A 72,089-nucleotide genomic window follows, 5' to 3' on the forward strand; every position below is an offset into this window, starting at 1 on the left:
GTCAGTATAACGTAGGGTGAACGTGAGAATAATAGTGTTTTCGAGCGAGTGGGATTTTTATTGTTCTTATTTTCTATGTATTCGTGGGAGATGCTATTGTCTCTTTGTGTTCGTTTCGTACCTCGTTTTTGGTAGCCGATGATCCTTCTGGTCTACTACTGCACTGCAGTAGGTTTCATACTACCAGTTTAATTGTTTCATGTATTATAATATCAGTAAAATATCAGTTTTTCGTGCGCATAGAGGATGTGTTTGTAACGGTTCGTTTCTGAATGGACCACGTGTAAGTTGAAACGGTTGAGGGGGTTTCTGCCTTGCCGAGTTAATTTTATTTCGAGGTGGCAAAATCATTCTGATACTCCACCATTAAAATTTCTTACATTACGTGCCGAAGTTCGGCCGTTCGTAAGCGGCATGGGCGGTTTCTACGTTGTATATCTACTCCACAAAACCCTGCGAATCGGAAAACCTCTTTCCAAGCTAGTGCCTGAGCCTAAAGGTGATAGGTATCTCTCTGCACTGTTTCTTTCGGGGGTATGTAGATGGAATGATTGAATTATTTTTTTCCACTTCCCTCTTGTGTGTTTTTCCTGTTTCATTGCGCTATCATACCATTTTTGCTAATTATTTAGTTAAATTTTTTATTCAGGTACCAGTCATGTGTATTCATAGGATGTGCATCAAATTCAGTCATGAAATATATGTGCTACGTAAGATAAATTCAGCGTCCTTTATCTTTCTCATTGATGCCACTTTTCTAATTAATATTCTATTCCCTGATTTTTTTCAAGTTAATCTGATTCCTTGTGATGATCAAAAATGGGAGGAAAAATCCAAGCGAACGGTGTACTGTCTCAAAATTAAGGAATTCACATTTAATTAAACAAGCTCATTGATGTACGACATACAATGCTGTTCATCTTGTTAGTTTCTTTGAAAAAATTGCATTCTTATAATTAAATTCTTAATTTAATAAAACTGATAATTTCCAATTCGGTCTTGTCTTAATTGTTAGGAAGGGCCTGGGCTGGTGGCGACCCTGTTATTTTTAAATTTATAATTGTCCTTGTGAGGTGGCTTAACCAGAAATTGCTCACAAGTGTTACATCTCCATTGTTCTTGGTACGTAACGTATGTCGAGCCTTGGCTAGGATCCGTTTACAGTTTCAGATACATATTTTACAAGCGCTTATTTAACAACGCGTTTACTCGTAATTATTACTCGTGCATCATGCAACTTCTTGAAAGGCAAAATTTTTTTCTTGTGCATGGACACCATGAGTGATCACGAGTCCATCAGACTCACTTTTGTTCTGAAACTGAATTACTAAAATTTTTCCTAAACGTTTGACTACATCACAACAAAACGAATGAACCTCTATCGTGAATTTTGGGTACCGCAGCTACCCCCTTTATGTGGGGATCTACACAGGTGCATGTGCTGCTGCTTCGACAATGAGCAGTTACACCTATTTATTCTGTGAGTAATACACAGTATACCACTCCTACCCATAACTAGGATAGCGTTGCTGGTTCTGGCACAGCATCAGTTATAAGCAGTTTCTCAGCTCTAGGTAAGATAAGGACTTCAGGTGTCACGTTATACACTTGGTCTACTTATATTCAAGGCCACCCACCAGTCCGTCCACCCCTCCCCCTCGCCCCCCCTTCTGAGGCAACCGTCAGGAGTTGATCAAGGTCAGCCAGGGGACCAACCCACGAGAATTAGACAGTTAAGCGATAGTGAGCATATGATGTAAAATTTGCGGGAAACCTGTCCCTATTTCTCACAGCCTATGGGAAGCACAATAAAATGGTGGAAAGCCCCATGGAGCAATTAGATTCGAGCTCCCCCTCATCCTCTCCCTTATCACGATCCTTTATAGCTGGGACACTTGAGTGGATAGAGTTCACTCTGAAGCTGAGCAGCATAGCGAGATCATTAAGCTGTGACTATTTGTTAATAACAAATTAGGTTAACTGACATCACTGAGTTATATCTGTCAATAACATTTTAATATTAAATCATTCGAGTCACCAGCATAGGTGTCACTCTAACAGATATGTAAATACTCTCTCATTCTTTTATAATCAATATTTTCCACATTTTTCGTATTTTCCCCAATTTTATGTAGTTTTCACCCATTTCATATTCTTCTATATTTCCCACAATTTTGTGTACTTTTCCGTAGTTGTTCTCTTATACAACTGGGGTACTTGACTAGGTGGGGGTTCACTGTGGATCTGTGCAGCATAGAAAGAGGATAAGGTTATGTCTATTTGTTAATAACAAATTGTGGTAAGTAATATCACTTGTGGTCTATTTGTTAGTAACAATTTAATAGGTCCTCATTTGAGACATGAGCAGAAAATACACCCACACAGATGAGTATCTACTCTCATTCCTCCAAATTTTATGTATTTTTCACCCACTTACGTGTTTTCTCTGCATTTTCCACAATTTACGTATTTTCCACATTTCTTCGTACTATTCCAAAATTTTTCCACTTATGTGAGTAACATTCCACAGACACCTTGTCATATCTACATCACATCATGCTGCATGGCATCAACGTCATGATGCTCTCAGCATATCACACTGCAGCAGGGGTCCAAATTACTAGTGTGTTTGTGATTTCATAGTGTATGTGTTAAAAACGAACATGTAGGTAGAAATAATGACATCATGTCATATTAATGATATCATAGCAAATTTTGTAACCACTAGTGATTTCCAGCCAAAGTTAGTGTATGTATAAAGTATACCACAATGCGAAAGATAAACTACCTGCTAAGCCACCATCACCACATGGCTAGATTGGGTGAAATCATAGTAAAGTTCTGATGCTTCCAATTAAAGAAACTGTGGGTGTAGCACAGCGCTACAAAAAATATGCACCTAGAAATACAGTCTACCAGTAACCGCAAACATATCACATAAGTATTGCTTCCCCAGTAGACAAATTGGAGAACGACGTTAGGACTACATATGGGACAACTTTAATGCTCCAAGTCTGCTCAAAACACATTGTCTCCTTTATGCATTAGGAAGGTATAATCCATTCCATGTGTCTGACAGTAAGATAGTCAGGTCCTCTAGAGATATATATTTGTTCTTTGCTTTCTCATACTTACTGTAACTAGAATTTTCCATATTCTTAACACTAGCAAAAAAACCTCTGAGAATGTATTGTATTAAATCAGATGTTGTGTCATTTCTTCTCTTATATCTACTCGTCAAGACCGTCTCTACTGATTACCCCATCTGTATAATGACCTTTCTTTATTTCTAAGTTTGTCTATGGTGCCGTGTCTCTTTCTCCCTTTATGTGCGTAACAAAATCCACATTTTTTCCCCCAGGATTCTGCGACAGGCTCACTCTTTCGATCTTGAGATCAGCTCTTTGTCAATTTGCTAGCAGATGGTGCTGTCATTCTAATACTGCTCTTTTCCTTCTAGCTTTCTATGGAAGTATCCAAGAGATCTCCGGGAACTTTGATCTAGTGCTTGTGTCAGAAAAAAATTGGCTAATTCCCAAGTATAACTACAAATAATCTGTATGACCATGGTGTATTCAAATTTTACTGAATTTTTGATATTTCACACATTTGCTCCTTTTTTTGCTGTTTTCCATATGTAAATGTACAAGTATATATATGCGTTTATTGCTTACATAACCAGGTGCGGCTTGCTCTTTCTTTTATACGATCTGGCTTTCATACTGAGTCCCAAACCTGCCAGGCTATCTACAAAGTATACTTATTACTCCAGATGTCAACATTAAGTGCCAAAGCCAACGCTAAAATAGACAACACACACAGGATTCCTGTAGGGTCAGTGTGTTTATGTTATTCTGTTGTAAACAAACAAAGACACACACACAGTTACTCTGTTTCAGATGTTGGCTTCCCTGGGGCTCCCCCACCCTGCCCTCCTACTCTCGATGTTGGTGTCCCTGTGGGATATTCCATCCTACCTTCCAACCCCTCCACCAGGGCCTAGAAGTGGTGGCGTCAGCAGCATCATACCTAATGTAGAAGTGTCCATCTTATGGGGGCTTTCCACTGAATTATACGTTCGTCGATCCATACCAAACATTATCCAAGGGTTATTGTGCAGATGTATCACTCCAACCATTACCCCAGACTCTGCACAGGTGAATCCTCCCAAAACAATATTCCTCGATGTATCACATGCTGGATCCAGTTCAAACAATACTCCTGGACATAATGCTGGCAGATCCACCTTTCTGATGGTGCCTCAGATCATACATGGGTAGATCCACACCAAACTTTATTCAAGATTTTTTTGTGCAGTTGGATCCCCCAATCACTATCCTGGACTTTACACAAGTGGACCCTCCTCAAACAATATTCGTGGATGTACTGCATACTGGATCCAGAATGCAGCGCTGTCAGAAACAGCCTTTGGATGATGCCTCAGATTGTACATGGGTGGATCCACACTGAACTTTAAACCGGAAATTTTTGCACAGACGGATGTACCCTAACCATTGTCCCAGACTTCCTGCGGATGGATCCATCCTGAATAATATTTCTGGATGTAGCACATGATCTGCCAAAATAAAATCAATGGATAGACACGAAAATTTCGGTTTTGTTGTGATTACAGACACCTAAATGCGAAAACCATAATATACGCTTACACTATGTCAAACATCACAGAAGACTTGGACTGTTTAGGGCAAAGCAAATTTTTTTCAACAATGGATTTGAAGAGTGGTTATCACCAGATGGAAGTTGCACCACAGGATCGACACAAAATAGCGTTTCCATCCCTCTGGGAACACTACCAATTCAGAAGAGAGCCATTCGGAATAAAAAATGCAATTGCAGTGTTTCAGAGATTGTTATATGGAGTACTCAGTGGTTTACAACCAAGGCAATGCTCAGTGTATCTCGACGACATAATCGTCTATTTGAGCGATATGTAACAGCACATGTAACTATTAAGGGAAGTGTTCCTAAGGCTAAATGCAGCGAAGTCAACATTGAGTACAGAAAAGTGTAATTTTGTGATGGAAGAGGTAGCATACCTAGGTCATATCATAAGTAAAGATGGGGTTAAGACAGACCTAAGCTAAATTAGAGTTGTATGTGAATCTCCTATACAAGAATACGTAAAGAATTTGCAACTGTTCTTAGGAGTCGTGAAATACTACCGCCGGTTCTCAAAAGAATTTGCGGGTATTGCTAGACTGTAGACACATTTGTTAAAAAAGGATACTAAATTTGTATAGTCAGAAGATTATCAGCAAGCTTTTGAGGAGCTAAAAGGAGCCTTAACATCGAGTCCGATATTGGTGTTTCCGGATATTAATAGAGAATTTGTTTTATCACAAACCATGCACCTGGCTGTGTGTTGTCACAAGAGGTAGAGGGCATAGAACATCCGATAGCTTATGCACCAAGGCAACTAAACTCTGCACAAAGAAATTACGCCACAACGGAGAAAAAGATGTTCAGCCTTATTTATGGAATCACATACACTCCTGGAAATTGAAATAAGAACACCGTGAATTCATTGTCCCAGGAAGGGGAAACTTTATTGACACATTCCTGGGGTCAGATACATCACATGATCACACTGACAGAACCACAGGCACATAGACACAGGCAACAGAGCATGCACAATGTCGCCACTAGTACAGTGTATATCCACCTTTCGCAGCAATGCAGGCTGCTATTCTCCCATGGAGACGATCGTAGAGATGCTGGATGTAGTCCTGTGGAACGGCTTGCCATGCCATTTCCACCTGGCGCCTCAGTTGGACCAGCGTTCGTGCTGGACGTGCAGACCGCGTGAGACGACGCTTCATCCAGTCCCAAACATGCTCAATGGGGGACAGATCTGGAGATCTTGCTGGCCAGGGTAGTTGACTTACACCTTCTAGAGTACGTTGGGTGGCACGGGATACATGCGGACGTGCATTGTCCTGTTGGAACAGCAAGTTCCCTTGCCGGTCTAGGAATGGTAGAACGATGGGTTCGATGACGGTTTGGATGTACCGTGCACTATTCAGTGTCCCCTCGACGATCACCAGTGGTGTACGGCCAGTGTAGGAGATCGCTCCCCACACCATGATGCCAGGTGTTGGCCCTGTGTGCCTCGGTCGTATGCAGTCCTGATTGTGGCGCTCACCTGCACGGCGCCAAACACGCATACGACCATCATTGGCACCAAGGCAGAAGCGACTCTCATCGCTGAAGACGACACGTCTCCATTCGTCCCTCCATTCACGCCTGTCGCGACACCACTGGAGGCGGGCTGCACGATGTTGGGGCGTGAGCGGAAGACGGCCTAACGGTGTGCGGGACCGTAGCCCAGCTTCATGGAGACGGTTGCGAATGGTCCTCGCCGATACCCCAGGAGCAACAGTGTCCCTAATTTGCTGGGAAGTGGCGGTGCGGTCCCCTACGGCACTGCGTAGGATCCTACGGTCTTGGCGTGCATCCGTGCGTCGCTGCGTTCCGGTCCCAGGTCGACGGGCACGTGCACCTTCCGCCGACCACTGGCGACAACATCGATGTACTGTGGAGACCTCACGCCCCACGTGTTGAGCAATTCGGCGGTACGTCCACCCGGCCTCCCGCATGCCCACTATACGCCCTAGCTCAAAGTCCGTCAACTGCACATACGGTTCACGTCCACGCTGTCGCGGCATGCTACCAGTGTTAAAGACTGCGATGGAGCTCCGTATGCCATGGCAAACTGGCTGACACTGACGGCGGCGGTGCACAAATGCTGCGCAGCTAGCGCCATTCGACGGTCAACACCGCGGTTCCTGGTGTGTCCGCTGTGCCGTGCGTGTGATCATTGCTTGTACAGCCCTCTCGCAGTGTCCGGAGCAAGTATGGTGGGTCTGACACACCGGTGTCAATGTGTTCTTTTTTCCATTTCCAGGAGTGTATTTCAAATGTTATCTGTACGGCAAAAAGTTTATGGTAATAACAGATCATGTGGCAGTAAAATGGTTGTTTGGACTGTAGGATCCTTCTAGCAGGTTGACGAAATGGGCAGTAAGGCCAAGTAAATTTGATTTCGAAGTCATGCAGAAAGCACTGAAATGCAGATGGCTTGAGTAGAAAAGTAGCAGTATTATACATTGGGGATAAAGAGCATGAGCAATGGCAAACTGCACAGTGAGCGGATGACAAATGTTACCAGTATTTTAAGCAGTCCTAGTTTTGTATACAGGATGGGTTGCTATGCAGAGAAACCAAGTTGGGACCCTGGGTAGAGGTACCAGTGAAACTAAGGAATACAGTGCTACAAGAAGCTCACAATCACATATTAGAGGGTCATGTAGATCGCTGCTATACCAACAAAAGAGTAGCGGAAAGGTGCCGGTGGAGGAACAGGCAGACGGACGTAAACCAGTATGTGCGGAAGTGCATACAGTGTGCACAGTTGAACAAGATTACCATTACAAAGGTTACTTGAAACATTAGCACTATTCGAATTTATGCAGACTGATGTTTTAGGTCCATTCAATAAAACACCTGCAGGGAATAAGTACCTACTCACAATCATAGATCATTTTTCAAGATGCGTAGAAATGGTCGTGATGTCAAATAAACAGGCAGCAGCAGTGGCACAAATCACTTGTGAATAAGGTGGATACCGACGTCTCGAGCGCCTGAAGTAATAGTAACTGGTCAGGGAACTAGCTTCATGTCAGATCTATTCAAGGAATTGTGTAAGTTATTGAATATGAAGAAGTGAAGGACGAATCGTTTCCATCCACAAGCCAATGGAAAAGCTGAAAGAGTGAGTAGGACAATCGGGAAGATAATGGCATACCACATTAACTCACATTTGAAGTATGTCTTCTCCACCTACAACTCAAAACCGCATATGAATACAGGATTATCGCCATATGAAGTAGCGTATACTCGTAAAATGCCATCTCCATTCGATATGTTGAAAATGAAGAAACGGAAGACTGGATAGTCTGTTAAGTAATTTGACAGAGTAATTAGGGAAGTACACGAGCACTGAAGAAACAGGAAGAAGTTGTAAGTTAAACCAGTGAGAGCTATATAAATGATTGAGTATGAAGTAAATTTACTAACAACATTTATTTCACTAACCCAGACATAAATTATGCTAAACAAGTTATTGACTGAATACCGTAACCAACTAACCGATGGCTTAAGAGAACAATGGACAAGGATCCTGAGCGGCAGAAGTGAGTCAAGTACTCTGGCCCTAAAAATGTGGATAACGCAATCTGAATTGATCTGACACTGAGCAGACTTTGATTGATCAAATCTACTGTAGTTTCACTATATAGGTGCAGCTGAGAGCTAATGGCGATTAAGATCTGTACGCCCTGACAATGCCGGGGCGGCAGTACATTACCCTGTTTGCTTCGTGCAGCGATGTAGCTTGCAGCTGTCGAGATGTGTGTGGTCGAGGTGAGACGTGAGACGGCACTTGTGAATCGATCGCGGCCAAGAAAGAAATGCAAAGATCTCATGGTCTAGCGATCACGCAGACGGATCGCAATTTATTCTCTAGTAGAGCCCTGAAATCACAGTAGATTTCCGTGTGAGACACACCCGTTCGCCGGTCGTACCAAGGACCAATTTTGCTCGCTTATATGACAGAACACGTGAGCCAATACTGACCTTACGACTTATCTTAGAAGAAAGATTAAGGAAAGGCAAACCTATGTTCTAACATTTGTAGACTTAGAGAAAGCCTTTGACAATGTTGACTGGAAGACTCTCTTTCAAATTCTAAAGGTGGCAGGGGTAAAATACAGGGTGCGAAAGGCTATTTACAATTTGTACAGAAACCAGATGGCAGTTATAAGAGTCGAGGGACATGAAAGGGAAGCAGTGGTTGGGAAGGGAGTGAGACAGGGTTGTAGCCTGTCCCCGATGCTATTCAACCTGTATATTGAGCAAGCAGTAAAGGAAACAAAAGAAAAGTTCGGAGCAGGTATTAAAATCCATGGAGAAGGAATAAAAACTTTTAGGTTCGCCGACGACATTGTAATTCTGTCAGAGACAGCAAAGAACTTGGAAGAGCAGTTGAACGGCATGGACAGTGTCTTGAAAGGAGGGTATAAGATGAACATCAATAAAAGCAAAACAAGTATAATGGAATGTAGTTGAATTAAGCCGGGTGATGCTGAGGGAATTAGATTAGGAAATGAGACACTTAAAGTAGTAAAGGAGTTTTGCTATTTGGGGAGCAAAATAACTGATGATGGTCGAAGTAGAGAGGATATAAAATGTAGACTGGCAATGGCAAGGAAAGCGTTTCTGAAGAAGAGAAATTTGTTAACATCGAGTATAGATTTAAACGTCAGGAAGTCGTTTCTAAAAGTATTTGTATGGAGTCTAGCCATGTATGGAAGTGAAACATGGACGACAAATAGTTTGGACAAGAAGAGAATAGAAGCTTTTGAAATGTGGTGCTACAGAAGAATGCTGAAGATTAGATGGGTAGATCACATAACTAACGAGGAGGTGTTTGTTGTTGTGGTCTTCAGTCCTGAGACTGGTTTGATGCAGCTCTCCATGCTACCCTATCCTGTGCAAGCTTCTTCATCTCCCAGTACCTACTGCAGCCTACATCCTTCTGAATCTGCTTAGTGTATTCATCTCTTGGTCCACCTCTACGATTTTTACCCTCCACGCTGCCCTCCAATGCTAAATTTGTGATCCCTCGATGCCTCAGAACATGTCCTACTAACCGGTCCCTTCTTTTTGTCAAGTTGTGCCACATGCTCCTCTTCTCCCCAATTCTATTCAATACTTCATCATTAGTTATGTGATCTACCCATCTAATCTTCAGCATTCTTCTGTAGCACCACATTTCAAAAGCTTCTATTCTCTTCTTGTCCAAACTATTCATCGTCCATGTTCAAAATGGTTCAAATGGCTCTGAGCACTATGGGACTCAACTGCTGTGGTCATAGTCCCCTAGAACTTAGAACTACTTAAACCTAACTAACCTAAGGACAGCACACAACACCCAGCCATCACGAGGCAGAGAAAATCCCTGACCCCGCCGGGAATCGAACCCGGGAACCCGGGCGTGGAAAGCGAGAACGCTACCGCACGACCACGAGATGCGGGCTGTCCATGTTCCACTTCCATACATGGCTACACTTCGTACAAATACTTCCAGAAACGACTTCCTGACACTTAAATCTATACTCGATGTTAACAAATTTCTCTTCCTCAGAAACGCTTTCCTTGCCATTGCCAGTCTACATTTTTTATCTTCTCTACTTCGACCGTCATCAGTTATTTTGCTCCCCAAATAGCAAAACTCCTTTACTACTTTCAGTGTCTCATTTCCTAATCTAATTCCCTCAGCATCACCCGACTTAATTCGCCCGCATTCCATTATCCTCGTTTTGCTTTTGTTCATGTCCATCTTATATCGTCCTTTCAAAACACTGTCCATTCCGTTCAACTGTTCCTCCAAGCTCTTTGCTGTCTCTGATAGAATTACAATGTCATCGGCGAACCTCAAAGTTTTTATTTCTTCTCCATAGATTTTAATACCTACTCCGAATTTTTCATTTGTTTCCTTTACTGCTTGCTCAATATACAGATTGAATAACATCGGGGACAGGCTACAACTCTGACTCACTCCCTTCCCAACCGCTGCTTCCCTTTCATGTCCCTCGACTCTTATAACTGCCATCTGGTTTCTGTACGAATTGTAAATAGCCTTTCGCTCCCTGTATTTTACCCCTGCCACCTTCAGAATTTGAAAGAGAGTATTCCAGTCAACATTGTCAAAAGCTTTCTCTAAGTCTACAAATGCTAGAAACGTAGATTTGCCTTTCCTTAATCTTTCTTCTAAGATAAGTTGTAAGGTCAGTATTGCCTCACGTGTTCCAACATTTCTACGGAATCCAAACTGATCTTCCCCGAGGTCGACTTCTACCAGTTTTTCCATTCGTCTGTAAAGAATTCGCGTTAGTATTTTGCAGCTGTGACTTATTAAACTGATAGTTCGGTAATTTTCACATCTGTCAACACCTGCTTTCTTTGGGATTGGAATTATTATATTCTTCTTGAAGTCTGAGGGTATTTCGCCTGTCTCATACAACTTGCTCAGCAGATGGTAGAGTTTTGTCAGGACTGGCTCTCCCAAGGCCGTCAGTAGTTCTAATGGAGTGTTGTTTACTCCCGGGGCCTTGTTTCGACTCAGGTCTTTCAGTGCTCTGTCAAACTCTTCACGCAGTATCGTATCTACCATTTCATCTTCATCTACATCCTCTTCCATTTCCATAATATTGTCCTCAAGTACATCGCCCTTGTATAGGCCTTCTATATACTCCTTCCACCTTTCTGCTTTCCCTTCTTTCCTTAGAACTGGGTTTCCATCTGAGCTCTTGATATTCATACAAGTGGTTCTCTTTTCTCCAAAGGTCTCTTTAATTTTCCTGTAGGCAGTATCTATCTTACCCCTAGTGAGATAAGCCTCTACATCCTTACATTTGTCCTCTAGCCATCCCTGCTTAGCCATTTTGCACTTCCTGTCGATCTCATTTTCGAGACGTCTGTATTCCTTTTTGCCTGCTTCATTTACTGCATTTTTATATTTTCTCCTTTTATCAATTGAGTTCAATATTTCTTCTGTTGCCCAAGGAGTTCTGCTAGCCCTCGTCTTTTTACCTACTTGATCCTCTGCTGCCTTCACTACTTCATCCCTCAGAGCTACCCATTCTTCTTCTACTGTACTTCTTTCCCCCATTCCTGTTAATTTTTCCCTTATGCTCTCCCTGAAACCCTGTACAACCTCTGGTTCTTTCAGCTTATCCAGGTATTGAATAGAATTGGGGAGAAGAGGAGTTTGAGGGACAACTTGACCAGAAGAAGGGATCGGTTGGTAGGACATGTTCTGAGGCATCAAGGGATCACCAATTTAGTACTGGAGGGCAGCGTGGAGGGTAAAAATCATAGAAGGAGACCTAGAGATGAATACACTAAGCAGATTCAGAAGGATGTAGGCTGCAGTAGGTACTGGGAGATGAAGAAGCTTGCACAGGATAGAGTAGCATGGAGAGCTGCATCAAACCAGTCTCAGGACTGAAGATCACAACAACAACAACAACAATATGACAGAGCACACAAGCATACCAAACGTCAAGACTGGTAAACCAAAAACGAATAAGTGTCCCCTCGGCAAACGAGTAGTCCACAACGTTTGAAGTCACACTGTCGGTACAGTAACAACTTCACCACACGCTCCTCACTCTAAACTACTCGCAAGTGAAGTCAGTCGCAGGACAGGTCCCAAGCACCAACCATACATGCCAGAGCATGTGCTCTTACCAGACCAAAGTCCAGCACCCGAGTGCCTCGCACCTCTTCAGAAAAAGAATTCCGTTTTCCTGCAAAGTGCACGAACGACACTGCCTTCACCCTGTCTTGAGCCAATTACAGGGCTCTAGAGGCGCTAAATCTCCACTCCCACATGACAGCACAAACTCATGTCGAACCAGGGCAAGAGTTACGAAACATGTGTCTCTAGGAAGAAAGGAAACGGCAAATTACTGGCTATTTTAAGTTTTCACGGAAGGGGAAGATGATTTTCTCCTAAGTCATGTCACTTCTAATGGCAACAAGCGAACAAATACAATCTTAAAGATCTTTATCTAAATCGCCTGTTCCTTCGAGCTTGTTAGTCCCAGCCATAGGTATAATAAAGATTCTATCTCTAAACTTTTCTCAGACGCCAGAGTTTCTTATACTACCGAGGCGACCGATGGAAGTGGTTCACAGGCCTATTTGCAGTATCGGCGAACATGAAAACAGGTGAATTTTTATTATGTGTGGCTCTGTGCACAATGCGCAGTTTACGACCCCACTGTGTAGACGTGTTCCTTCAGACCATCGCCCCCAGCCCTGGCTTCGGCTGGCACCATGACTGGTAGCTCGGCATTGTTCTGCAGGAGACTTGTCTCAACGAGGGCTGCCCTGTCTGCCCTGTACGGCTGTGGGCCTGTCTGGCAAGATTGACTGAGGGATGGGCTCGCCGCCAATTGCTTTCAACTCCCAACATGCCGTTTCTACACACTAAGAGACATAAAAATACCTCATGCTTTTATCGTCCTACCAGGCTCCATCAACGTCTGCTCAGGCCATTAACTTTCTAGAGTCTCGCTCAAGGTACGTCTGGTTGTAACAAAATCTTTAATAATTTTCTGTATACGAAAAATAGGTAAAAGAGTAACTTGTCCTCTCTCAAAGTAGTTGGCCGTATGGCTACAATATCACAGTATAAGGCTTGCCACTGGGTGATGCTATCAACTTTGTATATGCCGCAGGGAAAGACAAAGAATTTTTTTTGAAAAATATCTGAGGTCATACCAAGTGGTAGAGACTACATCGCCAGTAAATGTCAAGATTCAATTGCTGACAAGAACAACAGTTGTGCATATGGGGTGGTGGAAACCTTTTCAAGGGAGTCCGGAAATTATTCCAGGGATACAGCACGTGGACTGGAAAGGGAGAGCGAGGAAAAATGTATCGGAACATAAACAAGAGTTTGTCAATGAAACGGTAATGAGGAACCCATATGTATTAAGGTCTAGGAGATAGTCATTTAATACGTTTTAGGCTACATATAGATTTAACGTAATTAGTATAAGCAGCTGCAGAGCAGCAGTGAATCTAAGCGGGAGAAAAGTGATAGGTATTCCTGCCTGTAAATGAGGTGCAGAGAAGGCGAAATGATGAGATTTATAGCGAGACTATTGATCTTCGTCGGGGTTGAAGCGTACTGTTCACCAAGCAGTAAGACGTAGTGATCACCAGCCATCTCTTGGTGATACAGGTGGTATTCAACGCACGGGAAATGTGTAACGAGGTGAGAAGATTGGAAGAAGCATTCGACAAGTTCCGTCAGGGAACGGAAAGGCACGGAATACTCAAAGGAAGTGCTGGGGTATATGAGAGAGTACATGGAGCGTACGAGAAATTAGGGAGTAAGATTAACCAGGTACTGCGGGTTACTCCACATACACGAAGAAAGAGGGGTTGGATCGACGCTGTAGCTCGGCGTATGAAAACAGTATATGGCACTGCGAATGAGGAAGACATTCGAAGGGTGAACGACACAAAAGGGAACAAAACCATGAGTCATTGGCGCATGAGCAAATTGCAAATTTAGAGGTGGACGTATTGAATAAGACATTACTACTACGACAGCTGACTGGAGAAGTAATGCATTATGCCAGAGCTACAGAAGATACAGTTAATCAGAGTATCAGGAAAATACAAACCGAAGTACAAGTCTTAGACAGGGAAGTAGTAATGACAAAATGATAACAGTCTGTAGAAAATACTGTTTGGGAAGCACGAGGGAAGGGAACAGAACTACAGGAGGCTATGCGGCAGGCTGTAAGAGGTCAGCTAGGGGTAAACTTGTTGTCACCAGAGCCGTATTTGGAGGTTCTGAGGAATGTACAGAAGAAACTACCGCCGGAGCGGGGGTTGGTTTTAGAATCCGAGCACAAAAGCTTGTGCGTTACTTCGAGGTAGCCACAGTATCGGTGATAACTCATGAATCGAAAGCTTACATTTCCGTTTCTGTATCAGTAGCATTGAAACAAGCTATATAGTTCATGCCTATCCTATCAAGCGGGGGGCATTGAAGGAATATGTAAGAGTAAAAACGCCGAGACTATTATTAATTGCAAAAGACAAGGGAAGAAATGTAGAAACGGAGGGAGCACAGTTACAAAAATGCTACAGTGGGGATATCACAATCTGTCTGGATATGGTAATAAGAGAGCGGCAGGACTGCTGAAATTGCTAATGGGACAAAAGGAGGTAAGAGAATGTAATACAGAAGTGATCGAGTCGTAATTGTACTTTCAGCAGGTCGCGGCGCATTGGTTGTACTCTACCTTTGACAAGATGGTAGTAGCGCCTAGTTGTTTCGTGCAGGGGAAACTTACGTCAACAAAGTGGCTAGAATTAAGCTGGATTGGTTTGTTATTGAATGGAACAGCGTGTGAGATAATGGTGCCTACTTTCCATCCGTTCAGCGCGATTTCAGGGATAACTCGCCTGAATATTTCGCAGCTTCGTTTGCATTAGCCATAGTAGACCATGCAAGTGCTACCTGCTGCAAATCTAACCAGCGTAAATCAAACTATACGCCCAGAATTGATGCAGTCTATAAACACACTTCTGAATCATCAGGACGGATGAGTCTCCCTGGAAACCTTATTACAGCATGTAAATTGTTATCGGGAAAAGCAATACCAGAAAGAGGCAACATTGGCTATTGTCATACCAAGCACCACAGCGACGCTCTGTACAGCTAAGTATAGTCCTCGTTTTCGTATGTAGAATATGAAGCACAAGACTGACTTCAGACCCGGCCGTCATACAGATTCCAGTGGACTGGATACCCCTAGCATAAAAGCAGCAGAAGGGGTAGTATTAAGGATAACTGATTGATTTTAGCTTGCAAATTTGGAACAGAGACTTAGAAGTTACTGTGCAACAAGCCTAGTAACGAAATACATTCCATGGAGTCTGAGCGAAGGGCTCTGTAGAAATGTGTAAGATTAAGTGATAGGGTTCAGAGGCGAAACCGGGTCAAATGGGTAAGTCGCCAGCAACTCTAGTGTACAGGATAATCTAGTCTAGTCGACCTGAGGGACCGAATCTTGGTAAAAAGGATGGCAATGTAACGTATCAGCTTTCTTGTGGTAAGAAGTAAGCCAGAGTGGAAATGGGTTGTAACAGAGCCAGCCGCAGGTAGACAAGAGTTTTATGTGTAGTGAAGTAAAACACGGCCGACAGGCACTGTGAAGCAGAGTCATCTGGATGCGATATCGCAACAGCCAATGCCGCAATAAAATAGTGCAAGGACGTAAGCCTTTCCTCACTTGCCACCACAGAGGTGGTTAGCGTACGTGCCTTAAGCCCTAAACGAACGTAGTCTGGAGTGTATCAGTACTCAGCCATTCGTGTACTAAATTATTCTCGTCTTAGTATCACAGCCTACACAATGATCCTGTGACACCCAGAGCGACCTCCCAGAATTAAGTATGGGGCCCACTGTTCGAACGCTGGATGGGACAGGCTGCCCTTAGTCACGAGAGCAGCCACTGCCCGAGCAGAGAGCAGCCCACGCATTGGAGGGAGGCCACGGCCGCTTCCGTGGTATTGTCAGCTGCGATGCTGCGCTGGCATTACGGTTACAGCCAGAGACGTCACTACCAGCTGCTTTCGAGCGACGCCACGATCGGCCCCGTTTCTTGCACTGTCAGAGATGCTGGACATCTATTGTTTCGCATGAAAAGCAACTGGACGCCTCCACCAAGTTGTTCCTGATGTACTACAGCTGAGGCCTGGAATAAAGAAGTTAATTAAACAAATCTACTCTCTTCTGACGTCTCATTTCACTCTCCACAGGTGGCAATCCATGGATCATCTAACAGTATGCATGTATGTACATATGTATGTTCCACACGCCTCCTAAACCATTAAACTATTTCATACAAACTTGGTACACATTATCATTTACCGTCTTGAAAGATTCACTGTGGGAGTAAGAACCACCCACCTATCAAAGGGGTGGAGATGCAGCACATAGTTCAGGAGATACGATGTCAAATACTGACAAGTATGAAAAAATGCCACATTGTGTGTGACGTTTTTATTTATTATATCTTTGCTACAAACTCCACTCGCAACGCATTTCGTAGGCAGCATCCACGTACGCCGCTGAATGTACCTATGAAAATATATCATTTTACAACACATAATTAGGAGATATAACGTCATAAAAACTGAGCGGCGTGAGAAACTGCCACATCATGCGTGACGTTTTAATTTATTACTTCTTTACTACTAACTCCATTCGCAACACACTTCTCAGACGGTATCCACATATACCACTCAAAGTTGGTTCAAATGGCTCTGAGCACTATGGGACTTCTGAGGTCACCAGTCCCCTAGAACTTAGAACTACTTAAACCTAACTAACCTAAGGATATCACACACATCCATGCCCGTGGCAGGATTCGAACCTGCGACCGTAGCGGTCTCGCGGTTCCAGACTGTAGAGCCTAGAACCGCTCGGCCACCACGGGCAGCTACCGCTCAAAGTACCTAGAAAAATGTACCGTTGTACAACACAGGTTCACAACATACGGCGTCATAAATACTGAGACGCTAGAGAAACTACCGCATCATGCCTGAGGTTTTAATTTGTTCCCTCTTTGCTACCAACTCTATCCACAACACATTTCACAGACCTTAGGTACATACACCACTGGATGTACCTGCAAAATATATCATCCTATAGCAGATAGTTCAGGAGATACGACGTCATAAGCATTAAGCGGCGTGAAAACGAGACTGCAGGGGAAATTCACTAGACATGAAGGTGAAATATGTGCACAATTACGCGTGAAATACGTTAAATATGTGTGAAATATATTTAACATGTCTACATATGAACAAAGTCACGGGTAAAAAGCTAATCCTGAACCCCTGGAACGATTTCAGTCAAATTTGGTACATGTGTCAGAAACTGGAACGAAATCCTGTGGTGGTAAGAACCACCAGCCTCCTGTGAGGGTGAGTGTGCTAACGTGGAGAGAGAAGGGAGGATGAGGATATGGGCAGACAGTGAAGAGAAAGAAGGAGATAGGCACAAATTGGAGGAGGAGAAGATGAACAGGGGTATGATAGGAGGAAATGGACAAAGAGAGGAGAGAGCAGCAGATGAACAGAGAAAGGAGAGATGAGGAGATGGGCAGAGACAGGGGGAGGAAGAGACAGGCAGAGAGATGGGCTATGAGAAGATAAATAGCAGAGGAGACCTAAAATGGACAAATAAAGAGATGAAAAGAGAGACTGGAGAGGAGAAGATGGATACGGAAACGAAATGGGAGGAGATGAAGAGGGAAAGGAAGAGGAGGAGATGGAATTAGAAGAGGAAGCAGGAGATTATGGAGGGGGAACGAGCAGACGGACAGATGGGGTAGGAGCAGATTGACAGGTAGGTGAATGAGGAGATGAACAGAGAGAGAGGTAAGGGGAGGTGGGTGGAAAATGGGGAGTGGAGGAGGTGAACACAGGGATGGGGGTGGTGGAGATGAGATGACGAAGAGAGGGAGCAGTATAGGTTTAGGTCAGGGAAAGGGGAGATGGATAGAGAGAGTATGGATGAGAGGTGAATAAATAGAGAGGGGATGGGAGGAGAGAGGGGATGGGTAGAGAAAGGTGGAGAAGTAGATGGGTAGAGAAAGAGGGAAGGAGGACATGGACAGAGAGAGGGGCAAGAGGAGATGAACAGGGTGAGGGAAACGAGGAGAGGGACTAACAGAAGACTGGGATCAATAAGTATTCAGGCAACGCTGGGTTTCTCAGCTAGTTCTGATATGTTGCCACAGCTGCGCCTGAGAAAATTTACCGTTTAGTTTACCATGAGAAGAACAGTTCGAAAAATACCTAAATTCATAAGAAATCCCAGAATACTTACCTTGCCGTGAAAACAACGTTTCAGGCATTTTCCGGATACGAAAGCACGTTTCTGATTGTCTTTCTTGTATCTAAACTGTTGGTGGGAGACTGTGGGCCGATGCCGCAACTTTGATAAGCAGATTTAGTTTTTGGCGTTATGCCAAGTCGTCAGAGTTTAATTTAGCAGTTCTCGCGACTTGAGTAGATTTGTCGCCATCGCGTCTAAGAAGATGGGTGCATCCTGAGGCCACATCCGCAACAGCGTGCTCCACGCCAAACAGCACTGGCGCTTGCGGCAACAACGTACGGCGAAATGGAGCAGATTCAATGCAGACACGGTGAGACCATACTGCAATGCGATCTATCGATGACAGAAATTTCAATTGTTTAAGGAGAGAGGGTTTCATTTCAATGTTTTAGCTTCTGCTAACCACTTCCTATAACATGTGCGTCAAGCAACTATTTGTATACCTCTTTCTTTTCCTGTCGTGTTTACCTCACGGGTGTCACCTTTGAAATTATTAATAATTTCTTTGAGATCATGCCGGTATTATGATTTCTTTCTTTTTATGTTCATAGAGATATTGAGTTCTCAGTTCATATTCTTGTTTTTTTTCTTCAATTATTCTAAGATATCACGGTTAGACTGCTAGCTCTGACAGCAATAGAAAATTAATTCAGCTAGTGTTGTCAAGCAACACACTTGTGGTGACACTAAACTGTTTTTCTAAGTACACTAAAGGAAAAAATCGCAACATCAAAAAGTAATTAATGTAGAGTAATGAATTTTGGGAACGTTTTGTCTAGGTAACATACTTAAGTGACTAAAATTGCAAGATCATAGGCTAATGTAAGCACAAGATAATGTCACTGCAAATGTGAAATCCTGGAACATTAATGACCAGCGTAAATAGTGCGAAAAGCTATGTTTCAGTCCATTTTGTTAGTGTGGGTTGCCTACGTCAGGGGCAGGTATGCACTCAGGGGCAAACCTATTGTTCTACGTTTATTGACAGGTACTTAACCTATTGTTCTCCTTCGATGGACAGGTGCTTCACACATTGTTCAGTTAAGTGGTTCTCCATGTCATCCCCATTTCCTTTTAATTGACAGTCACTTATCCTATTGTTTCCCTCCCCCAACCCCCATCACCCAACCTCCCTCCCCCCTCACTGCTACAGGTACACTTTCAGGTCTGAGTTATTGGAATAGGCCCCCCTCTCACTCTTACCAATTGATTGACTACTTAATTAAATTGATCAATTAATTAACCTCTCTGGTGGGAAAGTGCCATGCCCCCTGCCATGCCCGGCCTAGCGGGAAGTTCAAATTCCATCAGGACAATGCAACCTCTATTAACCTAAGAAAATGGCAGGAAGATAGATCACATGGGCTACCTCCACTAACCTAAGCCATACAACCGCCACCTCTTCCTATGGCGGGTAGAGGACTTGACCTGTGCTGGACATAAGTCTTTATTTTGCATGCACTATTTATTTAAACAATTAGAGCCAGTACCTCCATTCAGTGCGTTAACCACAAGGTCCAGACCCAGTACACAGTACTGCCACAATAGGGCGCTGTCGTCTGCTCCGTGATGTAATCCACGATGGCAGTCTGGTGGTGGAGAGAAAGGATCTCATAACAGGAAATTCAAGGGTATATTGTTTATTTATTAAAAAATCTGTTTGTGGGGGTTGGTTTTCTCTTGCTCATCATTCACTGCTGTCTGGAAATATGTAGGTCTTGTAAGAAAGCCGGCCGAGGTGGACGAGCGGTTCTAGACGGTACAGTCTGGAACCTCGCGACCGCTACGCTCGCAGGTTCGAATCCTGCCTCGGGCATGGATGTGTGTGATGTCCTTAGGTTAGTTAGGTTTAAGTAGTTCTAAGTTCTAGGGGACTGATGACCTTAGAAGTTAAGTCCCATAGTGCTCAGAGCCATTTGAACCATCTTGTAAGAAGTAGTTACATGGTGCAAACATGTTACATAACCTGATGTTTGAAACTGTATTCTAGGTGTCTTAACCCTAGGATGCATATACAGGGCCTCCGAGGCCCTTGTATGTCTTCATTTTTTTTTTAATTCTGTAATTTTTTGTTTGATTTCAAACTGCTTTCCAGTACTCTTTCACTAACATTGTGACATTCCTCCTATCAAGTCTGGACGAGATACCTTTTTATGTTTTTTGTATAATTCAATACGTTTACCCATACTCCATGAATGCATAAGCAGGGCTTCAGAATCCCTCACACATTTATAAATGTTCTTTAGCCTATATTGTTTTCAACATTTGTTTGGGAGCAGTTATTAATTCAACAATAACTGTAGTGGTATTTCCAGCAACAGGAGTGCCAACAGCAGCAGTAGCTGTAGTAGTAATAGTATAACCAAAAAATAATACAAACTACTTTCACATATTGGCGATGTAGGTGTATTATTGATCTTTTTGCTATCAAATGTTTTATTATTGCATACTATTGCTGTCCTGTGCTGCTCTTGTCAGCCTCATTGTTCCTGTAGTTTGTTTGTTGCTGCAAGGCCCATACTGTTACGAAAATGACTCGTTTAGTGCTTCATAAGCTGCTGTTAGAGAGACACGCCTTTTGCTATGGCTTCTACACGCGAAGCAAGAGAGTCAGTACGTGCAAATGCAGCTAATTTTGAAAGTGTTGTGGCTCAGTGATTTGAAGAAGATGATTCTTGCGAGGAAGGAAATATTTTTGAAGATGCAAGCAGTGAAGAATCAGCCAATGAACCTGCAGATGTGAATATTGAGTCAGATAACAGTCCTTCCGATAATATTACTTCATCAGAGTCTGAAAATGAAGAACCACCACAAAGAGGTATAGAAGAATACACCTACATTAATCGGAATGGAATGATTTGGAAATTAGATGCTCCTGCCACTTTTTGTACACCTGTCCATAATATCGTAAAGAAGGCATCTGGTCCAGCCCGTGGTTTGAAAACCTGTAAACCTAAGGATGCTTGGGGCCATTTCATCTCCAAGGAAATACTAGAGGAAATTATCAACTGCACAAATATTGAAGGCAGAAGAGTGGCTGCTTTACATGGTAAAACGTGGAAAAACGTTTCGCTTGCTGAAATGGAAGGTTTTCATGGTCTTTTACTGTTTTCTGGTGTTGAGAAGAGTTGGGATGTCCCTATTAGAGAATTATTCTTGGATGAAAAGGCAAATCCTACATATAAGGCCACCATATCAGTAAATAGACTCGAGCATATAAGGAGAATGATTTGGTGACAGGCGTACCCATGAAGCTCAATCTGCAGATGACAAACTTGCAGCTGTTCGCTATGTATGGGAACCATTTCTTGACAAGTATAGAAATAGAGTGATTCCCAATGATTCGCTCACAGTTGACGAACAGCTAGTCCCATTCCATGGAAGATGCAGCTTCACCCAGTATATGCCCTCTAAACTAGCCAAGTATGGCATAAAAATATTTTGGTTATGTGATGCTACATCTGCATTTGCTTTAGACGGAACTGTTTACACAGGAAGGAAGCCCCATGAACCTACTCAGAAAAATCTTGGATTGAATGCGGTGAAAGAGCTTGCTAAAAGCATTGGAGGATCACCAAAAAATATTACTGTTGACAATTTCTTTACTAGTGTTCACCTGGCAGAAGAGATGCTCCATAAGCAAATTGCATTGGTGGGAACAATCAAACAAAATAAACCAGAAATTCCCAATGAGATGAAACCATCTGCCTCAAGAGCGATTCATTCCTCTTTGTTTACATTTAGAGGTGACATTACAATGGTGAGTTATGTTTGATGAAACTCATGCAAAAAAGAAACCAGATATAATAAAGTTCTATAACACTACGAAGGGTGGAGTAGATCAAATGGACCAGAAAATTCGTTATTACACTTGCAAGAGACAAACAAGAAGATGGCCATTTGCATTACGGATGAATGTGATGGACGTCGCAGCAATGAACAGTGAAATTATATTTTCCGCCCAATATCTGACATACCATAGTGGAAGAAGTGATAAAAGGCGTTTGTTCCTAAGACCACTAATGGAACTTCGTATTCAGATCCGTAATCTTCAAAAAAAAATCGTTGATGCCATGCAAAGATGTGGTGTTCAAAAAGATGTCATATTGGCGAACCAACTACCTGTTTCAGGAAAAAGAAGAAGATGCAATTATTGTCCATATAATAAACACAGGAAAAGTGCTATGACATGCATTAAGTGTAAAACCAACATTTGTAAGGAACATAGTGGCGTTCTTTGTTCTTCTTGTTTGTCACATGTTGAAAACGCAGAAAAATACAATTTTATGTGAACAATGAATAATAACTTTTTGTCAAAATATTGCCTATATACATAATATTGTGAATAATGAGTGTGTTTTAAATGAAGAAATTGGTTGTAATAAATATTATAAAATGTAAACTGCAACTTACAAGTGAATAAAGAAAATTATTTGTATATGTTGTACGTAAATGGATGTAACTAAAAAAATTCACCTTAGAGTTTTTTTTTAATTAATAAAATGTTAATCAGTCCCACCAGATCCTGTTACTGTATCTTAGGAACCTTTCAGTATGACATTAAAATTGGCAGAAATAAATTTAACTCCAAAGAATGAGTATATGAAAAGAGACAAATTTTAAATTAGAGCAGGGCCTTGGAGGCTCTACATATGCATTCATGTGTGTTTTCAGCACCATGCATCCTAGGGTTAACCTAATGTTTGGCCCTTTGTCGGCACTTAACCTATTGTTCTGTTAAGTGGTTTTACATGTCACCCCCATTTCATTAAACTATTCTACCGCCTTTCTTACCAAATTAAGTAATTAGTTACGTCCTCCCACCATTCTCTGGTACACTTTTCGAATTTCACATGCTTTTGAACGCCGTTTCTGGCGCATTCTTCTTTGTCACTCATCTCCTTAAACTATTGTACTGCGTTTTACACAAAAATTTTGCAAATTAACCTAGTGTTCTGCACTTAACCTGCTGTTCTGTTCCATGTCACCTACTCAAGCACACCCTCCCCTTAACTATTGTACAACTAACAACACGTTGATATTAAAAATCTATGCAAACTAATTAAATATATATTTTTTACGTGTATCGGATGGTTTCATTTAATTCACAGCATCCTATTGGTAGGTAAAATAGATGGAATACATTTTAATCAAAAGATCGGTAATAAAAAACACATCCCGCCAGTCGGCGCCCGACTCCGCCGCCGCCGCCGCCCCCGACGTCGCTACGGCTGCAGCCACTGGCCCCAACACTACCCCAGACGCGGTAGCCACAGCATCGTTCTGGCGTCCAGGCTGCTCGCAGCGGCCGATTTCGCAGCGTCTCCTCCTCCGCCGTCACGTTCTCGCCGATCAAGTGAGGTACAGCACGCAGCCCTGTCCACCTCGCCACAGAACTCCAAGGCTCGCTCACATACGCGAAACGCATTTGGGCAGCATGTTGTTTACCGTTGCTGGCGCTATACTTGTAATGTCAATGTTGTACTGACATCACATGCCTATGTAAACTAAGAGCCAAGTCGACCTCTCGGAAATTGTATAGTGTCTCAGAAATAGTTAACGGTCGTTTTTGTAGGAGCTTTTATGATGTCTCAGCTTCTCTGCATGGAAATTCTTGTCCTAACAGAATCTGTTTACGAAAATAGCGCAGAATAACACCGAATACATTCCTCCTGGTGGTCCTAACGTGGCACACCGTCCATCATGTGTTAGCCTTCCTGCTTTCAACATACAAAAACGTTCTCACTGCTACGTAGAGACTCATATCCCAGCACAAAGGATGTCTTGTGAATGAATGGGGATTATGATTGGTTCTTATCGAATTTACCTGCCGAATTACAGATGCCGCCGATGTGGAAGCACTGACTGCCTATTTTTTCTTTCTGTAGACGAGACTTTCAGTGGCAAAATACTATTTTACACTGATCGCCATACTGCACTGACAACTAAACCCTGCAAAGTGGCCTACAGATCGTCAAATACGGAAAAACTCTTACTCAGTCACACTGCTCTCCCACTGAGGAAAGCAGCTTGAATATTAGAGCACGTAACAGTTCTCCAACCTAGCAATATACCACTGTGTACCATGTAGATGCAGTAAACATGCAATTTGTATCCTGCACCATACAAAGTAAGCCCTTTAACATCGTTCATACATATACTGCAAAAACAAACAGTGCAGTACATATACTCTCTGATAGATTTCTAGCAGATAGCGTAACACTACAGATCTGAAAAGTTAGTGTACATTTTCTTACGACCTCAATCAGCACACCATCTACTACTACTGTTTGTGATCCTTCTCAATCAGTCATCGCTTATATCGCAGAACCTGTGACATGGTATCGAGAGAGAATACGTTACAAATACTGAACAAATAGCTAGGTGGGGCGGCGTGAATGGGTTGCAAATAGCGATTTCATACCACGTTTCTTAGCTGAATCACTTTCAAAATTGAACGATTTTATGATGAGGCTGCATCATGGGTTGCTTCTGGTCTGATAATACACTACTTGCCATTGAAATTGCTACACCAAGAAGAAATGCAGTTGATGAAAGGGTATTCATTGGACAAATATGTTATACTAGAACGGACATGTGATTACATTTTCACGCAATTTGGGTGCATAGATCCTGAGAAATCAGTACCCAGAACAACCACCTCTGGCCATAATAACGGCCTGGATACGTCTGGGCATTGAGTCAAACAGAGCTTGGATGGCGTGTACAGGTACAGCTGCCCATGCAGCTTCAACTCGATACCACAGTTCATAAAGAGTAGTGACTGGCGTATTATGACGAGCCAGTTGCTCGGCCACCATTGACCAGACGATTTCAAATGGTGAGAGATCTGGAGAATGTGCTGGCCAGGGCTGCAGTCGAACATTTTCTGTATCCAGAAAGGCCCGTACAGAACCTGCAACATGCGGTCGTGCATTATCCTGCTGAAATGTAGGCTTTCGCAGGGATCGAATGAGGGGTAGAGGCACGAGGCATAACACATCTGAAATGTAACGTCCACTGTTCAAAGTGCCGTCAGTGTGAACAAGAGGTGACCGAGACGTGTAACCAATGGCACCCCATTCCATCACGCTGGGTGAGACGCCAGTATGGCAATGATGAATACACGCTTCCAATGTGAGTTCACTGCAGTGTAGCCAAACATGGATGCGACCATCATGATGCTGTAAACAGAACCTGGATTCATCCGAAAAAATGACGTTTTGCCATTCGTGCACCCAGGTTCGTTGTTGAGTACACCATCGCAGGCGCTCCTGTCTGTGATGCAGCATCAAGGGTAACCGCAGCCGTGGTCTCTGAGCCGATAGTCCATCCTGCTGCAAACGTCGTCGAACTTTTCGTGCAGATGGTTGTTGTCTTGCAAACGTCCCCATCTGTTGACTCAGGGAACGAGACTTGGCTGCACGATCTGTTGCAGCCATGCGGATAAGATGCCTGTCATCTCGACTGCTAGTGATACGAGGCCGTTGGAATCCAGCACGGCGTTCCGTATTACCTTCCTGAACCCACCGATTCCATATTCTGCTAACAGTCATTGGATCTCGACCAACGCGAGCACCAATGTCGCGATACGATAAACCTCAATCACGATAGGCTACAATCCGACCTTTATCAAAGCCAGAAACGTGATGGTACAGATTTCTCCTCCTTACACGAGGCATCACAACAACGTTTCACCAGGCAACGCCAGTCAACAGCTGCTTCTGTATGAGAAATCGGTTGGACACTTTCCTCATGTCAGCACGTTGTAGGTGTCATCACCGGCCCCAACCTTGTGTGAATGCTCTGAACAGCTAATCATTTGCATATCAAAGCATCTTCTTCCTGTCGGTTAAATTTCGCATCTGTAGCACGTCACCTTCGTGGTGTAGGAATTTTAATGGCCAGTAGTGTATACAATCTTACGATCACTGTCTCGGTAATCAGCAAGCAAGTACAGCTTTTAACATGGATACTTTTGAGCACCTGTAGAACCAAGACCGCTTCTGACAGTAACAGTTGAGATCTGGTTTTTTAACATCTGGCGGTTTGTAAGACGATTACGCCTATCTATCTAAGACACAGTGGTACCACTCACAAGAAAAACGTATTACACATGTCCACCCATCGCTGATTTTTCTCTCAGTATTATTTCGTATCGTAGGCAATCAGTGTTGAAGTATTATACTTAGTAGTAGCAGGGATGCGTGATAGGTTCACCTTGAGCATCATGCTTATAAAGCATGTGTTTGTGTTCCGACATGTGCAAAGGAAATGACTATGTCCAGTCGTAAGGAAGGTGTGGATTTGACGTGAAGTACTGTGACAGGAAAGGGAAGAGTATGTCAACTCATAAGAATGGCACGGATTTATTTATTTGCAGAGCCACAGCCACAGCCGTCAGCAGGATGCATTTCCGATACTTCGCTCATTGTCAGATGTCATTCAACTGAACCGCAATCGTAACATTTAATTGTAAGTATAGCAATCAAATATATATGTGACCATCTTCGTAGGATGATTCCGTCTATGCGTGGCCTGTGGTGGGCCTGATTCAAGTTTCCAGCTAACGACAGGAACCTTCCGAATGCAAAGGTCTGTTGGAATGGAGGAATGTAACTGAGTTAATTGTGTCGTCCTCTAGACGGCAGCATAGCAAACTAATATTTAGTATGTGTTGGGCAGCTTTCGTGATCGCATGGAAATTTGAGAAGATTGAATGGGGATGTGTGTTTGCACTGGACCGTCATTCCCTCCCATGTAGATTATCGGTTGACTGCTTCTGCACATTTCGCGCCTTTATTTAGTTGAGGGAACATCGATTTTGGTGTGTGCATCTAGCATGTGAAAGCCACGTTTGCCAGTTCTCTAGACATGAGAAACAACTTAGTTGGCTTTGTAAATTATAGGGATGATTTGGAATCTGTTACATCACCGACAGCGGGATTCGTGAGTGGAAATATCATTTTCCTCTATTTGTTTCGATTTCTCACGTAAAGGTCCATGCAGATAGGAAAAATTTTTAGTTATTCAGTGGTCTACAGCACGCTCCACCTCGCTAAAGTTTGGGGTTTGTAGAGAAATAATTTCCAGTCTATATCTTCTGAATTACGTTGTGCGAGCGATCGGTAGGCTACTGCTATGTGCTTGATATCGAGAAGTACTGGGAAAATGGTATAATTTTATAGTAAACCATTCGAAAATACATGTGTTCTTGTAATCCCAGAGTCTGGAGATGGGTGTCGAAAAGCAAGCAAGCAAACAAGCAGGTCCGGGCCACAAACAGTGACGAGTTTGTGCTGAGGGGGGAAACGAGGCCGAATTTGTAGACGAGTTCTAAGAATGACTTCGATCCACTGAGCGCGCTCTGTCCACGTGTTGGTGGTGGATGCCTGCATGACCTCGCCGTAAATATCTAGTGCTGCGAGTATAAGTATGGTGCTAATTGTCTTCGTGGTATATGTACGAATGATGTAAAAGGGCTTACTTTGTATGGCGCAGGATACGAATTGCATGTTTACTACATCTACACGGTACACGCAGATACATTTCTGGGTTGGAGAACTGTTTCGCGCTCTAATATTCAAGCCCCTGTCCTCAGTGGGAGAGCAGTGTGATTGAGTAAGAGTCTTTCCGTATTTGACGATCTGTACACCACTTTGCACGGTTTAGTTGTTAGTGCAGTATGGCGATCAGCGTAAAATAGTTTTTTGCAACTGAAAGTCTCATCTGCAGAAAGAAAAAAAAATGGCAGTCAGTGCTTCCACACAGGTGGCATCAGTAATTCGGCAGGTGAATTCGATACGCACCAATCATATTCCCCATTCATTCACAAGACATCCTTTGTGCTGGGGTATGAGTCTCTACATAGCAGTGAGAACGTTTGTGTATGTTGAAAGCAGGAAGGGTAACACTTGATGGACGGTGTGCCACATTAGAACCATCAGGAGGAATGCATTCGGCGTTATTCTGCGTTATTTTCGTAAACAGGTTCTGTTAGGACAAGAATTTCCATAAGACAAGCTGAGACATCATAAAAGCTCCTACAAAAGCGACCGTTAACTATTTGTGGGACACTATACAATTTCCGAGAGGTCGACTTGGATCTTATTTTACACAGCCATGCAACGTCAGTATAACATTGACATGGTGAGCTGCCACGCAGACGTTTTGCAGCGAGGTGTCAGTCACACTGGAGCAGGTAAGCACAGCGGGATGCAGCTTGCATGTCCCATTAGGATAGCTAGGGAGAAAACAGCCTGTGCTATTCTGGAACAGCTTTCTATAGTGCGCTCTGTGATATCAGTATTCACAGGTATAGCGTCAGCAACGGTAAACACACGTGATGCCCAGAGGCATTTCTCATATGAGATAGGTGTGAGCGCGCCTTGAAGTTCTGTGACGAGGTAGACAGGGCTGTGTGCTGTACCTCACGTGATCGGTGAGAACATGACGGCGGAGGAGGAGACGCTGCGGAATCGGCAGCTGCGAGCAGCCTGGTTGCTGCAGCCCTAACCTGACGGAGGGCGGCCTATGGACGCCAAAACGATGCTGTGGCTACCGAGGCCGGGTAGGGTCGGGGCCAGGGGCAGCGGCGGCGGCGACGGCGGGGGCAGGATCGGCGGCAGCGTCGGGCGTCGAGTGGGGGGATATGTTTTTTATTAGCGATCTTTTGATTAAACTGTATTCCATCGATTTTACCGACCAATATGATTTTGCGAATTAAATGAAACTATCCCATACACGTGAAAAATAAAGATTTAATGAATTTGCATACATTTTTAATATCAATGTGTTGTTAGTGGTACAGTAGTTAAGGGGATGGTGTGGGTGAGTGCGTGACATGGAGCAGAACAGCAGGTTAAGTACAGAATACTAGGTTAATTTGTATAATTTTTATGTAAAACGCAGTACAATAGTTTAAGGGGATGGGTGGCAAAGAAGAATGCGCCAGAAATGGCGTTCAGAAGCATGTGAAATTCGAAAACTGTAAAAGAAAATGGTGGGATGACGTTACAAATTACTTAATTTGGTATCAAAGGCGATAGAATAGTTTAAGCAAATTGGGGGTGACATGGAAAACCACTTAACAGAACAATAGGTTAAGTGCTGAGAAAGGGCCAAACATTAGATTAAGACACCCAGAGTACATGTTTGCTCCATGTAATTACTTCTTACAGGACCTACATGTTTCCAAACAGCAGAGAATGATGAACAAGAGAAAAATCCAACCCCCCCCCAAACTGATTTTTTTTGTAAACTGCCTAGCTCCGCGCTGCTTGTGGCTGTGCCAACATGACCCATCACTCACACCTCTGGTGGCGCCTGTCTATCCGTAGCTGTAATGCGTCCAAACCGTTATCGATCTCGTCCATTGGCGGGGATGTTAAATGGATGATGTATGCCCCATTATTAATCATGTCTATTCTGGGAGAAATTTTGAATGTCAGTAAAAGATGAAAGTGCATCGAATATCTCGTTCTTAAGCTATCTGTTCGTGCCTGTAACGCCACATTTCGCTTCATGTTTGCATCTACATGTTACCCGTTAAGCTCTATTGTGGATGATGTATGCCCCGTTATTAATCATGTCTATTCTGGGAGAAATTTTGAATGTCAGTAAAAGATGAAAATACATCGAATATCTCGTTCTTAAGCTATCTGTTTGTGTCTGTAACGCCACATTTCGCTTCATGTTTGCATCTACATGTTACCTGTTAAGCTCTATTGTAGAGTAAACAAGTGTTACAAGCTTAATGTATAAAAACCTGATCATAGCTAAATTCCACTAGGAACAACAAACTTGGAAGCTTAACGAAGTTGAAACGATGAGTATATTCAACCATTAGAAGTCAATGTCATAGAACAAGGCAGATAGATGATGCGAACAAGCAGTTAACGTTCACCTAGTGTTCCCTACCTACGAACTGTGTGTGGAGAAACAGGTAACTTTCATCTGGCGATCCCTGCCTAGGGTCTTTGACATCTCTCCAGAATTCTTCTGATAACCATCCACGTAATTTCAGTTATATAAACTAGCCAGTTTAAGATGAATGGTACCACCTAACCACAAAGAATTTGTGAGCAATAATTTCTTCTTTTTAGGAGTCATGTAAATTGTGTATTTAAACTATAGCGTTATTGCAGTGGCGTTGTCTTTTTTTACATTATATGTTTGTGTTTTTGCGCTGCTTCGTATATTGGTGAGTATATTTTTGTGTATGTAGTTGTGGGGAGTTACTTACTTTTGGGTTGCCTTTTCATACTGTTGATTTTGTAAGGGGCGAATGTGGTCCATTTTTCTTTTTATCTCCTCATTCTAAAAAATATGTGATTATTTTTTTGTTATTGCTCAAAGAGCCTGTTATGTCTCCTGCTGAGAGTAGAACCTCTCCGATGAAGAGTGTGAGCATAATGACATGTTCGAAATTTCTAATTATGTCAAACATGGCCAGTGTGCAGCATGAGGTATCAGAACTCGATTTGTGTGATAGTAGTATTGCTGTCTCTGAGACAGCATTTTGCTTCCTGGTTGGAATCTTTCTTCAATACGTTGTCTCATACTATTATCATTGGTTAGGAGGTCACCTAAACATTGGAAGCATCTAACAGATTTTAAGCATTTATCAAAGATTTTCAGGTCGTGTGGTGTTCTTCTAGTTTCACAATTGGACATAACCATATATTTTGTCTTGCTTTCGCTTACAGTAAGTCCAATTCTTGTTCCTTCTGCTTCCATTTGTCCGTATATTTCTTTAAGCGATATTACATCCGTTGTCACGACGGCAATATCATCCGCACATGCACGTATCTCGCTAGACTTCATCATTATTGTTCCTCTTTTATCTAGTTTTTGCATCGTACTATGCAGTGCTAAGTTAAACAGGACTGCAGAGAGGCCATCAGCTTGTTTCACTCCATCCTCAAAGTCAGACTACCTGGTCATTCTGTTATTCACTATTACTTCTGCTTTTGTATCCTTCATTGTTAGCTCGATCAACCTTCTCAGTTTATCACAGATGCCCAATTCTTTCAACCGTTTATACAATGCTGGTCTATTAATACTACTGAAGGTTTGTTTTTAAAGTCAATGAACAGGGAGTGGAGATCTGTATAATATTCGTAAATTTTTTCATTATTTGTTGTTGCAGCGAATTTTTCAACAAGTGAAACATCTTTAGCATTCATTCTCATGTTCTCTCTTTTGCAGCTAATTGAACTTCTTTGTCAGCTTGGTGTCTAGATTCTAAATCTTTTTTATCTGTGAATGCAATGTCATGTTTTTTGCATGCTTCATCTAAGAGATTTGCACCCTTATCACCACACAATAGCCTTTCATCTAGTTTACTGAATGGTCTACAGTACATAAATCCTAGTAGATGCACCTGTGGCACTGGCCAGTTATTTGAAGCCCAATTTACTAATCCATTCCCATGTTTTTCAGATTTACAAATTGCATGGGGTAGATTATACAAAACTCTAATCAAGTATCGAATTTCCTTTTGACTGCTGATTATGAAATCATTAAATTTATTTCCTAACATTTTTGTTGTTACTACTTTTCATTATGATACTATTTTCCTGCTGATCTGTCTCCTAGAATTACTGATAATTTATCGATTAAATCTCGAACATCATTCATCTAAAACTGATCTCCTGTATCTTTTTTACAAACTTTCACTTTTTCTCATCTGATATTGAAGAATTTGTACTTGATTCTACTTGTTTTAATTTTGCAAAGTAGACATCAACAATTTCTTTTATCTAATTGTTGGTTTTAAAATCTTTACTTGATTTAATTTTATTAGGTTCCTTATCAGGATATACTGTCCAGAATGGAACAAAATATCGGCACAATTTGATTAATCTGTAATATCAAATTTTGTGCCCATATCACTAATAGTAATCTTTTTCTAGTTAAAATATTCATTAGTCCATCTCTAGCATCACATGTTTTTTCATCAGTAGTTGATTCATCTCCATTGATTTGAACTGGCAAAGAACCAACGTATTTAAAATAATGGACAGATCTCAATCTGAAAACTTTATCTTCACTGTTGTTGATATATTCCAACAATCTTCATCTTCTGTTCATTTTTAATGCTTGTCCAACATCTTTTGTTTTTTGTTCTTTTGTCTCTTCATATTTATTCAGTGCATCCAGTATTTCATTTTCAATTAATGTATAACCATATTTTTTGAATGGTGATATATCATTAAATCCTTCTAAGTATTGTTTTCATCAACAGCTTTCATTGCATTGTACCTTAAACCTTAAATTTCTTGTTTTACTTGTTCAGTTGCATCATAATTCATTGATCACCTTTTTTATATTTTTCATATTCTGTTCTTGGTTCTTCTTTCCATTTTTAAATTTTTCTTTTAATTCCTCCTTTTTCTTTCTATTTTGTCCAACTTTTGTAACAATTTCTGGGTCATATTTTGCAAAAATTTACTATAGACAATAAACATTAACAAATTATTTTTAATGTATGATGATATAAACAAACTTTAATTTGATTTCTGTATTTAACTTCATTGGGATTTCTAGTCACATCTATTGCAAAAGTCAAAACTGATTGTTCCAAAATACAAAATCATAAAACTTTAAATCACCAACAACATATTTACCATATAGATTATTTAAATTTATTTCATCTTGTCTAAAAATATCTACAAAATTAAGATTATCTCTCCTTAGTTGTTTCGGAATATTCGAATATTTCAAAGCTAAATGAAAAAGGCTATTTCTTTGTATTTGCCTCTACTGAAATATTTGTAGTCATCAGTCATCTAGGAGTATAATTTCTTCATTATTGTCAATAAATGTTACATTTTTCTCATTATTTTTATCTCCAGTGTTCTAGTAAATTTTTATAAATTATTGATATATTGGCTGATGCAAACTTTTAGAGTAAACATATGAATGACTGATTTTTTTACAATTTAACTAACCTGGAGCTAGAATGTAACTGTCAATCTTAAATGTTGTTTCTTCCCATCCACTTGGCCCTACTGTTGCACAGTGAACAGAATTACATAAGAGCTTAAAACATTTCTGTTTTATTTCTTCTCTGGAATTCTTATTTTTGGTTCCCAATCAGTTTTCTTTAACTAAGTCCTCAAAAAACTAAGTTCTCAAAAAATAGACTCTACCCACCCAAAACTTTTATAGCAATGTTGCACTACTTGGTTTCTATACAATTTTAACTACAAATATTACATTTTAAAATAATTAATTATCTTGTGATGGAGAGACAATAGAAATTCCTGTTGGTCATTATACTTTGAAAAGATTACAAAAATTTATTCATTGAAAAAAGCCAAGAGAAAATGAAATTTTAAATAGAGTTATTACTGAAAGTGGTGATATACTGCATATGATAGTATTGGAATCTTACTTGGATTCTTCTTGCTAATGAAAAGACTATTGCTAACGATGTTCCTAAAATTATTCCATTCTAATTAATCAACACAAATTTCAATAGAGCAGTTGGAGTATTTGTGGAGCATACTGATCACTTTCATCAAGAAATTAATATTATTTCTTCATTCAGACCCAATACAAAGTTGTGAGGTCACTAATTCATGAACCAAATTATCCTGTATTTATTCCACTTCACAAAAAAATTGAGGACTTGGAAATAAGTGTAACTAAAGAAAATGATAATCCGATTGACTCCAGTAATACTACTGTAAAGCCATTTAACAAAATTAAGTAATAAATTTTTGTGCTTCATAAATGAATGAGATGGAGAACTAATCATTTTACTAATTACCTGTGAATGAGAAGACTAAAAATAACCTAATCTTCTCAACAAGAACACAGAGATTAATATAAATATTGGAGATGATTGGGTTCATCCTCATCATATTCAACTCTGTATGAGCTTCTCTATTATTGGAGCTGACAGCACAGATAATTGCAAATTTAATGATATTTTAAGTTTAATAAATGGAATTTTGACAAAAAGTACAAATAAAATACGAAGAATTAGGAAAAAATAGAAATTTGAATGAAAAATTAATAAACATGGATTAGAAAAACAGATTAAAAATAGAAAAATAGATCAAATAATAGAAAATATACTCAAACAACTTAATAAGAAATTGGTTGAGACCTTTGAGGTTAATAAGGTTTATTTTTGATTTTGTGAGAGAAGGCTGTAAACATGAATTGACCTATAAATGATTACGATGGAGTTCCAAAACAAAATTTTACATTGGCTGGTCTACCTCATGTATCGTTATATACTAATGGTTTATAAATGTTAATCTACATTCAGATCCGATGATCTGGTTATCCAGTAAACAGTATTTAAGCGATCTTGCTTTTTGAATTCTTTCTATTTACAAAATAAATTCAAAAGTCTTGTTACCAAACCTATATGAGTCTTCTCACACAATTCAACACCTATGTTGGCCTTGTTTCTTCATTATTTGTTAAAATAAGCATGTGTGGTGATGTTCTTTTTACTTAAACATTTTTTTGTTTGTTATCTCTGAAGAAATATAACCTTATCTCTAAATTTTCTATTTGTCTCTCCCCCAGTTTCATTAGTTTTGTATTTTTATTTATATTCCATAATGTTTTGTTCTATTTGGTATCTGTATGAATTTATTATTTCCTTTCTAATTTTATACTCCCTATGTTTTCTAATAGATGGTAAAACATCTTCATAAAACCAATATCTTAAATCTTCTACCAAATGTATCCAGCATATCAGAACTAAACTGTATATAAATGGCTCATTGATAAAGTTATTTGATTTTTGCACAGATTTAGGTAGCAGTTTTTTAATACTACTGAAATTTTCCCATCTTTTAAAATATTCCTTTATAACATGAATAATAAGAGGGCATTCATGTCATACAACATCAGCAATTTGATTTGCATGAAACCAAGACTTTTTATTTTAATCACCTAAAATAAGTACTGTTTTACCATTACATACAAGTTTCTTGTCTTTGATTTGTTCGTATACTTGGCAGGAAACTTTTTAATGACATTTTTAAATACTATTTTTGCCTACTAAATTTTTTTTAGTTAATGGAAGCTAAGATTATAAAAATTGAGGTGTTAACAAATCAGTTGGTAATTTTAATTCACAGAAATGTTCAAAATATAGCTGTAGAACAATATGTAGAAATTTTTATATGGATATCACAAAAATTATTTAATAAAAACCTACTTCCTGGTTTCCTGTTTGTAAACATTATTAAAAAGACCATATAAAGCGAATTCTGACTGGTGAATACTCAAAAATATTACTATCAATTAAAAATAATGAAAACCTATATTCAAAAAATGATGAAAACCTAAATTTTTAAAAAATGTATAAATGTAGAAATTGAACTGTCAGTTTGTTTTGATAAGAATCCAACGCCTAAGGACAAATATTCATGCAAATGGAAAAAAAATGTATTCTAGAATATAACAAAAATAAGAAAATTTATAATAATATTATTAATTCCATATATTTATTCAATTATCAAAAATTTCTATGAAAATTTTATCAGTGACAGCTAATTAACTATTTTTTAAAGTCCATATGATAATGTATCTATTTTATTTGGTTAAAGATATCTTTTATTATTGTGTGAACTTATGGATTTTTATTAATGTTGCCAGTATAAATTTCGTTTTTAAAGCTTCATATTAAACACAAAGTTCTATGTTGTACCTTATTGTTCAACAAACAAACTTTATAGTCCTGTAAAATTATTTTAATTTCAACAACATTTTTTTAACCCTTTTAGATTTTTTCTCTTCCTTGTAATCAATTTTATAAGCAAACGATTTTGCTCTTACACCACAAAATTCTGATATTATTTTTCCATTACATTTGTCTTTCATTTTTCCTAGTCCTTTTTATTAACTTGAGGAGTATTGTAAATGTTAATTGCTGAATAATCACTAGTATCAAATTTATCAATCATTTTTTCATATCTTCATAGAAATCTTCAGATTTTGTATTATAAATACAACTACCAGTATCTTGACAATAAAGTTCAATATTTTCTCCATATTTTGGTTTCACAACTTTATAGTGAAAATAATACACTAATTCTTTTGATAAATCAAGAATACACATTCCAATATAAATTGGTTCATTTGACAAAGTTTAAGTGTTATTCATATATATAGCAAATAAATTTTCACTGTAAGTTGTTTTATTTTTAAAATAAGGTTTCGCTATAAGTTTATAAAATATATCTGAATGTGACACTAATTTTATAGATTGCCTTTTTATTACATTCCCTGTCGCTTCCTGAATACTGAATTATACCTTAACTCGTAAAAATCTTTTTGAAAACAATTTTTTTGATTTAGTTGTCACTTCTGTATTTAAATCTACATACTATTTGAACAAATCACATTGCTGAAACTTTGTGTATTTTTGTTAATTACATCCATAGAGATAATTATTGTTTAAGTTTTTTGTGATAGATAATGTAATTATATTTGTTATCTAAAGTAGTTAATCGTTTTTTCTTTAGTTCCTGACATGTTTTTGGAAGGCTGACCCCTAATATAATCTTATAAATTATTTGCAATCCAAGTATATCAAAAAAATGATAGTTTTATAATAATTTTCAGTCATTTGTTATTTGCTTTGACATACCTTTTACAATATTGCGACATGCCTCCTCTTATGCCTTTTTCAACCAATAATATCATACCATAACTATGTAAGAAATCAAGAGGTTGTCCAGTCGTTTCAACATTGTAACGAAAAATAGCCTGGAGAGTAAAGTGCCAACAAAAAACTAAATCATAAGTTTTTATACAAATATTTATAATAATTTCAGAAACATCAGCTAATAATACAACGTCAGTTTTTAAATGTAAATTATGATATTGACATAAATTATTTATATTAAATTTTTCCCAAGTTAGTTTAGGCTGTTTACAGTCTTCTTCACTAATATTGCATTCATTTGATTTATTATAAATTTCTTGTTTTGATGGAAGTTCATTTTCTTCAAATCTTTCCCAACTACCTATATAAAGATAAAGATCAACACATTTTATAAACACAAAATTTGCTAGATCTTATGGCAAAAATTTTTAATATGTTTTCTTTTTTTTGAAATTTAAAGGAAGTTCATGAAAAGTTATGAAGCCATAAATTTAAATGTGTCAATGATTGCATTTTTGACAGTTCTGTTTTTTTTCCTAAAACTAATATATCTAACTTCATTATTTGGTATTAAATCTGTTTAATTTGCATTGTGACCAAGATCTTTCTGAAATGATTCATAACTATATCCTGATAAATCATGTAAATAAACTGGTACAAAAATAGGTGCTTAAGTTTCAAATTACAATATTACATAGTGGATTTACATTTTTCCATATTAAATGATAATGATGACAACTGGTTTTTATGTTTTATATAATGTTTTCCACAAAAAGACAAATTTTACATTTATTATGTCTTGGTTGTCTGTCAGAAATTAAAGCTTTCATTTCTTCTTCTTCAGAAAAATTCTGCCAATTTCCTCAACCTCTTTTTCCATAATTTCTATAATTTTATGAGAGTTTGGTCTGCTATACGCTATGGGGTTTTATAGTGTCCATTTATATATTTAGAATAATAACAAAAACACTGGTTTCATTTTTCTGTTATTTTGCAGCATATGGTTGGTTATTTAATTTTAATTACAATTCAATTTTACACGTTTGTTCATTGCTTTGTTTATATATATCAGCTAATTTTTCTCTATAGAAACCATTAATTACCATCACATGCTGTTGATTCAGAGTATTCTTTAATTAATTTTTATAACAAAGTTTCAAAATCTGTGTATAAAATAAAAGGAACTTTTTGAATATGTTGTCAATTTTAAAACTTATGTATGAGCCTTTCTCTGGTAGGTCTACTTTTAATGGTTTATTATTTAATTTTTTGCGTGGTCATTTAATTTTTCTTCAATACTGAAATGTACTAAAGGCAAATCATAATTAAATTTTCATTCTTCATGCTCTGATAACTGAGGTTAAAGAAGCCCAATAATAGTGTGAGTTATTTTCTTCTTTAAACTATAAGAAATGCATACGTTTTTTCTTAAATTTTCTAATTTTTAATAGAAATACGTGAACCTTTTCATCAAAATAATAAACATTAATAGATGTATTAATTATAGTCTCAGTTTTTGAAATATCATCAACTGCAACAGGAAATGAAACATTTTTTTCTGTAAGCACTGTAGCAAAATTTTTCTAATTACTTGTTCTGAAAGGATTTTTACAGTTTTGTCGATGTACAGAATTTAGTACTGAAGCTATAGACTATAAAAACGTTGTAACCAATATTTTTACATTAATACAAGTCTATTTTTGTTTTATTTTTCTGACAAACCAATATAAATGATCCTCTTAACAAACTATATTTATTAATTGCTAATTGTACACCAATACTTGTATTTAATGTCCTGCCTGAGCCGTAAGCTTGATAATTAGACATTTTTGCTATTTATAAATGAAATCTTTTCCTGTAGTAATCATGTAGTGTTTTGTTTGCTGCCCATATTGCATAATTGCATAATCGGTCTACATTCTGTACTCACAATGAAGTGTTATTTTCAATAAATTATATAATTTTAAATTTTCTTTCACTCTTTCCATAATTTTTTGCTTTGATGCATTTAAGAAATAATTATGCTCAAATGGGTTAATAGTATCTTCGAAATTTATAGTTTGTAATCTATTTACATTTTCTTTTCTAACTGAATACTGATTAACTGTTTTTCTGTTTTTTATTTTTACAAATATATGTTATTGGAAAAAGGAAATTTTTCTTTTAATAGTTTAACTTCATCAGTTTTAAAAATTTCATCACTATTTCCAATAATAGAATAAGTTAACTCACTCCAAATTGGTAGTTTGAGTTTTCTCTGAGTGGTAGTATGTTTAATTATAAAATTAATTAACTTCTCTTTTCTTAACTTATAATATTTTCTTAAACTATTTATCTTTCAATAGTCAAAAAATGTTTAACCACAGTGAATTTTTCTAACTGCTCTCTCATTTATAAGGCAACATCTTTATTTGATTTTCAAAAATGAAAAATGCATTTATATTTTTAATGTTGTTTTATAAAATATAAATTAGTTAGAATTAATTTTTATATAGTATTTAATATTAGACATGTGTGCAGCCCCAGGAACTTAAATTTTTTACCATAAATTAAGATTTTAATTTTTTGAAGGCTATAGTATTATGTGTGTCCTGTGGATATAGAATTACTAAATACTAAAAAAATTTAAAAACTTATTCCTTTGTTTTTCAGCAATTTTTTAATCTAAAAATTGTAATTTTTTTGTATGTAGGACTTTTTTCTTTATACTGTTCAATTAAAATTTATAGTTTACTAATTTTTAGGTATTTTCAAATTCAGTTGAATTTCACAGTTTTTCTGATCACTGCACTGATTAAAACTATTAAAAAATATTCAGTAAAAAATTAATGATTTACCTAATTTTTCGTAAAGTTGGGCAGAGACCCCATTTTTCATCTACTACTGTCAAGTACATTTCTTTTGGCATCTCTTTATCTATAACCCTATGCTTTGTTTTAAATTTTTTATGAGCAAAGCTCAGTTTATTTAGAAATTTCTTTACAGTGGCTGTATACTATTGATGATATATATTATTATTAACTACCCTACTGTTTAGATAACCATCCAGTGCATGATTTACCATTCCTTCAAACCTGAGCCACAGTTCCTCTACATGCTCCTGACCTGAGCTAAAGTTTCAAGTTCCTCACTGAGATACATCCGTATTGTGTCTCTGTCTAGATTGCTGAACATATAACTCTTTCCACTTGCTTTAGTTTCCCTTTGTGTTTTGGTATTCATTGTTGCCATTACTGCCTCATTGTCACTGATAACAGTTTCAATGAGGACTTTCTAAAAAAGGTCAGGTCAGTTTGTTACTATTAGATCTCATATTTCCACATGTGTGAGATTCTGAGCTACCTGTTGCAGGTAGTTCACAGAGAAGACATTAAGTAATATTTGACAGGATGACTTGTCATGCCCAACAGCAACAATACTACAGTCATCCCAATTGATCGTTGGATGATTAAAGTCTACTTCAGTGATTATAGTATCATTATGGGACTAATGTACAAGCAAACAGAGGTTTTCTCTTAACTTTCTACTACGCCAGGAGGAGAATCTGACGGTCTGTAAAAGGACACTATTACAATTTTTTGCCCACCCTTGGTACTGAGTCAGTGCAACTTCTGCAGTATTGTCTAGTGATACCACACCATTAGTAAAAGATGACAAGTTTCCATCTAATGCTGACAACAGTCCCACAGACCCAGCGATGTGTGTTTGCTGAGCCACACCTCCAACAGCTCTGTACTGTGAGTGCCCTCTGCCTCTCCTACGACACTTGAGTTCGTGCTTCGCCCTTCTTGACGTTGTGGTAGCTGGATTCTGTATGTTTCTGAATAATTTGTCATGAGTGTTCAGACATTTGGAGAAATACAAGTTATGTAAATCTTCTTTTTACTATATTAACTTTCTCGTTAATCATTTCAGCTCCCATCCAGCTTTCCTATGAAGGCAGTTGCTCTACCACTCTGTAGCCCACCTCTCCTTACTGTTGTGTATGAAGTCTTGCTGCACCAGTCTCTAGCCGACCTCTCCTTACCGCTATGTAAAAAGTCGTATGCCAGAGCTTCAACTTCACCCTCAATAGATTTGGGCTTCTTGTCTACTACCACAAATACACCACCCTAATTTCCAATTTCTCTATCCTTTTGGTATACGCCTAATTTTCCACTACTATCAGCTTCAGGTTTTAACCAGATTTTCATGCCTGGTATCATGAACGCTTCAGCGTTTATAGGAATGCTTCGAACTCTGGCACTTTGTTAAGAATGCTTTGGCATTTAACCACCAGGATTTTGATACTCTCATCTCTGGGAGGCATTTATTTTGATCTTACACTGATATTTTGTAGTTTCGTACAACTATCGTCATTGGGCTGCATAGAGAGTTGCCTAATCTAATAAACCCTTCTTTCTGTGCACCGCACACACAGTCAGCTACCTGCGTATCTGCCTCTTGTGTATGGTGCGAACCTGACCTATTTTGGGGGGTGGTCTACAACTATCAGCCCTAAGGGCCAATTCTAGGAGGTCACAACCTAGTACGTCACAGAACCCTTGGAGTCTCTAGTTCAAGCCTTCCACTCGCCTACAAATAAGGAGACCATGGTACGTTTTGGGGAAAATGCTGCAGATTGTGAGCTTCGTTGAAACTCCATGAGCAAGGCTAGTATTCTCAACGCTCTCTACTAATCGCTGGAATGATCCAAGCGTTACGTCGGATCCTAGACGACAGACATCATTTGTTAGAAAGTATGTCACAACCTGTAGGTGGTTGCAACCTATTCACTCAATGGCTGAAGGAATTGCCTCTTCACCAGCCGCTGTGGCCGAGCGTTTCTAGGGGCTTCAGTCCGGAACCACGCTGCTGCTACGGTCACAGGTTCGAATCCTGCCTCGGGCATGGATGTGTGTGACGTCCTTAGGTTAGTTAGGTTTAAATAGTTCTAAGTCTGGGGGAATGATGACCTCAGATGTTAAGTCTCGTAGTGCTTAGAGCCATCTGAACCATTTGAATTGCCTCTTCAACATGCTGAATGAGGCCTTCAGGCACACACGCTGATTGTACCTGGTGTTGCTTCCCATCCTTTGTTGCCATTTCCTTAAGGGGTATCATTATTCACCATACATTTGAATTGCTGAAGATTATTAGACCCTACCCTTCTGTGTTTGCTCCACTTGATATAGGACAAAGAGATTCCCCAAAAGAGGCGAAGCGAGTCCAATTGGCTTAATTTCAGTTTCAGTGAAGGACAGCACCACGAATTTGTTTGTTAAATAGATCGGTACAGCACCCTGAGACCTCCTTGGTCCCTGGCTAACCCTGTACAGGACGCCTAGACCCGACATTGACATGCTACTCACAGTCCAGGATAATGATGACGCTTGTATTTCCTGTAGGAGAGGCAATGTCCACAGGAGAGTATAGTGGTTGAGATACTTTTGGCACCTGTGGTATACAACTCTTGCTAGCCCCCCTTCACACTCATTTGAAGAAGTTTCCAGTCGCTTGAAAGCAGCCAGTGCGATTTCCAGCGGCTTTTGAATGGTAACCAATTCATCCCCTGCCTGAGAGTTGCTGCATTATCCCTGGTGCAATATTTTACAGAACAGTAAACAATTTATGCCCGGTAAATTATTTTACAAAATAGTAAACAAATAATTTTATTTAAGCTTTCTGGTTCTGTATCACTTTATGAGTTTGATAATGACTCGATATATTGCTTGCCCACAGTAACTATAAATCACAAACACCGATTTATCACGAAATACACTCCTGGAAATGGAAAAAAGAACACATTGACACCGATGTGTCAGACCCACCATACTTGCTCCGGACACTGCGAGAGGGCTGTACAAGCAATGATCACACGCACAGCACAGCGGACACACCAGGAACCGCGGTGTTGGCCGTCGAATGGCGCTAGCTGCGCAGCATTTGTGCACCGCCGCCGTCAGTGTCAACCAGTTTGCCGTGGCATACGGAGCTCCATCGCAGTCTTTAACACTGGTAGCATGCCGCGACAGTGTGGACGTGAACCGTATGTGCAGTTGACGGACTTTGAGCGAGGGCATATAGTGGGCATGCGGGAGGCCGGGTGGACGTACCGCCGAATTGCACAACACGTGGGGCGTGAGGTCTCCACAGTACATCGATGTTGTCGCCAGTGGTCGGCGGAAGGTGCACGTGCCCGTCGACCTGGGACCGGACCGCAGCGACGCACGGATGCACGCCAAGACCGTAGGATCCTACGCAGTGCCGTAGGGGACCGCACCGCCACTTCCCAGCAAATTAGGGACACTGTTGCTCCTGGGGTATCGGCGAGGACCATTCGCAACCGTCTCCATGATGCTGGGCTACGGTCCCTCACACCGTTAGGCCGTCTTCCGCTCACGCCCCAACATCGTGCAGCCCGCCTCCAGTGGTGTCGCGACAGGCGTGAATGGAGGGACGAATGGAGACGTGTCGTCTTCAGCGATGAGAGTCGCTTCTGCCTTGGTGCCAATGATGGTCGTATGCGTGTTTGGCGCCGTGCAGGTGAGCGCCACAATCAGGACTGCATACGACCGAGGCACACAGGGCCAACACCCGGCATCATGGTGTGGGGAGCGATCTCCTACACTGGCCGTACACCACTGGTGATCGTCGAGGGGACACTGAACAGTGCACGGTACATCCAAACCGTCATCGAACCCATCGTTCTACCATTCATAGACCGGCAAGGGAACTTGCTGTTCCAACAGGACAATGCATGTCCGCATGTATCCCGTGCCACCCAACGTGTTCTAGAAGGTGTAAGTCAACTACCCTGGCCAGCAAGATCTCCGGATCTGTCCCCCATTGAGCATGTTTGGGACTGGATAAAGCGTCGTCTCACGCGGTCTGCACGACCAGCACGAACGCTGGTCCAACTGAGGCGCCAGGTGGAAATGGCATGGCAAGCCGTTCCACAGGACTACATGCAGCATCTCTACGATCGTCTCCATGGGAGAATAGCAGCCTGCATTGCTGCGAAAGGTGGATATACACTGTACTAGTGCCGACATTGTGCATGCTCTGTTGCCTGTGTCTATGTGCCTGTGGTTCTGTCAGTGTGATCATGTGATGTATCTGACCCCAGGAATGTGTCAATAAAGTTTCCCCTTCCTGGGACAATGAATTCACGGTGTTCTTATTTCAATTTCCAGGAGTGTAGGTTATACAAAACACTCTTAAATTGCAAAAGTGTTTGCAAGCATCGGAAACTTCATAAAGTATACCTTTTCCATGTAAATGCACTGACGAAAAAAAACGCAACACCGGAAAACTATTACTGTACAGTAATGACATTCGGGACTACAGTTGCCTAGGTAACATATTTAAGTGATTAACATTGCAAGTTCACAGGCTAATGTAAGCGCAAGGTAAACCATTCCAAAAGTTAAATGCTGGTGCATTAATAACTGGCGTAACCGGCGGAATGTTCAATGCAAGCATGCAAACGTGCATGCATTGTGCGGTACAGGTTCCGGATGTGGGATGGAGTTCCATGCCTGTTGCACTTGGCCGGTCAATACATGGACGCATGTGGAGGGCGTTATCCTGTTGGAAAACATTCTCTACAATACTATTCACGAATGGCAGCACAGCAGGTCGAATGTCCAGACAAACGTACATTTTTTGTCAAGGTGCGTGGGATAGGCAAGAGAGTGCTCCTGCTGTCATACGAAATCGCTCCTCAGACCATAACTCCAGGTGTAGATGCACCATGTCTAGCATGCATACAGATTGGTTGCAGGTACTCACCTGGTCTCCTTCTAACCAACAACGGCCATCACTAGCATCGAGGTAGTACCAGCTTTTATCGTAAAACACAATAGACTTCCACCCTGCCCTCCAATGTGTTCTCGCTTGACAGCACTGAAGTCGCGAATGGCGGTATTTTTGGGTCAGTAGAATGTACGCAACAGCACATCTGACTCGGAGCTATCCTTGAAGTAACCGATTTGTAACAGTTCGCTGTGTCACTGTGGTGCCAACTGCTGCTCAAATTGCTCCTGCAGATGCAGTACGACGTTCTGGAGCCATACGCCAAATACGAGTGTTTTTCCCTCTCGGTAATGCCAGTTGGTCGTCCGAAGCCCGGTCTTCTGGCGACCATACATTCTCGCGACCACCGCTGCCAGCAGTCATGCGCAGTGGCTACATTCCAGCCTAGTCTTTCTGCAATATCACAGAAGGAACATCTAGCTCCTCATAGCCCTGTTACACGACCTCTTTCAAACTCGGTGATGTGTTGATAATGGCAACTTTGTCGTCTTAAATACTTACAAATCATCTGACGACTGAAGATTCCACAATTAATAAAAGAAGCCTATCCGGAAACGTTCTTCGATTTATGCCGCCAAATTACTCTGCTAGAACTTAGTTATGGTGGGAAGGTCAACTTAGTTTTGAAAACTGAGTGGCATCGCGTACCGGAAAGACAGGTTCCAAGTGACAGAAAGATATCTATCGCATTTGCGTTGAAGAGATTGCTATATTCTCAAAAGCAAGACTGTCTTTTTTTACTTGTGCAGCAGAAACCAAACCAGCTACTGAAATGTTGTGTTTTGATGTTTGTGGAGGTGAATTCAGGCACTCCATCTCTTAACTACTCTATGGAGGATTCTTGCCGCAGCTACATTCCACTGAGGGACTCTGCAGTTCCCTGAACTAAATACGTGTGTGTCTTTTTTTATAGGCTCCTGCTTTTCAGTATTTTACATTCTGAGCTTCTACATCAGATCTTCCGAATAGCTTTTCTTCCAATCTTTTATAAATATGAAATTGTATCATTAACTGTTGCATGAGTCACGTTGGTAGCATACACAGATGAGTCAAAACAGTATGAGCACTGCGGACTACGGGGCTGGCTGCCGCCTGATAGTGTTGCGTGCACTTTACGCGCTAACGGAAGTAAGGAGTAGAGGTGACGATATGGGCCGCAAATAGCGAAATTCATTAGCTTAAGCGACTTTGACAAAGAAGCGATTGTTATGTCTATTGCCGTGAATGAGCATCTCGAAAACGCCAAAACTGCCGGGCTGTTCCCTTACTACTGTCGTGAGCGTCTATGGAAAGTAGTTGGATAGTGAAACCACGAGTAAGCTACAAGGTGCTGGACGTCCACGCTCCATCACAGAACGTCGAGGTCGGAGGCTTGCTCTTTCTGCCCGACAGGCAGCACCCTGTGGCAGACCTAACGACAGGGTAAAATTCTGGTGCAGGAACGTGTCACCTGATTGGATGAATCACGTTTATTGTTACACCAGGTCTATGGTCATGTCTGGATATACAGTCATCCAGGCGAATGGCTACTCGAAACACGTATCGCTCCCACGGAAGCCGGCCGATGAGGTCAGTATTATGCCAAGGGGGATATTCATCTGAGCTTCCATGGCACCTGTGGTAGGCACTATGAGAGTTCCGGACTACGTGAAGGTTATTGCAAACCACCTGCATCCTTTCGTACGTAATGTCTTACCCGATAGCAATGGCATTTTGCAGTACAAGAGTCCGTGTCACAAAGTCAGAAAAGTCAGAATATATGACGGCAGTTCTTCAGCGTACCTACTGGTTTGCTGTACAGTGTTGTTCACAACATTGTCCACAGGTATAGTTGAAGAGTGACGGCCTTATGCTAATTATTCCTTTCGTACCACATTAAGCGCCGTCTGTTGGTTATTTTGTACACTTTTTTGTTTCGATAAAACCCTATGTCATTTCAAACATTTGTGTCAGTTTTTACCGCTCTGCCTATATTTTTACTTGAAGAATTGATTTTCGAATGTTAACGGCCGGCCGCGGTGGCCAAGCGGTTCTAGGCGCTCAGTCCGGAACCGCGCGACTGCTACGGTCGCAGGTTCGAATCCTGCCTCGGGCATGGATGTGTGTGATGTCCTTAGGTTAGTTAGGTTTAAGTAGTTCTAAGTTCTAGGGGACTGATGACCACAGATGCTAAGTCCCATAGTGCTCAGAGCAATTTGAACCATTTGAATGTTAACGAACTTTAGGGGCACCCTGTATATCTCGTGTAACTAGAGAAATTGAAATCGATGCAGAATGGTACCTAAGAGTTTTCTTCCCTCGTACCATCAGCGACAGGAACAGTAAGGTACAAAATGATGCTGCTATGCTACGCATCCTCCGTCATACTTCATGCGGGCTACAATCGCAGTCAAAAAAAAATTGCTTCGGGAACTCAAATGGGAAGGTGATGTTCTTTTTGAGAAACAGTACTGAGAAAATTAAAGAACCGGCATTTGAAGCTAACTGCAGAAAGATTCCACTCCCGCCAACGTACAGTCATGCTCAAAAGTATCCGAATGACCTAAATTGCATTTCGCCTGATTCGCATGCAACCCACATAACGCAGCTGTCTAGCAGGTCCTCTAATAGCTCCTTGGTACAGTCGTTTGACTACTGAAAATGGTTGCAACAAATCACCACTAGAAAACGCTGCTCTGTATCACATTAACTCAAGATTTAAAGTAATACCACGATACTAGAAATATCAGGAAACACCTTATCACAGATAAGACTGTCCTTAAGGCTTGTAAGCTCACATTTATTGCAAGAAATGACATACCTGAAATGTTACCACTCTCATTGTTACGTCAGATAGGTAATGCACGTAGTAACTTCGTCGTATTCATGATTTCCTCTTCAAAGCGTACACAGCGTACAATCCACTGCAGAGTGAAAATCTCATTCTGGAAACATCCCCCAGGCTGTGGCTAAGCCATGTCTCCGCAGTATCCGTTCTTTCAGGAGTGCTAGTTCTGCAAGGTTCGCAGGAGAGCTTCTGTAAAGTTTGGAAGGTAGGAGACGAGGTACTAGCAGAAGTAAAGCTGTGAGGACAGGGCGTTGGTAGAGCACTTGCCCGTAAAAGGCAAAGGTCCCGAGTTCGAGTCTCGGTCCGGCACACAGTTTTAATCTGCCAGGAAGTTTGTGGGAAGTTAGTTTTACAACCTTCGTACCTGGATAAAGAGCTTTTCCTATTTGAGATATCTGGGAACGCTGCTGCATAAGACAATTTAAGAAGAAACTAAATTCCTTCAGCTACGCCAATGTTTAAAGAAATAGTCTTAACGGCACTAAATCGTGGTTTGTGAATCGTACTCTGCCGCGTTTCTCTGGTTAGAAGGCAAAAAGCTTACTGACAAATTTCACAGAAGGAAAAGGGGGACGAAATTTCTCCCACTGAAAGGTCATGTTGTTTTACTTAAATGATTACAAGATCAGGTAAAACGAACAGCGGGGTTGTCAGTATAAGCACATTACTGTTGTCAATATGATGTTGCACCGCCCAGAGCCTGTAATGATAAAGTGCCCGTTTAGGTCAGGCATATTGTATACAGAAGTGGAAGAGAGAGCACTACTAAATTCTACAATCCGTATGCATTGCATACGCACAGGAATTACTGTTACAGTGTACTTATAGAGCCCAACGAGTGAATTGCATATTTTCCGGTGAGAAAGAGCACTGGCAAACAGTCTTCGCTACATTAGGTTACTTAAACTGGTGTCACTCTGAGCTAGAATTTATGGTCAGCGGCTGAGTGTAGGGACAATGAGTCGGATGCGGCTTTTGACACTGTGAAATACTTTCCTACATTATAGAAGCGAATATTAAATTTGAACTAATATTGCGAAAATTATGGACTTGGATAGCTTAGAATGAAAATCTTTCTGTTTATTGCAAAGGAAAACAATTGATTTTCTAAAACATTCTCTGTCACACAATTTGAAAGAGGTCACGTCGAACAAATCATATGGAAGAACTGACAGCGACGTATATCGGAAGGCAATAGGATCCCTTGGTTTTTGGTTTGACAGTATTCGACAGCCATTTCTAGGCGCAAGTAAATGAAGAAAGGCAGAGCGTTTTTGTTATCAAGTAACGTCTTCATCAATTACTTTAGTTTTAATGTGATCTACAAGTAATTGCTGATGTTTGATATTAACATGAAAAGGATTCCGTAGACAGGGAAAGAACCTGTTCTTGGGCAACTACTTCTATAATGACCAAAAGGCTTTAATGATTTTAAGCACATGTGTTCCAGCATCGGTATGAAGAAAATGATAGTAATAATGACGGTAATAATCGAATTATCCGGTAACTTCACACTTCACAGTGGATTATCTTGAACTAGGTAATTTCCTGAATTAGTGAAAATTTCAATATGGCTCCACATCGAGGCTATGATGCCCAGAAGAGTCTTTAGATTCTGCTGACATGAGAATAGCATAATCTCCACTCCAGAAGCTTCTTCTACTTAACCATTTAATAGACTCGCATTTTCTTTCCACCGTAACTAATTTTGTAAGCTAAGCACATCATCCGTTACAGCACACTCCTGGGGCTGGGAAATGTGGCCACAATGGTCTGGTGGAACGAACTATCACAAGTGCGACGCTGGGGTTCAGGCATTTACTTTTATGAGGCACAAACAGATTTACTTTACCTCTAGTAACCTCAAGAGAAAGATGTTATAATCCAGAATCCTCATTAAACATCACGTTCCTTCATTCCCAACTGGGCAGAGCCGGTTTACGTTGGGAAATGACATAGGTGGAAGTCATGGTAATCAGAAATACTGTCGCCAGTAAAATTACATTAGAAAATTTTATTTTATTTGATGAACCGATAGCCATTTAAAGGAAAAGGGCTCTTATTTTACTTATTCTTGATTGAACTAGAGACGTTGAAAATTTTGGTGCTTGACTGTGATTCGAATTCGTGTCTCCTCTATCGAGGATATGAATCTCTCGGAACAGTATAGTTCAATCATTTTGTTCCTTTTCCCAAGACTGCAGTCTTCTCTAGGTCTCCTCCAAAGGTAAGTATGTGGGTCTGAATTCTGATGCAGTACAAAAATATTCATAATTTCATTTCAAGCCCTATCACGTGCACACCGGCCTGCTGTTGAAAATTAACGTGCATTTTTAATGTCTATTCATGTCTTGCCAACAATTTCTGGTCAAACACGCACACATCTTACTGTTGGTAAGTAAGCAATTGATACTTAAGCTATATTCGTGGACGATAAAGAACGATAGGAGTGCGATTCGTTTGTCGCTCAGGCACAAAAATTTGTGTCCTTATTTTAGATTCAAACACCCAGCAGCTGGTAAGAAAAACCGATACGTAACATTTGATTTTACTTAGTTAACGATCCGATTACGTGTTGGGTTCGTACCTCTGTCACAGAGCTTCACATCATGCGCTTCATCTTTAAATTGATATAGACGTTGTTACTTCTGAATTGAGGTATATCAGACATCTTTCGTGGTTAGTTAACAGGGATGAAAGGGCCTTGATAGGAATCCCGGTTTATTACAAAAACTGTCGTCTTTTATTGTCAAGTTTAGATTTGGTTACTGATATTGGCGAAAATTTCGGTAATTCATGACTCTTAATGACTAGTCAGCAATATGATATGATTAGATTAGATTAACATTCTCTTTTTATTTTTGTTTGTTTGTTGTGCTCGACTATCGGCGAGGCACGAAAACGTCCGTGAACGAGTTTCTTCGTTTTGAGTACAGTTACGAAAGAAATATAAAAACAACTATGAGAGTTACTGATTTATGATGCTTAGTTAGCAGTCAGTTCTGAGTATTATTAGTAACTACGCTCCAGACCCTAAACCTAGTTACAGAAATGCAAATCAGACGAATTACGTATTCCACGCCGTAGCAGCCGCGTCTTTGAGAGGCCAGCTATGGTTACTTCCCAGCCCGCTGTAGGATCACATCGGTTCGTCTTCTTCCTGCAAGTACTGTAACTGAGATTTGGCAACAAGGCAAGGTATATTTGGCAACCCTGTGATCGACGATTACTTCATGGTGTGCACGGAATTAAGCCTCAAAGTTCATTTGATTTTTCCTGTCATTTCCATTGAATAACCTGAGTTATTATAGCTTGAGGTGTAACAGAAGATTGTAAATTTATAGTTTTCAGCCTAGGAAAGTAGTTGCACGTGGAAATCGCAACTAATCTCGTCCTTTAAATAGCGGTTTACGGTTCAAATGGCTCTGAGCACTATGGGACTTAACATCTGTGGTCATCAGTCCCCTAGAACTTAAAACTACTTAAACCTAACTAACCTAAGGACATCACACACATCCATGCCCGAGGCAGGATTCGAACCTGCGACCGTAGCGGTCACGCGATTCTAGACAGAAGCGCCTAGAACCGCACGGCCACACCGGCCGGCTAGCGGTTTACGGGTTCTAGCCCTATTGGCCTTGTAACAAGTAGGCATCACATATACCTCTTCGCTAGCTCGGTAGTGGCGTGCTGACCTGTGGAAAACCGTCGATTATGGTTCCCAGTTCCAGTCTCGCTAACAAACATTTTTATCCCTACTGTGAAAGAGCTACAAGGAGTCAGATCAAACATCGATGAGCAATTCGCAAGAAAAAAATTTTAGCTCATAGTGCAATGGTGAAAAACTTACAATGCTGTACAACAGGTAATGCCTCTTCCCGCTGCGGACAAGCAAATTTTGGGTTTCTAGGAACAGATAACCTTATTTATGAATTGCCACATTTGCATACCTGTTGAGAATGACACAGAATACCAATTAAACACAGACCCAATCGAAATCTAAGTGAGTAGTATTCTACAAATCCGTGCCGATAGAGGCACGCTTAGGGACAGATACTCAGTTTTATTAAAACAGAGTTTCGTCGTAAGGTTATCGTGGGTAGTTTTGTTTCATTTCTTATAATACAGTGCACAATTTTCGTAAGGTTTCTTTTAGTGTTGTTAAAACAATACTAAACATGAGAGAGAAATTAATCAGCAATGATATATGCGGATTCTCTGATGTTATCTATAACAGTCTGACAGTGCACATACAGTTTATTGATTACATGCACGCAGAAAACTTGTTCTGATATACGCTGTCAAATAAGGTTTGAATAAGAATAAAATGCCACTACCACACGACAGCTAATGTAGAAAATACTTTTCTGACTATTTTGGCACGATGCACTCTCCCCATGCATAATACAAATGCTTTGAGATGCATCTGCTGCCTGGCCATCTATCAAACATGTAAATAACAAAATGTCGCAGAAGTTAGCCCTTTTTCCACATGCGACTATTTTGGGTTGAGAAGTGAAGGGAATTATGTTCAAAGCTCCATTAGATTGATAACTCCAGCAGACAGCAGAATTGCGTTATAAAAAATGTAGCAGTGAATGTACACGAACTCAAGCCATCTTATCTACAATGCACAACACCCTCCACCAGGCTAACAGCTAACACATAGTTACAGCACCTCCAGAAGTCAACAACAATTCCTCTAGAACTTCGGATTTCCACAGTGCTGTGAGGTAATGCATACCGCTGGATCTAGACTTCTGAGACACGGACAGTTACAGCTTTTCTTTGCACTGCACGACGTTATCAACAAACAGATAGGGCAATAGGATAGCTCCAGTGGAAAGTAACACTTCCTATCTAAATTTCTGCATCCTACACTGTTGGCAGTTCTGTGTAGGTGGCAGTTACGTGATTTTATTTCGGTGACTACAAAATAGAGTCGAATGTATGCACTGGGTAGCCGAGGCAGCTAGGTCATGGCGATTCGATCAACCAAGTAAATGAATGTACTGAACGTGCTGCAAACCACTACAGGGAGCCTTTGTGTCAGAATTCTCATCGAGTGTGCCACATATGCGTTATGACAGAAAAAAAAAACAAGCAGCGGATTTGGTGGTCTGTTGGATTGATGATAGGTTCATATACTGATGGTCTAGGTTCGATTCTAACTTCTGCCGATGTTTTTTGATAGGGAGAGACAGATTCTATTCGCTTCTGGCTGCTACAAGTGAAGAAGGGTTGGGTTGTTTGGGGAAGGAGATTAGACAGCGAGGTCATCGGTCCCATCGGATTAGGGAAGGATGGGGAAGGAAGTCGGCCGTGCCCTTTAAAAGGAACCATCCCGGCATTTGACTGGAGCGATTTAGGGAAATCACGGAAAACCTAAATCAGGATGGACGGACGCGGGATCGAACCGTCGTCCTCCCGAATGCGAGTCCAGTGTCTAACCACTGCGCCACCTCGCTCGGTCCAAGTGGAGAAGGTATAGTGGCATTGTGGTCTCAAATTCACATTCAACATGATATTCCTTCTCTACCAAGTAGACGTTAGGCTGAACCACAATAAAGTCAGCCGTGGCGACATGTAGAAACTCTGTCACCAGTATCCTTTCTTATACTAGTTATTTCTTTCTAGTGACGAAACAAACGCTATGTGGGATCACAGGACTCTTCTTCCGTCTTCTATTTGAGCTTCTGTATGACGCTAGAACAGATTCTGAACTGGGAATGCAACTCAGGCCGCCCTTAATGCGGAATTTCATCCCTGCGTGATAATACAGCTCGACTACAATTTGTTGTTTGTTCAGAACTGCAGATTTCTCAACATCTCCACACACTGCGCGTGAATGAGTTCGAATTCTGGCCCGGCACTAAGGTTTTTATTATGAATTATAAAGCTCTAGCATGAGAACACCTATCTGCTGGTGGATAATAATTTTGATTTTTAATGCATTTTCATTTGTTGTCAACACTAACGATATCTGACGTTTTTGACTCCCAGTGAGACATATAACTATTTCGGAGATCACTGTAAGTTCAAGGATGTTATTCCGAGCTGCTGGTGGCGAAAAATTCGATAGCTGACGTCTGTTTGTGTGTAGAAACGATATGCGTGGGGTTCGATTCCCAGTCAGCACTGAACGCTTCGTCATATTATTTCTAGTTCAAACATGCTAACATGTCGCTGCTGGTTGGTTTAACGTTGGTTTTCTCTAGAATATAAAAACGATAGGTGCCGGGTTGGAGTACTGGGAGGGAAAAAATTGATGTATCGTCTCGTCATTTCAGTTAAAATATCTAGCTACTGCCGAGAAAATCAGGTATGCCACAGTCGATTGTGCTTCGGTAACAATCCGATTAGGTTCTGGGTTCGAATCTCTCTCCAACACAAAGCTTTACCTCACGGCATTTCAAGTAAGTTACTTGTGAAGAAGCAATATTTAACATTTCTCGTAGTTCGTTAACAGGGACAATAGTTGCTGGGTAGGAACTCGCGTCCATTAAAAATGTTTACGTTATGTAATTTAAAGTTGATATTTGCTAACTGATACTGTCTAAAATCGAGGTTTATCACTCTGTGTATGCCTAGTTAGGAATGACTGTTAGTTTTCGTTAGTCACGAAATCTTAGTCTACGTGACCTGGGTTTGAATCCATATGCAGAACGAGACGGTTCTTCGTGTCATTTGTAGTTCATACATATTCTCAACTAGGTGCTCGTGAATAACTTAAATTTTTAATGCCATTTTGTGTTAAATAACAAGTACGGTATGTTACTTTGAAGAGGAAATCATGAATACGACGAAGTTACTACGTGCATTACCTATCTGACGTAACAATGAGAGTGGTAACATTTCAGGTATGTCATTTCTTGCAATAAATGTGAGCTTACAAGCCTTAAGGACAGTCTTATCTGTGATAAGGTGTTCCCTGATATTTCTAGTATCGTGGTATTACTTTAAATCTTGAGTTAATGTGATACAGAGCAGCGTTTTCTAGTGGTGATTTGTTGCAACCATTTTCAGTAGTCAAACGACTGTACCAAGGAGCTATTAGAGGACCTGCTAGACAGCTGCGTTATGTGGGTTGCATGCGAATCAGGCGAAATGCAATTTAGGTCATTCGGATACTTTTGAGCATGACTGTATGTTGGCGGGAGTGGAATCTTTCTGCAGTTAGCTTCAAATGCCGGTTCTTTAATTTTCTCAGTACTGTTTCTCAAAAAGAACATCACCTTCCCATTTGAGTTCCCGAAGCAATTTTTTTTCACTGCGATTGTAGCCCGCATGAAGTATGACGGAGGATGCGTAGCATAGCAGCATCATTTTGTACCTTACTGTTCCTGTCGCTGATGGTAAGAGGGAAGAAAACTCTTAGGTACCATTCTGCATCGATTTCAATTTCTCTAGTTACACGAGATATACAGGGTGCCCCTAAAGTTCGTTAACATTCAAATGGTTCAAATTGCTCTGAGCACTATGGGACTTAGCATCTGTGGTCATCAGTCCCCTAGAACTTAGAACTACTTAAACCTAACTAACCTAAGGACATCACACACATCCATGCCCGAGGCAGGATTCGAACCTGCGACCGTAGCAGTCGCGCGGTTCCGGACTGAGCGCCTAGAACCGCTTGGCCACCGCGGCCGGCCGTTAACATTCGAAAATCAATTCTTCAAGTAAAAATATAGGCAGAGCGGTAAAAACTGACACAAATGTTTGAAATGACATAGGGTTTTATCGAAACAAAAAAGTGTACAAAATAACCAACAGACGGCGCTTAATGTGGTACGAAAGGAATAATTAGCATAAGGCCGTCACTCTTCAACTATACCTGTGGACAATGTTGTGAACAACACTGTACAGCAAACCAGTAGGTACGCTGAAGAACTGCCGTCATATATTCTGACTTTTCTGACTTTGTGACACGGACTCTTGTACTGCAAAATGCCATTGCTATCGGGTAAGACATTACGTACGAAAGGATGCAGGTGGTTTGCAATAACCTTCACGTAGTCCGGAACTCTCATAGTGCCTACCACAGGTGCCATGGAAGCTCAGATGAATATCCCCCTTGGCATAATACTGACCTCATCGGCCGGCTTCCGTGGGAGCGATACGTGTTTCGAGTAGCCATTCGCCTGGATGACTGTATATCCAGACATGACCATAGACCTGGTGTAACAATAAACGTGATTCATCCAATCAGGTGACACGTTCCTGCACCAGAATTTTACCCTGTCGTTAGGTCTGCCACAGGGTGCTGCCTGTCGGGCAGAAAGAGCAAGCCTCCGACCTCGACGTTCTGTGATGGAGCGTGGACGTCCAGCACCTTGTAGCTTACTCGTGGTTTCACTATCCAACTACTTTCCATAGACGCTTACGACAGTAGTAAGGGAACAGCCCGGCAGTTTTGGCGTTTTCGAGATGCTCATTCACGGCAATAGACATAACAATCGCTTCTTTGTCAAAGTCGCTTAAGCTAATGAATTTCGCTATTTGCGGCCCATATCGTCACCTCTACTCCTTACTTCCGTTAGCGCGTAAAGTGCACGCAACACTATCAGGCGGCAGCCAGCCCCGTAGTCCGCAGTGCTCATACTGTTTTGACTCATCTGTGTATGCTACCAACGTGACTCATGCAACAGTTAATGATACAATTTCATATTTATAAAAGAATGGAAGAAAAGCTATTCGGAAGATCTGATGTAGAAGCTCAGAATGTAAAATACTGAAAAGCAGGAGCCTATAAAAAAAGACACACACACACGTATTTAGTTCAGGGAACTGCAGAGTCCCTCAGTGGAATGTAGCTGCGGCAAGAATCCTCCATAGAGTAGTTAAGAGATGGAGTGCCTGAATTCACCTCCACAAACATCAAAACACAACATTTCAGTAGCTGGTTTGGTTTCTGCTGCACAAGTAAAAAAAGACAGTCTTGCTTTTGAGAATATAGCAATTTCTTCAACGCAAATGCGATAGATATCTTTCTGTCACTTGGAACCTGTCTTTCCGGTACGCGATGCCACTCAGTTTTCAAAACTAAGTTGACCTTCCCACCATAACTAAGTTCTAGCAGAGTAATTTGGCGGCATATTGTAGAGGATGTTTTCCAACAGGATAACGCCCTCCACATGCGTCCATGTATTGACCGGCCAAGTGCAACAGGCATGGAACTCCATCCCACATCCGGAACCTGTACCGCACAATGCATGCACGTTTGCATGCTTGCATTCAACATCACATTAAAACTAAAGTAATTGATGAAGACGTTACTTGATAACAAAAACGCTCTGCCTTTCTTCATTTACTTGCGCCTAGAAATGGCTGTCGAATACTGTCAAACCAAAAACCAAGGGATCCTATTGCCTTCCGATATACGTCGCTGTCAGTTCTTCCATATGATTTGTTCGACGTGACCTCTTTCAAATTGTGTGACAGAGAATGTTTTAGAAAATCAATTGTTTTCCTTTGCAATAAACAGAAAGATTTTCATTCTAAGCTATCCAAGTCCATAATTTTCGCAATATTAGTTCAAATTTAATATTCGCTTCTATAATGTAGGAAAGTATTTCACAGTGTCAAAAGCCGCATCCGACTCATTGTCCCTACACTCAGCCGCTGACCATAAATTCTAGCTCAGAGTGACACCAGTTTAAGTAACCTAATGTAGCGAAGACTTTGCCAGAGCTCTTTCTCACCGGAAAATATGCAATTCACTCGTTGGGCTCTATAAGTACACTGTAACAGTAATTCCTGTGCGTATGCAATGCATACGGATTGTAGAATTTAGTAGTGCTCTCTCTTCCACTTCTGTATACAATATGCCTGACCTAAACGGGCACTTTATCATTACAGGCTCTGGGCGGTGCAACATCATATTGACAACAGTAATGTGCTTATACTGACAACCTCACTGTTCGTTTTACCTGATCTTGTAATCATTTAAATAAAACAACATGACCTTTCAGTGGGAGAAATTTCGTCCCCCTTTTCCTTCTGTGAAATTTGTCAGTAAGCTTTTTGCCTTCTAACCAGAGAAACGCGGCAGAGTACGATTCACAAACCACGATTTAGTGCCGTTAAGACTATTTCTTTAAACATTGGCGTAGCTGAAGGAATTTAGTTTCTTCTTAAATTGTCTTATGCAGCAGCGTTCCCAGATATCTCAAATAGGAAAAGCTCTTTATCTAGGTACGAAGGTTGCAAAACTAACTTCCCACAAACTCCCTGGCAGATTAAAACTGTGTGCCGGACCGAGACTCGAACTCGGGACCTTTGCCTTTTACGGGCAAGTGCTCTACCAACGCCCTGTCCTCACAGCTTTACTTCTGCTAGTACCTCGTCTCCTACCTTCCAAACTTTACAGAAGCTCTCCTGCGAACCTTGCAGAACTAGCACTCCTGAAAGAACGGATACTGCGGAGACATGGCTTAGCCACAGCCTGGGGGATGTTTCCAGAATGAGATTTTCACTCTGCAGCGGATTGTACGCTGATATGAAACTTCCAGGCAGATTAAAACTGTGTGCCGGACCGATACTCGAACTCGGGACCTTTACCTTTGCCTTGCCCGCAAAAGACAAAGGTCCCGAGTTCGAGTCTCGGTCCGGCACACAGTTTTAATCTGCCAGGAAGTTTCATATCAGCGTACAATCCGCTGCAGATTGAAAATCTCATTCTGGTAACTTCCCACAGTTTGTGTCTGGTTGATCTTTTCGTCTGATACCACTGCGTAAGTATTTTGTATAAGAGATATCACAAGTAGTGTTCCTGTAGCTGTGGGAATCACTGGTTCAAAACGAGTTTAACACCAGTGGGTACAGTACTGCTAAATATTCATAATGATTGTCAATCTAAGTCTGCGTTTATCCACAAACTGAGGCGTATTTGTAATATTGAAGCGAGACTGTGTATCCTTGTCTTCCTTGAGTAGGCATTGGAAGGCGTTTACACACACGTATACGAGGGTAATCCCAAAGTAAGGTCTCCTAAGGGACACGCAAGTGCCAACGCAGGCACAAACGGGAGATCCTAATTTTAATGCCAAGTAGAAACCACAGTGTCGGCTGCATGGTGGCAAGGTGATAAAGAGCAAGACTACGGATACGAAGGTCTGAAGTTCGACCCCTCAAAAGTCTAGCGATTTTTAAGTGGCATTTTACACTCATTTCCCTTCGGGCAGTGTTTTTCGATGTGAAAAATGTCGAGTTGCGTTGTGGTCCGAAAGCCACGTTAAACTGCAGGTTCCCCTATTAACTGGCTAGGTAAGTCAACTCAAAGGTCGGAGGAAAGCAACGGCATATCACCTCACACAAGGCCGTGCCTATTAAAGCACTGTGGTGTTCATACCACTCTTTCGACTGATGACTGCTTTACTATGGGTTCCAAAGTTAATGATCTTCGGGTTGTTAACATTTTTGTGTTTTAATGCTGTAGCTTTGATACCAGTAAACGTAAGTAACCGGCCGAGCACTGTCACCGATCGAGTTGTTAAGGTGGTAGACGACGATGCTGTCGACCCCAGTTACAATCATGGTCATGGCTATGTTTCAGTCGAATACCTCTATGTCCCTTTCTGCGTATTTCAAGATATACTTTTAAGCACTTGGTACGCATCCAAATTGATATCTGATAGGGCTGTATTTAGCAACATGAATCAGATATGTTTTCCGTGCAATATATCGGACAGCACGTCAGTGCAGCGAGATTTCGTTTGTGTGTTGCGCATGGTGCAAGAAATATTTGTGTTTTGCTTGCTTTTGTGATAGGTTTCACCCCACTGAATGAGAGCAAGCTCACGAATAAACTGTCAATAACTGGAATTACACAATAATACACTTAAAAGTTATATTTTTGCATTACGTATGCCAATGTAAATAACTGTAAACAGGTTATATGCCTACTTGCTTATTATTCGCGCTTCTCGATGCTTTCCTCAAAAAATAAGAAGAAAAATAAAAAGAGAGAGAAAACAGAAACGTATTTCAAATATCGACTCTGTGACGCCATGTGCGTCTCGTGATGTAAAGCAAGGATAGTTGACAGGTAATCTCTCGTTGTACTAGCGATATGTATGGCTACAGGGTTCTTTCTTTTCTCTCTACAAACAACCAGAACAGAATTCAGTAACAAAGTGGTAAGAACACCGTACTACCATTGTTATTGTTATTCGTCACCTCACAACAGCTTTCCTATCACTCATTGCCGCCGATGCTCGTAACGAATGGATCACGATGAATGGAATGTGGGGTGTTTCGTCACGGATAATGTACACATTTATCTCGGATTCTTGTTTCAGGGTAATATGAAAATCTCAATACGAGAAGACGACAACGGGGTGCCAGTGATGCAGGCAATAACACTCAACTATTTCTGTCGACTTAACACCATGACGACAGACAAACAGGCGTTTCACTGTATTTTGATTATAATTCGCTAGCCTTCTTGTGACCTCGTTTTAATACCCCGTAGGAGCAGGCATAATATTTTGCTTTTTGAACACCGAACAATAACACACGAACATAGTAGATGGAAGGATACAAAGAAACAATCAAACTCATGGGTGTGGATGCAGTTCATCATTAGAAGACTAAACAAGAGGGAAACATTATGAAAGCAATGAATACGCTGGTTAGTATACATTATTTGTATAGATCTGAAGATGAAAAAGCGCAGATCTGCACAGTGCCCACATCTGCACTTTAGTTTCTGTCTCAATGGGCATAATTTTTAGTTTCTTCTCTTCTGAATTTTCAAATGAATTGATTATTACGTGGTACAGAATAATTATTTAACTGTGTTTCTTACAGCTTCCATTCGCACCAAAATTCTTCTACATTATCGTGCAGTTCATGAAATTCTTCTTGTATGATCACAAGACTGCACATAGATGCAATCGATTTCGAGGTGCAAAGTGTTTGTTATGTTACTTTTCGTGACAGGTAGGCAAAGTTGATTTCTAAAGACTTTTTATTCTACTGAAATAATCTTTTGTCACAAAGTAAGAAGGTAAGTGTTTTATTCGTATATTTTGTGGCAAACTGTAATCGTGATGGAAGACTACACACCTGAATGTTTGACACAACTAGTAGGAGAAAACGCTGCATATTAAACAAACGCCGCGCCTCCTGTCCGTATCCTCCTATGACACGAGCACGGGATTCTCCTCGAATAACGCTACAGAGCTGATCCTAGCACAGCTGAGAATTGGCAACATCGTCACAAACATTTGGCAACACTGTGCCAGTGCAATCACTTCCGCGTATGGTACTGAATTGACTCGCTAAATTCACTTGATATTCCCTTTCCATTTCAATGACTCGTGCTATATAATCCTCATGTAAACTAAGACACTGAGACAGAAAATTCAATTTTTTGGCTACAGAAATGCTATTCTTCACATAAGTGACAACTTTCATCATCGTTCACGATGCGTTATGAGGCTGAGCGACTAATACCATGGTGAGAGTGTGGTGCTGGCAGCAGTGCGTCCGTAGCCCCGTGGTACCGCCCGTGTCTCATGTTGCACCGGTTCCAGGAGTCGTCAGTTCTAGCCGTGGCAGGAGCCAGCGTGTGCGAGCTTTTTATTTGTGGTCTATTTTATGGAGCTGCGAATTTACACAAAAAATTCTGTAACGAAAGCCTTCACACATCAAATCCTTTTGGCAGCTCGACTCAGTAAGTAGTGTTAATGGTCATAGATCTCGGCTTTCTGACTGCCAAGCTGCTTCACAATACAAGCGTCTATGAAGAAATTCGAATCGACCGTCAACGATACGCAATTCAATATTGTTCCTCACTTAAGACTCATATGCCAGGGTGATAAGTATGAAGGAAATGAACAGATAAGCAAATCGCAAGAAAATACTTTCAGCTCATAGTGCAATGGTGAAAAACTTACAATACGCATAACAGGTAACGATTCTTTCCGCTGCTAACAAGCAAATTTTGGGTTTCTAGGAATACACACCTTTACTTATTAAATGCCACATTTGCATACCTGTTGAGAATGACACAGCATACCAATTAAACACAGACCCAATCGAAATCTAAGTGAGTAGTATTTTACAAATTCGTGCCGATAGAGGCACGCTTGGGTACAGATACTCAGTTTTATTAAAACAGACTTTCGTCGTAAGGTTATCGTGGGTAGTTTTGTTTCATTTCTTATAATACAGTGCACAATTTTCGTAAGGTTTCTTTTAGTGTTGTTAAAAATAATACTAAACACGAGAGAGAAATTAATCAGCAATGATATATGCGGATTCTTTGATGTTATCTATAACAGTCTGACAGTGCACATGCAGTCTATTGGTTACATGCGCGTAGAAAACTTGTTCTGAGTTAAAGCTGTCAAATAAGGTTTGAATAAGAATAAAATGCCACTACCACACGACAGCTAATGTAGAAAATACTTTTCTGACTATTTTGGCACGATGCGCTATCCCCATACATAATACAAATGCTTCGAGATGCATCTGCTGCCTGGCCGTCTGTCAAACCTAAGGGAATTATGTTCAAAGTTCCATTAGATTGATAACTCCAGCAGACAGCAGAATTGTATTATAAAAAATGTAGCAGTGAATTTACACGAGCTCACGACGTCTTATCTACAATGCACAACGCTTTCCACCAGTTTACCAGCTAACACATAGTTACAGCACCTCCAGAAGTCAACAACAATTCCTCTGTAACTTCGGATTTCCACAGTGCTGTGAGATAATGCATACAACCGGATCTAGACTTCTGAGAGAGAGACAGTTACAGCTTTTCTTTGTACTGCACGACGTTTCCAACAAACAGATAGAGCAATAGGATAGCTCAAGTGGAAATAAACACTTCCTATTTAAATTTCTGCATCCTACACTGTCGGGAGTTCTGTGTAGTTGGCAGTTACGTGATTTTTTTTCGGTGATTACAAAACACAGTCGCATGTATGCATTGGGTGGGTAGCCGAGGCAGCTAGTTCATGGCGATTCGGTCAACCAAGTAAATGAATGTACTGAACATGCAGCAAACCACTACAGGGAGCCTGTGTGTCAGAATTCTCATCGAGTGTGCCGCATGTGCGTTATGACAGAAAAAAACAAGACACGGAGCAGGGGATTTGGTGGTCTGTGGGATTGACGATAGGTTCATGTACTGACGGTCTAGGTTCGGTTCCAACTTCTACTGATGTTTTTTGATAGGGAGAGACAGATTCTATGCGCTTCTGGCTACTACAAGTGAAGAAGGTATAATGGCATTGTGGTCTGAAATTCACATTAAACATGATATTCCTTCCCTACGAAGTAGACGTTAGGTTGAAACACAATAAAGTCAGGAGTGGGGGCATGTAGAAACTCTATCACTAGTATCCTTTCTTATACTAGTTATTTCTTTCTAGTGACGAAACAAACGCTATGTAGGGTCACAGTGCACTTATTCCATCTTTTATTTGAGCTTCTGAATGCCGATAAAATAGGTTCTGAACTGGGAATGCAGCTCAGACTGCGCTTAACGCGGAATTTGATCCCTGCGTGACAGTACAGCTCGACCACAATTTGTTGTTTGTTCAAAACAGCAGATTCCTCAACATCTCCACACACTGCGCGTGAATGGGTTCGGATACTGGCTCAGTACTAAGGTTTTCATTATGAATTATCAAGCTCTAGCATGAGAACACCTATCTGCTGGTGGATAATAATCTTGATTTTTAATGCATTTTCATTCGTTGGCAACACTAACGATATCTGACGTTTTTGACTCCCAGTGATTCATATAACTATTTGCGAGATCACTGTAAGTTCAATGATGTTATTCAGAGCTGCTGGTGGAGAAAAATTCGGTAGCTGACATCTGTTTGTGTGTAGAAATGATATGTGTGGGGTTCGATTCCCAGTCAGCACTGAACGTTTCGTCATATTATTTCTAGTTCAAACATGCTAACATGTCACTGCTGGTGTAACAAACCCACATTTAACGTTAGTTTTCTCTAGAATATAAAAACGATAGGTGCCGGGTTGGAGTACTGGGAAGGAAAAAATTAATGTTTCGTCTCGTCATTTCAGTTAAAACATCTAGCTACTGCCGAGAAAATCCGATACGTCACAGTCTGCGTGACCTGGATTTGAATCCATATGCAGAACGAGACGGTTCGTCGTGTCATTTGAAGTTCATACATATTCTCAACTAGGTGCTCGTGAATAACTTAAATTTTTAATGCCATTTTGTGTTAAATAACAAGTACGGTATGTTACTTTGAAGAGGAAATCATGAATACGACGAAGTTACTACGTGCATTACCTATCTGACGTAATAATGAGAGTGGTAACATTTCAGGTATGTCATTTATTGCAATAAATGTGAGCTTACAAGCCTTAAGGACAGTCTTATCTGTGATAAGGTGTTCCCTGATATTTCTAGTATCGTAGTATTATTTTACGTCTTGAGTTATTGCGATACAGAGCAGTGTTTTATAGTTGTGACTAGTTGGAACCATTTTCAATAGACAAACGACTGTACCAAGGATGGATTAGAGGACCTGCGCGAAACTGCGTTATGTGGGTTGCATAAGAATCAGGCGAAATGGCAGCTCGTGGTCGTGCGGTAGCGTTCTCGATTCCCGCGCCCGGGTTCCCGGGTTCGATTCCCGGCGGGGTCAGGGATTTTCTCTGCCTCGTGATGACTGGGTGTTGTGTGATGTCCTTAGGTTAGTTAGGTTTAAGTAGTTCTAAGTTCTAGGGGACTGATGACCATAGATGTTAAGTCCCATAGTGCTCAGAGCCGTTTGAACCATTTTGAACCAGGCGAAATGCAATTCAGGTAGTTCGGCTACTTTTGAGAGCGACTGTACATTTCTCATGAGGAGCACGAAAATAAGATAAGAGAAATTAGAGCTTGTACAGATGCATATTGATAGTCGTATTTCACTGGCTCTATTTGCGAGTGGAGCGGGAAAGGAAATGACTTGTAGTAGTACAAAATTCCTTCCACCACGCAACTCCAGGTGTTTTGCGAAGAAAGTATGTAGATGTAAATGCAGATGCAGCACGATGGTTTGCGAATTATGCAGGGAGATGTAAGGTACTACATTCAATAAGGATCAGAAACTAAAATGGATACACCGAGATGTAAGGTACTACATTCAATAAGGATCAGAAACCAAAACGGATGCACGTCTATGTAAATCATGAGCAGGTCCTATAAAAGAATTTCCGACTGCTAGTTTCTCCGTGTTGGAGTCTGAACGCCGAAGCGGGTAGGGAACTGTGCTCCAACCGTGAAGGCCCCAGGCACCGTGGAATCCGACTAATGCGGGCTGCGATCGCAACGAAATACATTTTATAGCCCCAGGACGACGGTGGATCTTACAGTTACGTAAACCAGGCAACCGATACCGCAGCGGGTTGCTTCACAATGTGGTGGTGCGATAAAAGAGACGGACTGCATTCAGAGAGACAGAACTTCCTCATAACTAATAACACTTAGCTATAAAATACTTTTTTATTCAGACTCTTCGGAAATTTCCGTTACGAACTTCTAGGACTTGCAGAGAGGAGTCAGTACATGATATTTTAAACAGGAACCCGTGTCTAGAAACGCCATCCAATGTTGCTACAGAACGTCAAAGTTACAGGCGAGAGAGTCTGTAAATGTTTGTATATATAGGGTGATTCCGTGACAATGTTATAAACTTTCTAGGACGATGGAGAAGGATAAAAGTATCAGTGTGAGGTAAGGGTCCCTGTACCGGAAACAAACGAGTTGAAAGTGCGGTGTCGGCCACAAACCGGACGGGCACTCTTTCAAATACGCGCACTGCCATTTACGCCGCCGCATTTCGTACAGCCGCCACCGCTGCATGTTGGCGCTGCCTCGAACGATTATGCCGCTGACAATGAGACGCAAGCATCCCTTCTCTGGAACCCCAGCGGTGAGGGTACTTCAGTTCGAACATTCATGAACTGGCCCTTTCAGTGTGTTTGCTAATTGAATAGCATTTACTGACTTTTACAGTGGTCAGGGCTCGACATCTTCTGAACAGACATTGTACAGAAGAGCGACAGATTTATAAATCTTTGCTGTATATATATGCCACTACGGCAACAATGTTATGTATTTCTTTTTTACTATCTGATATTCAGTGTAGACTAAATTAATATCTGAATTATCTGTTCATGAACAACATCTGTTCCTCGCTGTTGTGTTCAGTAAAGAATGACACAGTGTGCAAAGAAAGTTATAACAGCCTGACGCTGAGCAAAAGGAAAGGAGCATGCATTCATTCCATGAAAATGTCATGAGAACCAAAATCTTCATTTTTGACGCGTTTCGAGCAATCATCATCATATAACCGAGGAAAAATTTAGACAAGAGACAAATTAGGAAAGCTAATATATAATAATTAGAAGGCCAATATAGCATCAGGAACGAAAGTAAATACTACATACATGTACTTACGACATGCTTAGAAAAGCTCATACAAGTGACCAATACAAGAAAAACGTACAATCCCATGTTCAACAGCCGTTAGGCGTATTTGCAAAAGATGTTATTTGGAGACATCGCGTGTTAGACTGAAGACAGCAGACACGAGCACCATATTATATTCATTTGGCGTTGATGTCAAAGATCGAGACAAACCAAGATATAGGTTTTATAGTACGCAAGACAACGTAAATATCCCTAGCACATGACATCGGTTTTTATTTCCTTTTTTACAATAAGCATCATATCGTCGATGAAAAAAAAAATAAAACAACATATCGATGATATGACACTTATTTTAAAGAAAGGGAGGCCAGATGTAATGTAGTAGGAATATTTACGTCGTCTTGTGTATTATAAATGCTATGTCTTCGATCTTTGACATAAACGCCATGTGGTGCCAAGTCGATACAGTACTGTCCTCGAGCCTGTCTTTAGTCTGACAGGCGATGTCTCCAAATAACATCATTCGCAAATACACCTAATGGCAGCTGTAACTGAAATCGTACGTTTTTCTTCTATTGCTGACTTTCATGAGCTTTCCTAACATGTTGTAAGTACCTGTACTTAGTACATTCCTTATGTAGACTAAATTAATATCTGACCAACTTAATATCTTATATTTATTACACACACATCAAAACAAGTTTTGCATCACGTCAGTTCGGAGGGTTCCGGAACCTGTACAGAAAATTGGAACAGAAATCAAGATAAACATCATTTCCGCCCTTTTATTGCTCACGAAAACCACACATTGCATGTTGTACCACCATACAGCAAGACACCCAGAGGTGGTTGTCCAGACTGCTGTACACACCGGTACCTATAATACACAGTAGCACGTCTCTTGCATTGATGCATACCTGTATTCGTCGTGGCGTACTATCGACAAGTTCATCAAGGCACTGTTGGTCCCAATTGTCCCACTCCTCAACGACGTAGATTCCTCAGAGTGGTTGGTGGGTCACGTCGTCCAGAAACAGCCCTTTTCAATCCATCCCAGGCATGTTCGATAGGGTTCATGTCTGGAGAACATGCTGACCACTGTAGTCGAGCGATGTCGTTATCCTGAAGGAAGTCATTCACAAGATGTGCACGATTGGGGCGCGAATTGTCGTCCATGAAGACGAATGCCTCACCAATATGCTGCCGATATGGTTGCGCTATCGGTCAGTGGATGGCATTCACGTATCGTACAGCCGCTACGGCGCCTTTCATGACCACCAGCGGTGAACGTCGGCCCATATAATGCCACCCCAAAACAGTAGGGAACCTCTACCTTGCTGCACTCGCTGGACAGTGTGTCTAAGGCGTTCAGCCCGACCGGGTTGCCTTCAAGCACGTCTCCGACGATTGTCTGGTAAACGGTATATGTGACATTTATCGGTGAAGAGAACGTGATGCCAATCCTGAGCGGTCCATTCGGCATGTTGGTGGGCCCGTCTGTTCCGCGTTGCAGTGAAGTTGCGCAACATGCAGCCTATTGAGCACAGTTTGAGTCGTAACATGACGTCCTGTGGCTGCACGAAAAGCATTATTCAACATGGTGGCATTGCTGTCAAGGTTCCTCAGAGCCATAATCTGTTGGTAGCGGTCGTCCACTGCAGTAGTAGCCCTTGGGCGGCCTGAGCTAGGTATGTCATCGACAGTTCCTGACTCTCTGTATCTTCTCCATGTCCGAACAACACCGCTTTGGTTCACTCCGAGACGCCTGGACACTTCACTTGTTGAGAGCCCTTCCTGGCATAAAGTAACAATGCGGACGCGATCGAACCGCGGTATTGACCGGACCCCCTCCGTCCAATAGGCGCTGCTCATGCATGGTTGTTTACATCTTTGGGCGGGTTTAATGACATCGCTGAATAGTCAAAGGGACTGTGTCTGTGATACAATAACTATAGTAAACGCCTATCTTCAGGAGTTCTGGGAACCAGCGTGATCCAAAACTTTTTTTTATGTGTGTATATTAGCTTTTTTAATTCGTCTTTTGTGTAAATTTTGCCACGGTTATCTGATGATTACCTGAAACGCGTCATAAATAAGGTTTTTAGTGATCAAGACATTTCTGTGGAATTAATACAAGCCAAGTCGGGATGGTAACATACCTTCATCAGACAAATGGAACGAAAGGCAAGTGGAACAAGGAGCTTTGGACTCCAGAGCATTACTTTTTTTCTTTCTACTGATTTTTTTGTGTGTGTGTTAATTACACAAGCAGAAAAATTTAAGTTGAGGTATTTAAGGAATCATGGAGAAACAGGGAGAGTAACATCTAAGTGCTGAGCAGCGTCTAACATCTCTTGTTCAGTTTTAGAGTCAACAAATAACAGATCTACTGTCAGCACTTTCTTGCATCATGCAAACACAAGTATCCCAGCAGCAAAGGGCACCAGATGCTAAAGAAGGCATTCAGCAGCTGCCTCTGCCCTTCCGACAGTCTAGTGAGACGAAGAAAACGTTGAGGGAATACATAAAACAGTGAATTTCGACGCCTACAAAGTCGAAGGTGAATCACGTCATGTATTTTTCTTTTCATGTTTTGTTGTGTGCGCTTGTTGCCTCCCAGTGAAATTGTTTCCCCTCAGTAAGTCCCAGACCCAGCCCTACGAGGTCATAATTGTAAGGTTAGACGAATGTTTTTAGAGTCAATACACATCGCTGCTGCACGGTATAATTTTTTCCGCACAGAGCGTCTTAGTGATCAGTCCTATAAACAATGGATTGCGTAATTACAGGGAATGACTAGAGACTGTAAATTAAATTGCGTCTGTGGTGCAACTTATCAGGATGAAATGCTTCGTGATACTATTATTCAGAATCTATTAGATCGCAGATTGACAACCGAAATTCTAAACCAACGCAACCCTAGGCTCAGTGACGTGCTTAAAGCTATCACTATACGTGAAGTTCAGAATTTAGCAGAGCGAGATTTCTGTCTACCAGTTATCGCTTCGCTTGAGACAAACAACCCGTGCCTCAGCCTCAGTCCCAGCCCCTGCACTCGCAAGTGTGCACAGCATAAGCGACGCCAGACACACTACCTACACTACAGCGTTCGCCACGCTGGGGCAACGCTAATTACACTGCCCCACTTCCGCGCAACGTTGAATGATGTGTGAAATGCTATGTCACTCATAACTGGAAGAACTGCTTCTTCAGACAAGCCAAATGCAATTTTTATTATTGCAGTGGACATACAAAACCGGTCTGACAGCAAAGGACTAGAAATCCCTCCTATTTCACCCAGGAAAAATGGAAAGCAGGAATGGATGGATATCAATGTCATTTCATCTTCATATTCTGTGCCTCCTCCTGCTCAAAAATCAAACAAGCGAAGACTCATAAAACACACAGACATACGTCCAATACGAATACCACACACTTCCAAAAGACTCTTCCAATCTCGAAATTCACGAAAGCTTTCTAATGTGCAGGTGCCAACAAAGAACAGTTTTTCCCAGCACAGAATGGACAATTGTATTCAGAGAACACACCGCAAACTGTGGGTTGGATTGCAAATTTGTGAGCAGTCAGTGTCTTCTCAACTAGATACCCGAGCCTCTGTCACGTGTTTCACTTAGGTACAAATGAGAAAATTGGCTAAACCACATTTGCAGAGATCAAGTCTGCATCTCCCCGCCTATGACGCGACAACATTTCAGTGCTTGGAACGTGCCACTTACTTGCAAAATACAAAAACATGACTAAGGAAGTCCCTTTCACTGTAGTCCGCTCACTCACGAGCCGAAATATTTTCCGCATGGATGCGTTTGATTCCTTCGGATTAGACGTAGATGACAACGCGCATGCCATTCACACAAACGTTTCCCATGGCACCTCAGCAATTCTGCGACAAGTCTGAACATTTGCTCTACGGCACGGATACTCGAATGCACTGTAGTCACGCCTAGGCGGCCTGTGAGCTGTGACGTCAACGTGAACCTTCTCGCCTCACCGCATTGCGTTCAAGCTTATAAGCACAGGGCGCACACATGTTTAATTCTTACGCAAGTATGAATATAATCCAGATTTTCCAAGTTTTAGTGTAATATTACTATTTTTATTAGTAATTATTAAGCCCTATATTAGTAGGTTCCTTTTCTTTTATTTATTTGTTTATTTTGGGTTAATCCCTCCTTCTTTTCTCATTTCGCTTTGGTATAAGAAAAATTCGCTAATCATTTTTTTCTTATTATTTTTTCTCGCTGCTTTGTTTTCAAAATACTAAGGCTTAAATCAATAAAACCTTTCGGAACGCTAAACTGCTTGAGTCTTCTTTTAATAGTGCCTTCACTAGGAAAAGGATGTTTCAATACGTTCATGACAAAAGATATTTCTGTTTCCATAATTTCTAATTGTTGCCGTAGTCTCACATTGTCGCATCGACAGCAGAGTTTGTTTTCACGGTTAAAGTTTTGCCTAGTAGTAATTTTTTCATTAGTTGATACTATTTACCTGTAAAATATCGTCTACTTCTTTATGGTTGCTTCATTTCAGTGCCTGAATATTTTTGTCTTCATTACACTCTTTACTACGGCCTGATTCAGCACCAGATGGTGTTAGATTTAGAGTTGGATCAGCGTCAGTGTTACACTTGCGTTTACAAGGAATATTCGACAGTTCACTTTTCAGATCCCTTTCATAAACCGAATCAGAAAAATCAGTAAAGTGTATTGAACAGACAGGAGCATTTTCAAGTGAAAACGAATGCGCACGTTTACAAGCATTTATGTGTTTTTGTTTCTTCTAATTGTTTTTAGGAAATGTATGAAATTTAATTCGTAACTTACTACCTTGACTCTTGTGGTTAGTAAAACTGGCGATCTCGCAGCAAACCATTTATTTGCACTTAAAAACTTACTTTAAAAAATCCCCAGCACAATAATTATAACGACGGAACATTGTACTCAATCGCCGTCACACTCACGCCAAAAACCTTGTTTTCGCTCATAAACGCAATTACGAGGCAATACGTTACGACGGTATCGAGCTACTGAGCGCCGGTTAGGTTTACTCTGACGTCAGCGGCGTGACTTGCTATTGCGCATACATCTCGTGATCCATACCGTCTATTCTACTACCAGTGTTCGACGGTACTCTAGGATGTGCAAAAGATTTTCACGCTCACATTACGCCGAAAGCTAATGCGCGACCCAAATCCTCGCGCATGCCCTGTGCCTACTTGTTTTAATTATGTTGACGACATAATCGTCTCCGGACAAAGACCAGAAACAAACCTTAAAATTTTGGACTGTCTTTGTCAAGTTTTAACTGAGGCAAGCCTCAAATGTAACACGCATAAATGTTCTTTCTTCAACACAACGATTGAATACTTAGTACATATCATCGACGCCACTGATGCTCGTCCTTCGTCGAAACATTGGGAGCAATTCAACAATCGCCATCTCCTAAGAATTTACATGATTCTGCAAGTTGTGCTTGGAAAACTAACTTTCTACATGAACTTCATTCCTTATGCGGCGCAAATTGCTGCGTCTCTGAACCGCCTCAGACGAAAAATGTTCTGTCCCATTGGACAAAAGACTGTGACAAGCATTTCACAGACTGAAAAATGCATTCCTTCATCCACCTTGTCTTATGCACTACGATCTGCTCAAACTATTTGTGCTTGCTGTCGATGCCTCGTCCCATGGCATCATGGCGCTTTTATCCCACAAAATTGTCAAAACAGGACGCCCCATCGCATTAGCTTCCAAAACTTTGAGCAGTGCTCAGCTGGAGAAAGAAGCCCTGGCTATAATACACGGTGTCACCAAATTTCTTCATTACCTGTATTGCAGAAAATTTTTCCTTGTCACGGCCCATAATCCTC

The sequence above is a fragment of the Schistocerca serialis genome, chromosome 3 (genome assembly GCF_023864345.2).
Source record: "Schistocerca serialis cubense isolate TAMUIC-IGC-003099 chromosome 3, iqSchSeri2.2, whole genome shotgun sequence".
Classification (NCBI taxonomy): Eukaryota; Metazoa; Arthropoda; class Insecta; order Orthoptera; family Acrididae; genus Schistocerca; species Schistocerca serialis.